At 36.5% G+C, this 72089-nt stretch overlaps 1 protein-coding gene across 3 annotated transcripts; it reads left to right on the forward strand.

The window, feature by feature from the left end:
- The first annotated feature begins 40265 nt into the window (after positions 1-40265).
- On the forward strand, positions 40266-46576 carry LOC127115401 (uncharacterized). 3 transcript variants are annotated; one of them, XM_051046973.1, is made up of 15 exons: positions 40266-40694; positions 41529-41598; positions 43133-43417; positions 43504-43809; positions 43901-44017; positions 44153-44458; positions 44552-44809; positions 44899-44970; positions 45051-45298; positions 45390-45578; positions 45669-45779; positions 45864-45945; positions 46034-46129; positions 46229-46328; positions 46422-46576. In XM_051046973.1, exons 3-14 carry the CDS (start codon positions 43133-43135, stop codon positions 46325-46327), a joined length of 2169 nt encoding a protein of 722 aa, XP_050902930.1. In that variant the 5' UTR covers positions 40266-40694; positions 41529-41598; the 3' UTR covers position 46328; positions 46422-46576. The 3 variants fall into 3 exon arrangements, with proteins under 3 accessions (XP_050902930.1, XP_050902925.1, XP_050902921.1); XM_051046968.1 differs by lacking the exon at positions 40266-40694 and having other exon boundaries at positions 41292-41598; XM_051046964.1 differs by lacking the exons at positions 40266-40694; positions 41529-41598 and adding an exon at positions 42834-43035.
- The last annotated feature ends 25513 nt before the right edge of the window (positions 46577-72089 follow it).

Genomic DNA, 72089 nt, shown 5'->3' on the forward strand with positions numbered 1-72089 from the left:
GCTTTTATTGTTTCCAAGGGAAAAGGGAAAAGTACGAACAAAACCCAAAGATAAGAAGTTTTCAAATCAAAACTAATAAAATGCCAGAGATTACAGGTAAGGGGGTTGGTTACACAAAGGGAAGGTGTTAGCACCCAAAGTGTCCTAGGTACTCCTAGGGAGCCCTTTCTTGTGTGCATATGTGTTTTTGTACAAATGATATTTGCGAATAAAAAGAGTGTGGGGATGAGAAAAGAATTCATTAATTATATTTTTGTGTTTGACAAGACCTTCGGACTTGTGCCTACGTACCAACATAAAATGAGGGATCAAAACCTCGTAGTCCGTGGTATCAATTTCAAAATGAGTGCATTACTTTTAACAAAAAGTTAAGCTTAAAAGGCACAAGGTCCTAAAATGGTTTGAATGAATGTTAGTTCTTTTTGGCTTTTTAAATTTTAAGTCAAGTATAGTTAAGTTTATTTACAAGTTTGATTTAAGAAAAAGTTTGAAAATGCAATGGCATAAGGCCAAAGTTTCTAATTTGCAATATGGTCAAAGTTTAGAAATCAACAAACACAAGCAAAGAAGATTTTAAAAGGAGGGAGATACTTTGAAATTAAAGAAGTGGGGAGGAGACGAAGAGAATAATCCTAAGCATGAATTTAAAAGTTGATAGTTGAAAAGATCTGACCATTGGGTTGCAATCCAATAGACAAGAATGTCATATAGAAACCCAAATTTCCCTTGGAATTTTGAATCAGGAAACAAATAATAAACAAATAGCAAGTTGAAGAGCAAGGCATCAAATAAAGATAGCCACATCCAAGCTTAGCAACTCCATGATCTTCTTCAAATTTGCCCATGTAGCAGATGAATTCCAAGATGGCATAAATCATAGGTTCAAAATAACAGCTTCATAATGATCATGTTGCAAATGAACTCAAATGGATCTTCAATATTGTATTAGGTGAATGTTCACTTCACAAGTACTTGTTTACATGAAAGTTGGCATTGGCCAAGTCCTTTGCATAGGGAGTGTTGTCTAAATTCTAAGTCCAATAGTCTCAAATCAAACCAACAGTCCACACAAGATGTTTTTTTAGGGTTTTTGTTCTTATTATGTACATTAAGGTCAAAAGACCAAACAAGCAAACAAAGATATACAAACATAATATATCACAAAATATGGTCCAAGTGGACAAAGCAAAAATGACATAAAAGTAAACAACTTTAATGGTATGAATAATGGAAAATGAATAAGGCTTAAAAATTAAAGTGCATTAAAAATAAATGACTTGAAATTAAATGTTAGTTGTTAGTGTATTAGAGGTTAGTATTGCTTTCGATTTTCTTTTGTTTAAGTCATTCTTTGGAGAACACTCAACCCACTTATCATAAGCATGGATCATTGAACAAAGGAAGGAAAAAATGCCAAGTTTCCATACAATACCATGAAAGAGTGGAGACTTATAATCTCACTAACTAGAATGTTATGCCTTTTGTGTCAAAATTTAGCGCTATGTTAAGCAATCGGAATTGGTCTTATGTAGAAGTCACAACTATTTGAGGCTGGGCAATAGAACTTTGGTGTTAATGCATGTTAGAGACATAGTATAATGGACTATGCTCATGAAACATACCACACTTAAAAATAATATGCAAAGTGGGAGACCTAATCTCATCCATACTTATGTTGATTTTGCAATCAACTAGCCTTAGGATATAGAGATGTCATAGATCCATGACATGAATGGATAAAGAAGGGGAATGAGATGAAGAGGGAGGGGAAATGGATCAAACACAAATTGGTCAAATGAGGACTTTTACCAAATTAAGATCATTCATTCATTTTGGGAGATGGAATGTATATTCCATCAATCCCCTAAATCCAATGATCTTAACCTAGCAAAGTCAAATAAACCTTGACCAAGGCCCAACAACACAAGTCAAACTCACAAAGTCAATTAAAATAGCTCTACACAATTAATTTGGTATTTAAATAATTAAAAATAATAAAAATATGGATTAAATTAAATTATGGTTGGTCAATTTCCTAAAACCTCATCAAAACACCAAAGAAATGGCCATGAGATTTATCATAGGTCAAACAAGGTCAAAGGACCTTGGAGAATTTTTTTTAGAATATTTTGGAAACTTAAAAAGTATTTCTAAACAATTAAAAATATTCACAAAATCAATTAAATCATGAAAAATATTAATAATGATCCAAAAAATAATTTTAATTCAGAAAATGAAAGAGAAATTTATTTAATTTATTTTGGTGAAACTCTCATATTTTTTGGATCAATATTAAATTTAATATGAATTAATGAAAATAAGACAAATAAAATGAAAATTCAATTAATCAGAAAAACGTGGACCACTTGATCTCCCTCATTAATTGAGGTGGCAGATCAAGTGGTCTGAAACACGCTTTCCACCAAACACACGAGTCAACGCGCTACATGAATGGTATTCACAGAGAACGCTCAGGATTAAAACGCAGTGGCTTGATCATGTGGCTCATAACACATCCAACACATCGCCGGAGCAAACCACCGGTCATCTTCTCCGATGACCCTGGTCAGACTGGTTCTTTCATTACCATCACAAAAATGAAAAAGAAGGACATGATCTTAAAGAGAAAATGGCATTGATCACGAATCTGACCTCAATTCAACTAACTCCAAGTATATTGAGAGATACATGGAGTTGAATTTTGAAGTGTATGAACTGAGTTGCTTTGATTTGACCTCAAAGCAACTCAATCTTCTTGCCTACATTGGTATGACTTCAGACAACCAAGGATACAAGAGAATTGATGAGAATTGAAAGAGAATCGAAGAGAAGAAAATTCAAGAAAAATACCTTCAATGTTGTGCAGAACTTGATTTCTCTTGCTTCAATTCGTGTTTGATCTTGCTCAAGAAGCTTGCAGAAGTAGCTTATGATTGGTACAAGGCTTTGGATCCTGGAGTTTTGGAATCTCCAAACAGTGAGATTCAAACTCAAATTTCAAATCAAATTTCTCAGGCTTTCCTTTCAAATGTGAGAGTTTCAAGTGTGGGAGGTAAAGCTGGCGCGCAAGGGTCCAAATTTTGATGCCAAGGGCCTCTTATTTATAGCTCAAGCAAGTGTTATTTTAACCTTTCAAAATATTTTCAAATTTGGCAAAGTGAACTGCATGCTTGCATGGGCGTGTACAAGCCCATGAAGCTACTCAATTCAGTCCATATGCAAGTGAAATTGAGTCTGAATGTGGATTGTGATGCAAGGCAAAAGTGTATTGATGTTTGAAGATTGATCCTTGCCAATTGATGCAACCATGTTCAGACCATGTGCAGAACCCTTAAACCTTGTCCAAAATGAATGAACTTGGACTTTTTGAAAAGGCTAGATCAAAAGGAGCAACTCTTATGTTGAACATTTTCCCATCCGGAGCTTGAATCATGATGAATTTTGAGGTGGATGTTTGGAAATTTCAACATGTCAAAATGTTTTCTAAGTGTTAAACCATATGTTCAATTATTCCACCTTGGCTAACTTTTTATGTGAGATCCAAATGAGAAAAGTGTCTTCATAAAAGTTATAGCTCTTTCAATAACCTTCAAAATGGTCATAAATTTGACCTCATTTGGATTTGGTATGAATGAGTTATGAATTTTTGAAGTTGAGGAAAATCACTTGTTCAATGGTATTGGTCCAAAATGACATATCATGTATCCTCATATCACATGCTCATAAAAGTTTAATTAGATCTTACTCTAAACATAAAAGTTGAAGTAGACACCTTGAATTTGAGTTTTCAACTTGAAAATCTTTCATCTCATAAAAATTGAGCAAGTTATTGCCTTGAGAAGTTGACTTTCAAATTAGGGTTTAGACAAAATGACCTATAATCTTTCAACATCAAAACTGACTTTCCATGCAAAACTAGATCTAGACCTCAACATCAAAGTTATTTGGAATGTCTTTTAGAGTAACGTTTCTCTTGGGATCATTTTCATATGATGAAAAGTGTAGGAGATAGGGTCTAGGGGAACCCAGTTTTGACCACTTAACTTCCTCTGGTCAACCACCATCAACCACCTTGTTAACTTGCAATTCTCTTGACTTTTTGGATTCTTGGGAGATCATATATGCATAATATGATGAAATTTGAGATCCCCCTTGAAATATTTGATCAATTGGTGAAGAAGCTTGTTGAAGAAGTTACACAAGATACCCATATGAACTAGGGTTTCCAAGGCAAACCAATTCCAAACTCTTGAAGAAATATTGATCAAAATAACATGTAAAGATCATGGGGACTCATATATTATGCCTAGAGCCATTGTGGATAATTCCTTGGTTGAGCTCTTAACAATGAGGGTCTTAAACCCTAGATCTGAACTTGATGGATCAAAGGTGATCATGTGCCTTACCTACAAAAGAAGTAGACAAATGGAAAGACATATTTTTGGTATTTTGGTTAGTAAAATGGTAAAAATACAAAGTATGATATAACCAATTGGTGCTTGGTGATCTCTCCCAATACAAACCCAATGAGTGAGTGGTAAGGAGGATGCCAAGGTATGATCCCAATGTCAATGCATATTATGAGATAGCATGAGGGATCTTAGGGTCAAAATTGGGGTCTTACAGGACTATGTAATGTTATATTTGCAGGGAGACTCTCCTAGGGTGATATCTAAAGGACATCCAAGGAAAGGCGAAAATAAAGTATGGCCCAAGAGGAGGTATCACCTCGCCCCTTAGGTCTTCCTATCACCTAGTCGTGGGCAACATGGGAAAACACGTTTATGGGGCAGAGAGAAGTCAAGGTCATTAACTGACCCGTGACTTTATTGTAAATAAGGATTCAATGGTCCATCATTTACTGAGTGGGCGGTGAACCTTCCAAAGAGAACCCTAGGCCCTAGAGGCCTATATGAATATAACTTCCTTAGAGGAGGAAAGGAAAAGTCATTACATCCTAAGCATAATGCTTAGCCAGATCACAACACATACTGATAATATGTATATACGCTTTCTACAAGTACCTCATCCATCAACAAAGCCTCTCATCTCACGTAGTTGGACTTTTAAAACCACTGTAAAACATCACCATACAAGGCTTATCATTGTTGTGGGTAAGCCCTAACCATCCCTAAGTTGTTATAAATTTACTAGGGCCTATGAGTCCCCCGCCCTTACAAGAAGAACACACACTTGTACTTTTTGACTCGTACAACTTGATTAATTAATATAACAATCTAATATTAAAATTTTCTAAAATAATCACTAGAAAGAATTATTCACTAGACTAGATCTAATACAATCCTAAGCTTAAACATTAAATCACTATGAACAGAAGAACCTAACCACATACAAACTAGGAAAGCAGATAAAACCTTAAACATGAAAATTCTATACATAAAGTAAATAAGAAACAGATAGAGAAATTGTACATCAACATTTATATTGGTTTAGCGTTTGACCTTGCTCGCACTTAAATAAATCTTTGATGGTAAATCATCAGAAATTTTACGCTAATGAAAATGTTACATTGTCCTTTGTACAAATGATAATTGGAGACAAACTAAAATACTTATAACTAATAGTTAAGCTAAACCAATTTAAATCTTAATTTTTTTCACTACACACATATCATTAGGCTGCAAAAACTTCCAAGATCCATGATCTTGAATCTATCGACCTTCTCACAACCAAGGCACTTCAAGACCGTGTTCACATTAATATTCACTTGATATTATTAGAGTTTTAAACTATTGATAGATGCAAGAAACTCCAAGACCCCTTGGGGAAGAATTTCTTCTTTTTCTTCGGTGGATGTCAATCTCTAGAAATCTACAATCTAATTCTTCTAAATAAAATATATTTCACAAATCATTAGGACCTCTAATGAATATACTCACAACTAGAACTCATATTCTCTCCTAGAGTTAAGCAACACTCATCAATGGTATTATGGTTTGAGTTAGAAGATGAAGTTTTTATAAAAATCTCACATAATTACTTTTTGAACTAAAGAAATCAACATTAAAAAAAATTCTTCAAAGTTTATTTGAGAGAGAATATTCGTGCAAACGATAAACATTGAAGCTTTGTCAAAGGTTTGCAAATATATTTTCTATGGATTATGAAGAATAGAGAGAGAAAGAGTTTATATATATGCTAGAGATATAGCACTAAAATAGATTTAACATGACACTTTGATTTGAGTCAAAGATAAAATGTGTGATTCAAATCTAGTGAGAGAATAATTAGAATCAAGTGATTAAGAACTCAATTTTTTTTATTATAATCATGATTCGATTATGTGATTAAAATCACACTCAATCATGGTTTGAATCATGTTTCTATAAGCCATTTCAAAAACCAAATTTTTGTGTTTGATTTGAATCAAGCCAAGTAATGATTCGAATAAAAATCCTTCATGATTCGAACCATGCAAAGGCATATCTCGGATCACATTTCCAATGCTGAATTCCAAATCTTCAAACTTGCTTATGATTCAAATTAGGGGTTGTCATGAATCAAATCATGTTTCTCAAAATCAATTTATGGAAAAAGAAAAAAATCATGATTTGAATCAAAGACTTGCATGATTTGAATCATGCTTTCTTAAATCTAAGACCTGCATACTTGAACCATGCATGGTTCTAATCATAAACTTTCTAATTTGAATCATCTTGCATTAACTTTTAGTCAAATGTCTGTTTTATGCATGCAAATGACATTTTAACTAAAAAATATCATTTTCTAGGAGATGTGCAACAAGTTGTTGTGAGAGACTCAATTGCTAAAATAAATAATTTAAATGACATGCCAAAAAATATCTAGAATAAGGGTGCCTTATGAGCAATTTCAGGGAAGTCATCCTTAAATATATCACCAAATATGAGTAATACCATCAAATACTACCACTAAATGAATTGGTCTCAAAATTTTATTCATACGGTCATGGGAAGAATATTATCTTATGTCATTTTTTAAAGTACCTCTCTGTGCATATTTTTGCGTATGTCAAATAAATCATATCTTTTATTTATATATGAATTATTATCATCTCTATTTTCTATGTGTTGTGCATTTATTTCTATATAACAAACATGTCTATCTGTTTTCTTCTTTTTTCCCGCTTTTTGATAATAAGAAAAAGGGAGACATACCTCTTAAGAGGAGTAAACAATATTCTATTTATCTATGATGAGGAGTTAATTACTCCATTATCTTTTATATGTCTTTTTCTAGTTTACCACCTTCTTGATAAATGCATTGTCATCATAAAAAAAGGGAGAATGTGGTTCTATGTGTTGTGCGGGTTAATGACCTCCAAGGTGTTGATGGTGAAAATTGAACAAGGAATAATAAATAAAATGGATTATCAGTAAAAAAGCAATCATAAGACAAAATGTACATGTTATAGTTAAAAGATCTAAATAAAGTCACATCAAGTAATAGAAAGGAACTGAATTTGTAAAGTCATGAATGCTCATCTGATCCTGTGCTTAGTGTTTAATCTTGTTTTTGATGACTTGAATGTAATTTAAGCAAGAGTAAGTCTTGAATTACTAAGGCTGTGTGATGCACACAAAACAAAACTACTTTAAACTCTTCATATTTTTTTTAAAACTTCTTAAAACCAATATGAGCATGTACTTAAACGATTAAGAAACAATTATGATCAATTAGAATAGAAAAACCATTGTCTAATAAATTATACCCTTCATCTAATTAATTGAGGCGTGAGTAACACCTCCTACACGATTAGAAAGACTTGTCATTGATTAAATGGTGAGTCTAATAAGGTTTCCTTTCCTGGCTTAACCTAATCAATTAGGTTGCTATTCCTAATCAGTTAGGAAACAACCAGACCCATGGATTAATGCCTTTTTGAGCTAAATTTATTTATATATAAAGAAGTGCTTTCCTCACCACCAAAGCACAACGATTATAAAATATTAACTCTCATATATCACTTATTCTCTCTCTCTATCTCTCATATTAGTTTTATTCATTAGAAATTGCCTTAGTGCTGAAAGAGTGAAAAGTTTCATCTGAGAGGTGTGTTGTTCGATTTTTGTGTTGAATTTGTTTACTCCATGGCTTAGTTATCTTGTGTTTTTGTAATAGACTTAAAGTTTTCAAGGTAAACCTATAAAAATCTTTGTTTGAGGTTGTTGGGATGAACCTGTGTAAAAGCTTAAGTTGTTGATATTGTGTTTTTCAAAAGAAAACTCTTAGGGACTAGAGTAGACCACGTGGTTTAAGTCCAAACAAGAATAATCTTTGGTGTGATGTCTATTATTTTATCCCTTTATTTTCCCATAATTTATATTTTTTTATGCTTAATATCATATTCTACCCCCTTCTTAAAATCAACCAAATTAAAATTAAATTTTTAATAAGTTTTTGAAATGTAAATATCCCAATTCACTCCCTCTTATATTTGGGGTTATTTGTTCAACATGTGGCATATGATCCTAACTCTTGTTTTAAACTAATCATCTCAAGAGGTAGGAATGACTTAAAATAGTTCACTAAACATATACTCACCGTTAATGGAGATGACATGGTTCAAGGGCTTGATACTCACATCCATTACTTCTCAATTCAACCTATGCAGATCCTTTACGACGCATTTCACTTCCTCGAGGAGACAATTGAAGTTTGTGGAAGACCTTGGACCCATGAGGTAGAATAAAGGTAAACCCAAAATAATATACATTGAGAATTTCAACAAGAAAGCGATTATGGGAAAAGACGGAGATGATACGAAGAAAAGAGGCTTTATATGTCAATGACTCCATAATGGTATCAGGTTCGCCGAAAACAAAGGATTAAGTAATCAAACAATTTTAATGATTTGCTCAAGAAAGCAACCAATGTTATTCAACATGAAGAAATATTGGAAGCAATTAGAGTTGTCTACAATAACTCTGAGAATCCAAAAATAAAAAATTGAAAAGATGTAAAGCCCAAGAAGGATAATATGATACCACATTCCTTGATTTACATGAAGTACACACCACTTGAATTCCCCTATAAAGCACATCTTACAAGAGTTCACCAATACAAAATTTGAGAGGTAGGGTTAAATTTACCCCAGAAGATCCAAGATTTCACAAGGGTGGATAAGTAAAGGTGCTTATGTTTCCATAGAAGGAACAAACACAATAGTGAAGAATGCATCCAAGAAGGTTTGCACCTGGAGATAAAGCAACGACTAGGGATAAAAAGTTTAAAGATACCAATATATTCAAAGAAGAAAAGGAGTTAGAAAATGAAGAAGAGTGAGAACTATTAGTGATATACACAATCATATGAGGGATGCTCACCCAACTGGAATACTTCCCAACCACCATGAACATTTTACATAAGGTTTATAATTCCTATTAAGAAATACCTATTTACACCACCAAAAGAAAAAATTCTTAAGAAAGATGAGGAATTTGGGCCTCCTTATGTAGTATATGAGAGATTCGCAAGCTCTCATTAGACATCTTGAAAATCGATTAAAATAAAGTTGAGAGAAATGATGATACCAACAGAAAGACATGAATCTAGGTCTAGAAAAAAATAGTGTCCCATGTTATCTTTTTAAATGAAAATTTGATTAATGTAACACCTAACCACCATGTTCTACTATTGGTAAGGGCTACCATATCTAATTATGTTGTACATTCGATCTTATAGATCAAGGGAGATCTTATGATATCATGGATGTAAAGTTGTTTAATGCACTCCAATTATCCTTCAAGGACACAACACCCTATAGTGGCTGCAACCTTATAGGTTTTAACAAATCAATAACAAAACTTTAGGGATATGTCAAATTGTTGGTAACTTTTCGAGAGAGTATAACCCAAAAAACTATAAAACTTAAGTCATAGTAGTTAATTCTAAGTCCGTGTTTAAATGTATCGTAGGATGCCCCACTCTTGCAACATTGGGAGAAATACCATAAACAGTCCATCTAAATTTGAAATATCATAAAAATAAATATTAAGTCACCAAAGTTGAGGCCAATATAAAGGCATGTGATTCGTGTTTCCCCGGCTCACTATAAAATTTCAAGTGCAATCATAATCAATCACTATATGTGTTTTATTGAAAATTTTATATTATTTCTGAATGCTTTTAATTTTAATCATTTATGTTTTTATAAGTTTTTAATAAGTATTTTAAAGAATTGTGAAAAAGAATGATCTACAACAAAATTATCCTAACTAGAAAATTTTTGTAGTATTTTCACTATAAAAGTTATGATGAAAAATAATAGAGAAGACTTGGACACAAGAATTAAAAGAAAATAGAAAACGAACTGGCAATTGGAAAAATCTCATAAAATTGAAAAATATGCCATAAGAAGCAGCAAAGTGTGGCACACAGGAAACACAACTTGACGCGTTGGGGAACCTCTAAATCTACAATGTCAACATAAAGGCCACAATTTGAGGCGTAAGATAAATGGGGTGTAACACTTTGTGAAATCATTACATATGTCGCGTCAAAATAACTACCACAACATGGCAACATATGAAAAGGAACATGACATGTTTTTTTTACCAAGATTCATAATTTCATTTTTCAGTCCATTTTACACCATGTTGTCTGTGTAGTATTTTAGTCATATCTAGAGCTTTGCAAGTCTATTAAGGTGAAAATAGACGAAAATAAAGTCTAACATATAGGGCTATAACACTAGTGAAGAAGTTAAAGTTTAAGTAGGATTGTAAAAGAGCGGAACCTAGCGAGTAAAATTTTGATGTTATCACAATGATGAATTGTTAAATTGTGCTATTGTGTAATATTCTCTCAACCGTAAAAGTCCATAATTGGACTGAAAACATATGTCCCTCTAATTGTGCCAACAAAAACCACAATGTGGAAAACGATATCATCACACCCACAAATTTTATGTTAACTTCCTATAAGGAAAGTATAATTGCACTTGTGAATTCAACGTAGTAAATGTGTAACGATAATAGGGGGTGCATAAAGTGTAATTGGTTGGTTTGTATCCTTAATTTTACATCTAAAAAACTAAATAACAATGAATGAATACAAGCAATTAAGTTCCCATTTGGAACCATCTACCCCTAGATGTGAAATCCCATGACTGAACCTATAATGAGTCTGTTTTAATTATGACCTTACAAAACCAAGAATTACAAGCTCGTAACCCCTAATATACTGGAAGTATCTAATCACAAGGCAACCCCTTCATCTAAAGCAACTTCTATATACTGGGAGCCTCCAATCGCAATAATGAAGTTTTTATGGCACATAAATAAGAAGGGAGTTTTTTAAAATATAAAATTACATCCTCACAACCCTCAATATACTGGGAGTATCTAATCGCAAGGAGACCCATTTTGTCATAAGAAACCTCTATATATTGAGACTCTCTAAACACAACGACACATGTTTTGTAGCATGTAAAACTAGACTAATGTTTTAGACTGTTGGTGTAAGCCCTAGAAGCCAATACTTTTGGTACTTGTATCGAATTATTTATTAATAATAAAAGATTTTTTTCTTTATTATGTTTGTTTAATAAAGTCTCTAGAATAGCTAGTCTGTTTAATGTATCAAGTGTGACTTAATCATGAGTTCCCATTAAACATAAGGACACTATTCTTAAAGTATCCTTAGTCGAGCTTTATTGTGAAGTGGGATAACATTAAAGCATTAAGGCTATTATATATATATATACTGATGATCACATCTCATGGATCATGGATAAGGAGTTATCAAGTCTTAAACATAAGTATGAATATTAGGAGTAATATTTATACTAGATTAACCCGCTATGAGAATACTATATAGAATGTTATGTAAAATATCATAAGTTATTCTCATGGTGATAATGGTGTATACCACCCTTCGACCTGAAACCACTATGGACCCTAGATGTAGAGTTGAGTGCTTTATTGCTGATCAAGTATTGTTCGTAACTGGATGACCATAAAGACAGTTGATGGGTACTCCACAAAGCATGCTGAGGGACATGAGTGACCTAGATGGAATTTGCCCATCCTGCGTAACATGATAAATGTCTAAAGGCGCAATATTGAATTGGACAAGGATGACACGGTCTATGCCTTATGTTCAATATAGACATAAGGGTAAAAGGGTAATTGTACACACAAGTATTATCAAAAAAGGGATTTTTCAGATCACATGAAATTTTTGTGCCTTGGGGAGCAGTGATGTGTTGCTAGATACCACTCACTGTTTATTATGTTAAATATGTGATTTAATATAATTGCCAATGTCGCGAAAACCTACAGGGTCACACACAAAAGGAAAGATTGATGAGAGATAGAGTAAATAAGGAACACCGTAAGGTACTGTACACTTAAGTGAATTGTGGAACATCGTAAGGTACTGTGCACTTAAGTAGAATACGAAATATGGTAAGGTACCACGCGCTTAAGTGATTTTTTGGTATACCATAAGATATGGGCCACATACACTTAAGTGAGCTTTTTAGCTTGCAACCCACACAATTGGTTCTATAAATAAAACCCTTGTGCAAAAACATTTGATTAGATGTAATTTCATTTCTCTCTCTCTCTCTCTCTCTCTCTCTCTCTCTCTCTCTCTCTCTCTCACTCAAAGCCTTCATTCATAGCAGCTAGCACTGAGACTGAAGGAATTCGTTCGTATGGACTGAGTAGAGGTGTTGTCACCATTCAACGTTCATGATCACTCCTTAGATCTGCATCAAAGGTTTCAATTTCCACAACAGATAATGATTTCTATCATTGATCATGCCCATTCGTAAGGATCACTAAAGGAGAAAATTTTAATTTCTGCTGCATTTTGAATCGCCGCTCTCCTTCATAGACTATTCTTGCCGCAACGTGAACTATCATTGCAATCTTATAATATTACCATTCGGAAGAAAAATTCATTGTTAGCCTTAATTTTCATCTAAATAAATTAAGCCAACTTAGTGGATGGCAGAAAACATTGAACTCAAATAAAAATATATAATTATAACCAAAAATTCATCACAGAGATAACACATGGAATTACATAAATCACATGTTTAAGGTAAAATTATCTAAAGGGAGCCTAATTTTAGACTACTAGCCACTCATCCATAAGGGATTCATGACTGTTACAATTAAAAATCAATTCTAAAACTTACTAATGATTAGGGTTGAATATTTTAATAGTAGCATTTGTTTCCCCTTATCCTTGGTAGCAAAATTAAAGACAATTTGGATAACTGAAACTCTTGTCTTGTTTCTCATTAAATAAGCATTGTAATGGAGTTTTAGGTCTTAGAGAATAGTCTAATTTTACCCATCAAGCAATGTAGCATCATCAAATTTTTACTTGATTTTTTTCGTTATCTTAAAGTTTGAATTAGAATTTTATTTCAATATGAAATTTGTACCCTTGTAAGTCTGATTTTTTTCTCACATGTTTCACCTTAATCGGAGATAGGAAACTACAGATACAATTAAAATACTTCCTTGACAAAGGTAAAACATAATTTTACCAACACAGTGCTATTTACCCAAACCGTGCCTCTATCTTTTGCCTTACGTGATCGAGATAATTGTGCCACACATTCCTTTGAGAGTGTTGTTATTGCTTGAAAGAATGTGCAGATCGTGTCATTGTGCTTTGTATGCGCATTGTATTTTTTTTTAATTGTGACAAAATGATTGTGTCGCGCCACTATAGTGTTGAAAGTGTGACTCTGGCCATTTATAGTTTGATCTCTCCGCTATAAGATATAGGCACACACTACTGAGTGTTTTTGTAATTATTCTATGTTCTACTTCTGTTCCTCGTGTGCTAGTCTTCTCCTTGCTTTGTCTTTGCAACTTTCACAGTAAATACTTTGGAATTTGTCTAGTTAGGATGATTTTGACTTGGATTAATATTTTCCACAATTATTTGAAATCTTTATTAAACCCTAATAAATTTAGGAACCACATTAGATTCATCAATTTAGGAACCACACCAAAATTTCCAAAAGTTTTTCTCTTAGGAACCACACTAGATTTTCCAAAAACAATTCTCTTACGAGAAATGAGGTATATGCTAACCGTCTCTTTCATATCACTAATCTCCACATTATATCAGAGCATGAAATCCGTTGAGGGAGGAATTGAGGGAACTCGAATCGATGACACTTTGGAAGTGGAACCAACTCTCCCTCACTAAAATTTTCTTAAAGTATCATTTGAAGACACGGGAACTACAAAAGAAAGACAAAAAGTCACTAAGCAGTAACATAAAAATGAAAGAAGCTTGCAAAAAATAGATAGACCAATGCTAGAGAATGCTTTGTTTGATTTTTTAGCAACCTCTAAAATTCGAGTGTCTATGTATTGGTCTCTCATCATCACTTCCTAAATTCTTTTATCAATTTAAAATTATTTATAAAGGAACTAGACAAACTCTTCAGTCATGTTCCCATAAAACTTATCATACTCAGATATATCCATTTCCTCATGAATCATCCTTATTTGGTGTGACCTAAAATGCTTTCCTAAGTAGCATTTTGGGAACCTCATCCTGGATGAGTGAGACAAAGTCCTTTAACGATCCTCAAAATACTATGAAAATATACCACCTTATGGGCTTCCCCCGTCAAGAATCTCGTGATAAAGTAATGGTATTTGAAATCCTCGAGAAATTTAGGAGAATTCTAGATCCAGTGACTGCACATCCTTCACCATCTCTTCATGATTGTTCAAAGACAAAAAATGATGACCATAAATCATATACCTAGATTGTTCTTCCAACCACCATTTCATTTTTTCAACATTAATCTTATGCTTGAATCGACATTCTAAACTCCTAATGAACCTTAACATATTTGGATAATCCATGACATTTTCAACATCAACGAGGTTAGTCATCTTAAATATCCAAAATTAAAATCTACCATGACCTAGTTCATATGAATATTAGCAAGATAAGCTCCTTAGCACTAGGATTGATCATTGTTTCTTAAATAGTAGAGACATCAACACTAAACTCTACAAAGAGGAGTAATATGTTAGGGTTTCCTGGATTCTCCATTCCTATGTTTGAGTTTCTTGGGCTCTCAATCTCAAAACACAAGTGAAAATGATGGAACGAAAAGAGAGAAAAGAAAATACCTTGGTTTAAATGCAAATTGCTAGTTGAAAATAAGTGAAGAAACAAGATTATTAAGCTAAGCAACTCAAATTAAAAAAACTCTTACAATAAAGATGAAGCAAGTGAAAACTCTTCCAAATGACACTCGTGAAGCAAACAAGAATTTGAAAAGTGAAAACAAAACGCAAAGTTCATTTTTTTAATGAAAACTAAGCGCCAGGTTCAATGTTAACGATCCAACAACAGATCAAAACTTCAATCCATTGACTCAAATGGGTCTCAATTTAATAATTACTCTTTAGTGCACTCGAGTGAGCCTAGGCGCGTCATCTTCCTCTCATACGCATGTGGAATATGTGGGGGCCTCCTTCGTAGAAATGTTTCATTTGCACGAAATGCATTTAATGTGTAGGTTCCCCGTGCCAACTACTCACACTAAACACTACGCCAAAAACTGGAATAGACAGCGCCCCTTAGAGGGCGCTTTATTACAAAAGCGCACTCTAAAGTGAAGAGAAAAAATAAGGAGCATACTACTGGAATAGACAGCGCACTTTAGAGGGCGCTTTTGTAACAAAGCGCACTCTAAAGTGAAGCGAAAAAATAATGAGGAAATGGAGGGACACCAATAGAGGACGCTTTATTGAAAGCGCCCTCTAAGGGTAACCTTAGAGGGCGCTTTTAAAAAAGCGCTCTCTAAGTCCATGTACGTTTCCAGTTTATAAGGCGCTTTTGGAAAGCCTTAGAGAGCGCTTTTAGAAGCGCCCTCTTAGGCCCCCTTTAGAGGGCGCTTTTGTAACAAAGCGCCCTCTAAAGTGAAGCCAAAAAAATAATAATGAGGAAATGGAGGGACACCAATAGAGGGAGCTTTAATGAAAGCGCCCTCTAAGGTTACCCTTAGAGGGTGCTTTTAAAAAAGCGCTCTCTAAGTCCATGTACATTTCCAGTTTATAAGGCGCTTTTGGAAAGCCTTAGAGAGCGCTTTCAGAAGCGCCCTCTTAGGCCCCCTTTAGAGGGCGCTTTTTTTACAAAAGCGCCCTCTAAGGTCCCCTTTAGTTAACATTAAAATTATAACATATACTGCATGTCTCTTTATTTTCCCTCTCTATAAGCTATTTTGTTTACGTAACTGGGTTTTCTCTCTACTGCGATTACTCTCTACTGCGATTACTCTCGTCCTCCGTTCGTTCTCCCTCCCTCACCGTCGTCGTCGTCGTCGCCTTTTTCTGCTGCTGCGTTCACGTTCACTGAGTTATCTGCGTCCACCGTCACTGTTCACTTTCTTCTCCATCGTTACCGTCACCTTGAAGGTATTTCTCTTCTCCATCGTTACCGTTCACTTTCTTCATGTGTTTGATTAGGGCATTTTCTAAACTGAGTTTTACATTTTGTGCATTATGTTGATTAATGTTGTTTAGGGCAAACTGAGTTTTTTATTTCTGATTGAAAACTGATATCATTTGAAGTGTGTTTGAGCTTGTGCTTGGAAGTTTGATGATTATGGATGCAAGTTTGTTCATGTTCCAAACACCATAAGTTTGCATTGGTCTTTTGTATGCAGTAGGTGTGTGTGAGTTTGTATTCAATAATGATAAAAAAAAAGAGTTTAGATTGTTGTAACATGAGAGAAATGGAAGGTATATGAATGTGTTTTTTGTGTAGCTTCACGAATATGGTCATTGTCTTACTTGGGTCTTATTGAATCATTTCTATATTACAGATAAAATGGTTAACCAAGACGATACCCATGACGCGAATGGATCACGTAACAATGTTGAAAAAGAAATCAAACGAGGATTGACTGTTATGAAGTCAATCATTCGTGCAAGAGACAAGGGTGTAAAATTTGAAGTACATTGGAGTGCTGAAGACCAACTAATTGAGCCTAACGGTTCAATGTTGGCAAGTTACATTGGTTTCCTTGTTCGACAACATATTCCGATTACATGTGATAATTGGAGAAGTCCGGAATTGAAGGTTGGCAAAGAAAAAATATGGTCTGAGATACAAGTACTTACCATATATTGTTATATGTTTTTTTTGTTGACTATTTGTTGACCATATATTGTTATAATATTACTTATAATAACACACTCCATGTGTATGTTTTTTAGAGATCCTTTCACATCGATGAAAGCCGGCAAAAATATTGTATTCAATTGGCCGGAAAAAGACTCCGAGGATTTCGATCCTTTTTGTCCAACAAATTTCTCAAGGATGAGGAAGGAAAATTTGTTGAAGCAGAACGGCCAATGAAGTATGCCGAGATTATTTCAGCCGATGAATGGGATAACTTTGTCGCCAAACGAAGAAACGAAAAATTCCATGTAATGTCTATTAATTATGGTATTATACAATTGTTAAGTTACTTGGTTCTAATATGCCTTAAACTTTTTTATCCAGGAAGTAAGCGACAAAAATCGGAAAAGGGCATCAAAACCCGCGTATCCGTACAAAAAAGGGCGTACGGGATATGCACGGTTACAGCAAAGAATTGTGAGTATATTCAAATGCTATGAGCTTATACATTGTCACAATATGTTATAATTGATGATCTTATAATCTAATTCAATGTGTAGCTAGCCGAGGAGAAAAGTGACGCAACATCTCTTCCGGAGCACGTATTATGGAAGGCTGCTCGGGTTGGGAAGGATGGGGCTGTCGTTGAAGCGGTCCAAAATGTTTATGACGAATGTGTAAGTATATGTAACATTATTTCTTTAATTATATCAAAATTTTGTTAGACATATAATTCATTTTTAATCTCCTCTAATAATATTTCAGGAGACTTTATCCCAAACCTTACCTTCAACCGAGGTCCAGGATTGCAGGAGCGTACTTAGTCGAGTACTAAATGTTCTTGAGTATTCCGGTCGTGTGAGGGGTAAGGGTTTTGGTGTGACTCCGTCGTCATTTTATAAAAAACCAAAAACAAAAAATCCTACCAACAAAGAGGTGATGGAGACCTTGGCGGAGTTAAGGGCACAAGTACTCCAACTGCAAAACGAGAATGCAAGGTATAGAGAGGAAAGGTGCGGTTCCGAGGCAAAAGATACTAGTGACCGAGCTAGTATCAATTGTCAACCGAAATTTCCCGAGGTAATTATATATGTTATTATGAAATTAAAATAGCACTTTTTTACTTGACACATATACACGTTAACAATAACATTTATTATTGGTTTAGGGCATTACACCTTGTCAGCTGTATCTATCGTCACCAACTTATCGCATAGTTGGCAAGGGAAAAGTGCACAATACTTCGGGTGAATTACTTCACCATAATCCCCTCCCGGTGGGATATATGAAAGTTTCGGTTGACCTTGTATTAGATACGGACGCGCTTCTACCATTACCTGACGTTGTTTCAGAGACAACGTTGATGCGAGATGCAGTCGGATCCTTTGTTGGTTGGCCGTCAGATCTAATTTTCCCAGATGCCGAGGTATATATGTTCTAAATGATTATGAATATTTAGTATTCACATTTCAATTCAGCTACAATTATGATATTTAATCAATCCTTATTACATGGTAATGTTAGACTCCTACAAGACCCACACATAAAGCTGGTAAAGGGATTTCAAGACGCATCGAGTCGGTTGCATCTCAAAAAGAGGTACAAATATATATACCCATTGAATTATATACGCAACGATTCTGTTGCATCACAAAAAGTCATGATTTATTTTATATGAATTTTTAGGTTCCCGGTCGAAAGTTGAAAAGCGCTGGTAAGGATATTCCAACGACGTCCGGGACAAAATCTCAAATTATGATGCGTCTTAAGAAAATGGTGGAAGAGTCCGATATTATGCACGGCGCCATTCGTAGTGTAGATTTTGATGAAGGTGTTTTCGGATTTGCTCATTCCGAAATAATTGCAAAGGAGGACATGCAACAACTTTTTGAACACGACGAATTGGGCATCGCTGTCATTCATACATACATATGGTACTCCGATCAATCTATAATTTACTTAGTTGAACAATTTATTTACACATTTCAATGAGTAGTCTAATGTTTATTATGTTTCTATTTAAGGTATATGTATGACACATTGATGCGGGGAACTGAATTGTGTAACCGTTTCAATTTTATTGCTGCTTCCCGTATCAACACAACGTTAATAACGAAAAATCCAACATCCGTAAAGAATGATCTAGTCGATAGATTCATGGCGGCCGGCGATAATACTACACCCAGTTTGTATTTTTTACCGTTTAATTCTGGCAACGGGTTAGATTTTCTTTCTAATAATTTCATTCTAATCTATGTATATCTTTTACGTAGAAAATTTCATTCATCTAAATTTTTGTTTTATTTTACAGTGGTCACTGGGTGTTGGTTGCTATGGATCTTTCGAGACTAATAGTGTATTATCTCGATTCGTTATCGGGTGATTGGAGTAAATATCCGAGTATGAAGAAGACGGTTGACGCGTAAGTGAAATTCCCCTAAATATTCGTGTGTATTTGTATATTTAATTATGTCTGTCAGATTGATCTCAATATACGTTTTTATTTTGTTAGGGCAATACTAAAATTTAGATCGAAAAAGAATTATCGTAATAGGAAGGACATTACCTGGGTCAGAGTTGAGGTATATATTAAGTATCTTATTTTTGCTTAATTATAATTGTGTTTATTTTTTGCTTATAATTGTGTTTGTAAGAAATTAACTATATATATATTGTTTGTTTTTCTGTGTAGTGTCCTCAGCAAAACAATTCGGTCGATTGCGGATTTTTTGTATTGAGATTTATGAGAGATATCATTGCGTTGAATCGTATAGACATCCCAAAAATGGTATGGAATAATAACTTAGGGTTTATTTTAATATTATCGGATATTTCATCTAATTTGTTACTAAATCTTGAATATGTTTTATTCTCTTAATTGTAGTACTTTGACGAATACAAATCTTACTCAAGAGCTCATTTGGATGAAATGAAGGATGAATTGTGTCAATTCATTATTGATCAAAGAATCATATAGCTAGGTTGTATATTGTTGTACATATATGTATGGAATGTTGTTGTTGTATGTTGTTGTTGTATATATGTTGTATATTGTTGTTGTACTAGTTTTACTAAATCATGAATATGTTGTTGTATATTGTTGATCAAAGAATCATATATTAATGTTGTATATATGGAGGATTAATGTTGTATATAAATGGATTCATGTTGTATATATCAATGGATTAATGGTGTATAACATTGGATTAAAGGATGAAATCAATATGAATTTTACACTTTTGCAGCATGCGAACAGGTTCTCAATTAAATACCCACTGTTTTTCAAACAAATTTTTTTAAAATAACTAACACTTTAGAGGGCGCTTTCTGTAGGAAGCGCCCTCTAAACACTTTACATTGACAACTTTAGAGGGCGCTTTGTCCAGAAAGCGCCCTCTAAGGTGGCTTTACATTGATAACTTTAGAGGGCGCTTTGTCCAGAAAGCGCCCTCTGAGGTGGCTTTACATTGACAACTTTAGAGGGCGCTTTGTCCAGAAAGCGCCCTCTAAGGTGGCTTTACATTGACAACTTTAGAGGGCGCTTTATCCAGAAAGCGCCCTCTAAGGTGGCCCTTTATGGACCACTCCAGAGGGCGCTTATTTCTGAAAGCGCACTAGAATGTGGCCCTTAAAGGGCCACTTTAGACAGCGCTTTCTCCAGGAAAACAAAGCGCTGTCTTTACCTATGTCAGCGCCACTTTAGAGGGCGCTTAAAAGCGCTGTTATAGGCCAAAATAAGCGCCCTCTTTTCCCTTATTTGGCGTAGTGAAACCCACATAGCGTCCTCTCAACGGACAATATCTTCAACGAACAATGTTACAACAGTTCCAACATTTGGGCCGATCTCATATACTTTTGTGACAACAATCTCTCTTTCATGATTGACAACAATGAGTTGGGGCAAAACTGTTTTGGACTGACCATCGACCCTTAAAGATTGTCGCAATCTACTTTATACATTAAATACATTGACATACAAGTGGATCTGTCTCATATTGCACCATAAAAAAGAATATGTCTTATTGTTGATATTCATTCAAACGATCATCCGTTTTGCTTATCGAATAACCCGTAGTCGGTTACAATCTCCCCATATATAAGTGTGAATCTGAGCCACACCCAAATAAAATTTAACTCAACTTATAAAATTCCATCTCAATCTCAATGTGACTTTAACGTCGAAGTGGTAATGTTATTTTGCAAAGTATCCTTCTCTAGTCACCAAAACTATCACCACCATCAAAAAGCTACTACTGTTACATTCACCTTCATTTTCATACCAGCTATTTTCTACTCCTCTTAAGAACGCATTTTATTATTGAAGTCGTGTATATCACTCTAGAAACCAAACTATACGATACCTAATACTTTTGTTCACCTTTGTGTGCCAATAATACTGTAAGTGGACTATAAAGGACAATGATTCCATGAATAGTCGACAATCTTATCTAATGAGATTCATCACACTGATGAGGCCTACATTTTCATCTTTTCAGTATCAAAAAAAGCATATTCATTATGATGGGAGCTAGATTGCAAGCAATTATATGCAGATAGTGTGAAAGCTTAGCGATAAGGTTTGTAGACGGCTATTGGGATATGAACTAGATTCAAAGTGGAGGATTATATTAAAGATAAGTGCACATACATCCAAATTGTATATGAAATTGTAATGCTATATTCAACAACTTCCTATATTATTAACTTTTTAAAATAAAAATTGAATTGCAAATCTGTCCTTTTAACAGTGATGATAATTTATATAATATTTGGGTCACCATAATATTTTTTTAAAATATTTAATTAAGTAGTAATATTAGCCATTAGGCCGTTAAAAAAATTGAATTGCAAATATTAACTATTCACCAATCAAAATATTCATAATATTATATATTTATTTAGTTTCAAATAAATTACTAATATAATATACTTAACGTCATTCTAGTCTTTACAAACAATAATTTAACTGAATTTTTGGTTAAAAGAACATAGAAGTAAACAAAAAAAACAAAAAAAAAACTAGATATTTATATTTGTTACGATTTTAATTGATTTAAAAAATAAATTTAGCTCAATTATTTTAAGTTAGCAAATACATTATTAAATATGTTAAAAGAGTTGTAACAAGGGATGATGAGAATAAATTGGCCCCAATTAGATTTTATAAGCTTGATCTACTAAATAAATTGAAGTATACGTCTTATTTATAGTCTCTAATAAATTTATTTTATAATTTTTTGAATATTTTGATTAGGTCGTTCGCCTACTTAAAAATTTAACTATTATTAATATTTTTTTCAACTAAAATTTAAAGAAAACACAAATTGAAAAATAAATGAGATTAAAAATTTGTCGGCATTGACTTATTTAAATTTATTTATTAATATAACTTTTATGAGACAAATTTATTAAAATGATTTATGAAAATAACTTATGATATTATTTATAAAAGATTTTTAATTTATTTTTAAAATTTCTTCAAGATCACTAATTTTTTTTTTTATATTTTAATTTAAAGAGAAAAATATAATAATACAAAATAATAGTATTAATTATAAGAAAATTATTTATATTTATTTAAATAAATAACCTAATAAATTTAAAAGATTTTTTAATGACTTATCGTCTAATATTTTTTAACTAAATAAATTTACAAAAAGATTGTGTCTTTTCTATTTAAAAAAATATAACTTATTTTAAATATGTTAAGTTAAACCATAAATGTTTATTAATTAGTCTCACATATTATTCCCTTTAATAACAAGGCATTTTACTGTTTTTCTTTAAGATCTTATTTAAATAATATTTATTAAATTGGTCAAAAGGGCAAGTTACAACTTATCATTTATTTAATATTTTATTTTTTAAATTAGACTTGGAACTTAATAATCATGTCATTTTCTTCGAGTTAAAAAGAACACGATTTAAAAAGTAATTTATCCCTAACAAAAATTATATGATTTGTTGTAGAGTTGAAAATTTTCTCTTAGCAAAGTAACAAAAATATGAATTTAAATCATGAAATACTCTTTGGATGTATAATAACAAACAAAGGATTGCGTTAAAGTTAGTATTCATCATAATTCTATCGTTAAAAAATTAGTTTGACTATAATAATTTTTTACGTGTATTTAAGATTTATATGTAAATAGAATTTATAATTTTTTTATTTAAAAATTATAATTTAGAGAATTTATAATTTTTTGGTTCAAAAATTATAATAGATAAAATTTGTAATTTTATCGTTAAAAAATTATAATCGAGATGGTTTGCAGTTTTGCTTTATAAAATTACAAGTTTAAATTTGGTTTTAAATTAAATTTTATTTGTATTCAATTTTTTATGTGAAGATTTACTCTGAGTATACAAAGGTAATAAAAATGCAATAGTAAGTTATTTAAAATAAAAACAAATATAAAGAATTAGATCAATTATGATTCTATAATTTCAAAAAAGCAATTGAGATATTCAATCTTAAATTTATTATAAAATATACAAGCATGAGATATCATATATTCAGTTTATAAAAAATTATTGAAAAGTGAAACAGATAAAATTGAATGCTAAGTGTAAAATTGATTCATCTTTCCATATTAGGTGTAGGATATAATGTCATTCACTAGTTGACACGACAATTGCCTAAAGACATGGCTTCCATGAGTTGCAACTTCTCTTGGAGCATATAATTTTGTACCCATAAAGGGGTTCCAACTTTTGTAGTTTCAATCTCAATATGGTTTGGACAAATTGAAATGGATAACGTCTCACACCATTAACATTTGCATTTTTTGATAGATAAAGTTTTCAAATGAAAAAAGGACAAATATCAATTAATTCAATGTGTCATTTGCGAAACTTTAATTTGGTGTTCAAAATTTATAGGTTTTTTTAAAAAGATAAAATAAATAAATATAGGTCTTCTTATCCATTTCTGCTCTTCCTTGAGGACAAATTGCTCCTCAAGTCTTGATAATCTTTTTGAGTAACTCTGGATCATCAACCCCTTTATGTAAAACAAAACCTCCTAGACTCTTAGAATCTGGTTTATCTACAATGGGGTATCCCCCCTTTTGTACTAAGAAGAGGTACGTTAGGGAAGTCACCATAGTTGAGGATGAGTTTGACATTGTCGTAGACTCGAGAGTACCAGAAAATATCTTCGGCGTTTAAGGACATGATCCTCTGGGACCACTTCAGATTGTCTTTGTTTTCAATGAAAGGACCTTTGCTGGGTAGATGTGAAATAAATCATCTATACAGTAAAGGGGTATAGTAGACGATGATTCCCTTCTTCTTCTGAGTCCTCACATGGATGGAGTAGTAAGTATCAGAAAGAATAGTAGGAACAAGATTCTGAGTTAAGAAGATACGAATAGCAACCAGATCCACAAATTCTTCTATGTTCGGAAACAATATGATCCCATAGATAAGTAGAGCTAAAATGGCGTTGAAAGTCGTCCAACTCTCAGCATCAAAGAAGGTAGTAGCCTTGTCCACTAGAAACTTTGAGGTAAAACCATGGGTTCCACCCTTGGGCTTCAGGTTCAACTACACTTCCTTCTTCCTTATGTGGATGGCTTCAAGAAGGACTTGATATTTAGGGAGTTCCTTAGTGAATACATAAGGCACTTGGTTCTTGATCCCAATACCCCAAATATATGAATACTCTTTCAACGTGGGTGTCAATTGATAATCTTGAAAAGTAAAGAATCTCAACGGAGGATCATAGAATTGCACCAGGGTGTGCACAACAGTGGTATTGACTTCAGTTTCTAGATTCCTAGGAGGTCGCCATAAGACTTCTTGAATTCATCTTTGTTCCCAAGAACTAAATATGCCCCTAATCCTCTCAACACAATAAACTGAGGCTCCACAAACTTGTAACTATGAATGCTCTTTCTCTCGGAAGTCATGCTTCGTCTCGGATGCTTAGTCAATAAACTGGGCTCTTAGATTCCTGGAAAAGAAATGCATATGCAAAAAGATTTGTCATGATGAATGACAATGTATGATGAAATGATATAGATCACACAAATTCAAAACTCTGATACATTTTGAATAATCTGTATATGTCGTTTGCTGTAGGTTCAAAGGTTCGACGCAATATGAGAATCAAGGTAGGTAGAGCCTATGGTTTCCTGCAAGAAAACCCCATATCCCCCCTCAGAGGTATGGACTATGCTCCAAGGTAGTCTCTAGAAGGTCTCCCAGAGTCATCGACTCGAAATGAAAATACCCTTCCGTAGTGAATGCTCACAAGACAAAAGTACTTCCAAGTGAATCTAGTCTGGGTGTGGCTCTCGTGACAACCCAATGCACGAAACGCAGACGTACACGACTATCCATGAATTTATCACGTGTGTATACTAAGATCGGGTATAGAGCTTCACTCATGTAGTATCAACCTCAACCCAACAACAACATATATAGATATCTAATGTAACAGAATGCAGAAGTGTAAAGCAATAAATGGTGAATAATATAAAGTGAGTAAGGTATAAAGATAAGCACCTAAAACTAGCGAAAACAACCTAAACTAGGCTCGACTCTTTTTAGCGACTAGGAAGCACTCCAGGCAACAAAGTCTCCCCAACAGAGTCGCCAGCTGAAGCTAGCGGAAATATACCAAAACGTATCACACGCTTGAACATACAACAGAGTCACCATCAAACTGTATTTATTCCCGAAGGAAAGGGAAAACATCGATAAAACCCGGGGGAAAGAGATATGTTGGGTAAGAAAGTCGGTTATGCAAGGGGAAGGTATTATCACGCCAAACATCCATGGTACTCCATGGGAACCATTTTGATTGTTCTCGCTCAATGGGTGTGATATCTAAAGCTTACTCGCAAAAGAATGGGGGAAAAGGAAAGAAATAGATAAAGTGCTCGGTGAGGATTAATGTCATCATGCCTACGTATTCTCATAGTGCAATGAGGAATTCAGAGCTCTGTAGTTCAAAGAATTAGTGGTAGGAGATGAAAATAAGTTGATCAAAGTATGGTCTAAACCAAAGGATAATTTTGTTTGAACTCGAAAAGGGGTGAAAATATGAACCCAAGAGTAAAACTGGCTTTTATCGATACGTGGGCTAGTATGGTTGCCACTATAGGGTAAGACCAAAAACAAGGTGAATTAAGTGTTTGGGGAAGATCTAGATAACTCTTGGTTCACAAGGTGACGCAAGATGGAGCACAAAGGGATAATGTATTTGACTCAAAGATAACTAGTATATCATATGGAGTGAATGAAGGTAGAATACGAGTGCATCACGGAGATAAACGGAACAAAGTGACCAAAGTCATAGAATTGAATATTTGGATAACAAAAAGGTATAATTTGAAACTGAAGGTGAAGGTGTATTGGTATCCATAGGAAAAATGGGATCTGTACCATAGAGGGAAGTAGGCATGAACCGATACGTGGACTAGAATGGTTGTCGCTATATGGTATTTCCAAAAAAGAAGGAATTAAATGTCTGGGTATAAGCCAAACAACTCTAGGTGCAAATGCGGACTGCCACTATATCGTCCTAAACGGGTGTATATGGAATCCCAAAGAAACTGTATTTTTGGTGTCAAAGAAATAATATGTCACTAGGGTGAATAGTTTAATGATTGAAGATGGATAATGAATCATGAAAGATATGAATGATGCCCTAAGGCGGAAGAAGGAATAATTAGGAGTATGCTCGCCAAGGATTCGCATCCTCGTGCCTACATATTCTCATTGTGCAATGAGAAAACTAGAGCAATCATATTTCGTCGAACCACGAGAACAAAGAGAGAGATGAAAGTGATGAAAAGTATAACTTTTACCAACATAATGGTATTAAAAGGTATTTGTCTAAGCAACATGGCCTTACAAGACAAACCCAATTTCAGAGGTTAACGGCCATGGAACAAAGAGAGAGATATTTTTATAAGCAACAGGGCCTTATAAGACAAACACCACTTCAAGGAATGATTGCAGTTCTGTAGTACAGGGAATAGTGTATCACTGGATGGGGAACAAACAGTTCGAGATCAAAGAAGAATAGTATCTTGGATCCATGAAGGAGATAGACTTTGAATCGAAGAGTAAACCGACGTCTTAGCCAAAAAAGAATGAATTAAATGTTTGGGGATGATCCAAACAAATCTCGATTCATGAGGTGGATTGCCGCTATATCGTCCTAAAAGGATGTACAAAGAGTCCAAGGAGAAGTATATTTTATCTAAAAAAGATGGTCTTGATTGATGAATTAAGAATGATTTATTAATAATAAGGTATAAATAAATAAGGTAGCTCACGAAGAATTTGGGTCCTCCTACCTACGTATCCTTATAGTGCAATAACGAAATCAGAGCTTTCATAGTTCAGCCTACTACGACTGAAAGCAAGATGATTGATGAGGCAAAATAAAATGATTGATCGATGAAGAATGGAATAGACTTGATAGTTATTTGGTAAGAACCACACTAAAGTCTATGAGTAAAGGTGGATACGATAAGCCATAGACCAAACGTACCGCACCCGAAGATATCCAGAATGAGGGTAGGAAAGATCTAGTCTTATTCCTTCTTTACTACTTAAGGCTCGTTGTAAGACCCCAATTTTGACCATAAGATCCCTCATGCTATCTCATCATATGCAGTAGCATTGGGATCACACCTTGGCATTCTCCTTACCCCTCATTCATTTGGGCTTGCATTGGAAGAGATCACCAAGCACATTTGGTTGTATCATACTTTGTTTTTATTTATTTTACTAACCAAAATACCAAAAATATGTCATTGTATAGTTTAACTTTTTTGTAGGTAGTATGTATGCTCACCTATGCTTTATCAATCTCATATCTAGGGTTTAAGACCCTCAATACAAGGAGCTCAATCAAGAATTGGCTTACATTGGCTCTAAGTATCATATATGGATCCCCATGATATTCACATGCTATTTTGATCAAGAAATCATCAAGAGCTTGGAGTTGGTTTGCCTTGGAAACCCTAATTCATTGGGTATCTTGTGTAACTTCTTCAACAAGTTTCCTCAATAATTGATCAAATATTTCAAGGGATACTTCACATTTCATCATATTATACAGACATTATCCTCCATTAGCCCCAAAAGTCAAGAGAATGTCAAGCTAGCAAGTTGGTTCATGGTGGTTGACCAGAGAAAGTCAACTGGTCAAAGTTGGGGTTCCCTAAACCCTATCTTCTACAATTTTTGTCATATGAAAATGATTCCAAGATCAACGTTACTATAAATTACATTCCAAACAACTTTTATATTGAGGTCAAGATCTAGTTTTGCTTGGAAAGTCATTTTTCATGGTGAAAGATTATAGGTCGTTTTGTCTAAACCTTAATTTGGAGGTCAACTTCCAAAGACCATAACTTGCTCAATTTTTATGAGATGAAATCCATTCAAATTTCATGATCAAATTCAAGATGTCTACTTAAACTTTTATGTTTGGAGGAAGTTCAAATTAAACTTGAAAATTCATGTGCCAAGAGGAAACATTATAGGTCACTTTGGGCCAATACCATTGAATAAGTAATTTTCCTCAACTTCTAAAATGGATAACTCCTTCATGCCAAATCCAAATGAGGTCAAATTTGTGACCAAATTGAATAGGTTTGAAATAGATACAACTTTGATGAAGGAACATTTCTCATTTGAAGTCCATAGAAAAAGTTATTCAAGGTAGAAGAAGTGAACATATGGCTTGATACTTAGAATTTTTTTAATATGTTTGATTTCCCAAAATTCCACCTTAAAATTAATCATGATCCAAGCCTGAAATGAAAAAGTGTTCAATATGAAATTTGTTCCTCTTGATCTCACCTTTTGAAAAAGTCCAAAATCATATCATTTGGACAAAGTATGTGGTACTTGTGCATGGGTGAAAGTTGAAGCACCATTTGGATATTTTCAAGGTCCAATTTCCATACACACTTGGATGAGCTTCTAAGACGATTTCAGTACATTGCATATTGGATTATGGATCAGATGTTATCATTTCATGGACCTCATGCACGCCCATGCAACCATGCCAAGAGGATTTTAATTTTTTTTGCCAAAATTGGAAGTGTGCAATATCATTCTCTATCGCTATAAATAGAACCTCTCATGCTCAGAATTGAGGACCTCATGCCCAAACTTTGATTCAGCAACCCCAAACTCTAACCATTGAAGGATAAACTTGAGGATTTTCTTTGAAAATCAAGTTTCAATTCTCTATCTGTTTTGAGATTGAAACTCCAAGAGTCCATCCCTTTCTCTGATCTATTTCTCTTCCATCAAGCATCTGAAGTAAGGCAAAGCATAATTGGAAGCAAGATCGTGCCAATCTGAAGCTCCACTAAAGGTGTATTTTCAGATTTTTCATCTCTTCGATTCTCCACTATTCTTGTTGATTTTTGGTTGTCTGAAGTCCTACCAATGTAGGCAAGAAGATTGAGTTGCTTTGAGGTCAAATCAAAGCAACTCAATTCATGATCCTCAAAATTCAATTCCTTGTATCTTTTTATATACTTGGAATTAGACAAAATTGAGGCCAGATTCGAGCTCCTGAGCATTTTTCCTTCAAAATAGTATACTCATTTTCCATTTTTCTTTGAGTTGAACCTGGACTAGTCCGGTAGTCCTCACCGGAGAAGATGACAGGGGCCAGGGCTCCGATGGTGTGCTGCCTTGTCCAGAACCCTTTGATCTGAGTCCCACGTTCTAATCTCAACCATCCAACGTGATTACCATGCGTGCATCTCATTTGACTAAAGAACACATAGAACACGCGCTTTGGACCATCTGATATGCCACCTCAATTAATGAGGGAGATCAGATGGTCCACGTATTTTTGAATTTTTGAATTTTCATTTTATTTGCTTTATTTTCATTAATTCGTATTAATTTCATTATTGATCCAAAAAATATGGAACTTTCACCAAAAAAATTCAAATATTTCTCTTTTTCATTTTCTGAATTAAAATTACTTTTTGGATCAATATTGATATTTTCCATGATTTAATTATTTTTGTGCATAGTTTTTAATTGTTTAAAAATACTTCTGACTTTTCAAAAATAGTGAAATTTTTTCTCCAAGGTCCTCTGACCTTGTTTGACCTATGATAAATCTCTCGGACATTTATTTGGTGTTTTAAAGAGGTTTTAGGTTTTTGATAACACATAATTTAATTTAATGCATTTTTAATTGATTTTTAATTTGTTTAATTGAAAATAAATTATGTTGAGCCATTTTTATTGATTGTGAAGTTTGAATATTGTGTTTGGGCCTTGGTCAAGGTAGATTTGACTTTTGTTGGATTAAAATCATTGGATTTAGGGGATTGATGAAATATACATTTCATCTCCCAAAATGAATGAATGATTTTAATTTAAATAAAATTCCTCCCATGATCAATTTGTGTTTGTCTCATTCCCCCTCCCTCTTCATCTTCAATCCCTTTCTATCCCACTCCTCTCATTGGCCAATGAAATCTCAATATCCTAAGGCTACTTGGTTCATGAACCAATACAAGTATGGATGAGATTAGGTCCACCCTTTGATCATTTTCTTCTTGTGTGTGGTATGTTTTAGGAGTATGGTTCATTATACCATATCTCTAACATGCGTTAACACCAAAATTTCTATTGCCCGACCTCAGATAGTTGTGACTTCTACATAAGTCCAATTACGATTGCTTAACATAGCGCTAAATTTTGACACAAAGGCATATCATTCTAGTAAGTGGGATTGTAAGTTCCCCCCCTTTCATGGTATTGTGTGGAAACTTGGCCTTTTTCGTTCCTTTGGAAGATGTCTTGGTTCAAGGATCCATGGTTGTGAATAGAGGGTTGAGTGTTCTCCAAAGAATGACTTAAACAATTGAAAAGCAAAACTCCACTAACTTCTAACCTACTAAAAATTTGGCTAACTTTTAATTTCAAGTCATTTACTTTTATTCACTTTAAATTTAAGCCATTTAATTTATCATTATACATACCATTTAAATTGTATATTTTAATGTCATTTTCACTTTGCTCACTTGAGCCATATATTGGGATTGTATATACTTGTTTGTTTATTTTGTTTATGCTTGTGGTCTTAGGACCTTAAAATACATAATAAACAACAAAAACCCTAAAAAATATTTGTGTGGATTGTTGGATTGTGATTTGAGCTTTGGACTTAGAATTAGGCAACATTCCCTATGCAAAAGAACTTGGCCAATGCCAACTTTTCTGAAACCAAGTCATTGTGATGTGAGCTTTCATCTGATGCAAGTGTTGAAGATCCATTTGAGTTCATCTGCTACATGATCTTGATATAAATGTTACTTTGAACCTGTGTCTAATGCATTATTCTGAGCCATTCAATGAGTATGTCATCTGATACACGGGGAAGACTATGAAGAAGACTGTGAAGTTAATTGCTTGGATGTGGCTATCTTTATTTGATGTCTTTCTCTTCATCTTGCTTGCTTATTGATATTGCTTGATTTTAAAGTCCAAAGGAAAAGTGAGTTTCTATATGACATTCTTGTCTACTGGCTTACATCCAATTGGTAAGATCTTTTCAACTCTCAATTTTTAATTTTTGCTTAGGATTAGTCTCTTCATCTCCTCCCACTTCTTAAATTTCAAACCTCTCCCTCTTTCCAAAATCTTCTTTGCTTATGATTTCTAAACTTAGACTGTATTGCAAATTAGAAACCTTGGCCTTATGCCATTGCATTTTTAAACTCTTTTCTTTAATCAAACTTGTAAATGAATCTAATCATATTGACTTAAAGCTTCAAAAGACAAAAATAACTAACACTCATTCAAACTCTTTTAGACCTTTTGTGCCCCTTATAAACTTGAAATTTTTGTTAAAAGCAATCCACTCATTTTGAAATTGATACCCCAAGCTACGGGGTTTTGATCCCTCATTTTTATGTTGGTACGTAGGCACAAGTCCGAAGGTATTATCAAACACAAAAATATAATTAATGAATTCTTTTCTCATCCCCACACTCTATTTATTGCAAACACCATTTTATACCAAAACACATACACACATAAAAAAGGGCTCCCTAGGAGTACCTAGGAAACTTTGGGTGCTAACACCTTTCCTCTGTGTAACCAACCCCCTTACCTGTAATCTCTGCCATTTTATTAATTTTGATTTGAAAACTTCTTATCTTTGGGTTTTGTTCGTACTTTTCCCTTTTCCTTTGGAAACAATAAAAGCGCGGTGGCGACTCTGGTTTTATTGACGTTAAGTTTACCCATAGCTTAATGGTCATGAATTTACCGCTACACTCGTGACATGTAATTCTCATCCTAACTTTCAAGTTGTTGGAGAAGAATCTTCATTATTGCTCCTTGTAATGGTGATGAAGACCTTATGAATCGTTCGACTTGAATTTCACTAAATTCTATTAATGGGGGTGAATACAATGAGCAATTGGGCCAAGCGTCCCGTACTCAAAGTTATTCATAATGGGGGTTGGAATTCTATAGTCTTATTCCTTCTCCATTGCTTAAGGTTTGTATCGTACAACTTGAATAATGATTGATAAGTTGTTGGTGAAGTCCTTTGCTTGTTGCATGATACTTTGTGAAGGGATGGACTTGCCAATCGTATGATTTGAATTGCACTAAAGTCTATGAATAAAGGCGAATACGATGAGCAACTGGGTCATTCATCCCACACCCAAAGATATTTAGAATGGGGGTTGGAATTCTCCAGTCTTATTCCTTCTCTATTACTTAAGAATCGTGCCACACAATTCTAACTTTGATTTAACAAGCTCTTGAATAGCCACCTTTGACGTGTCTTGCATTATCCACTACTTGGTATGACTGAGGATGCCTTGATTGAGAGTCTGACTTGAGGCCTCAAGCTCCACAACTTACAGAAAAAGTCTTATTAAGTGACCAAGGGTCTTTTGGTCACTAAAATTAGAATGTGGGATTATACAAGATCAAAGGAATTAGTTGACCAAAATTGCTTTTGATTGACTTGAATCGAAAGGTTTGAATTAATTTTGAGAACTAGGTTAAATCCTAATCTAATGGTTAGAATTTGTTACAAACTATCCTAAGGGGACATGTAGTAGTTAGTCATGGTTTGATTAAATTATATGTCAAGTTCTAATCCTAAAGAAACATGTGTTTCTATGGCCAAAATGACAAAATAACCCCTAAGGGTAAAAAAGTCAATTCACATGAATATTTAATTAGGAACCAAATTAAATCCTAATCAAAATTCTAACTAAAACCTAAAAGATTAATCAAGTTCTAAAAACTACTCTAATCAATTAAAACCTAATTATTTAAAAACCTAACTAAATTCTAAAAAAATCAATTAAATATAATTTTATTCTAATTAAAAACTAATTCTAATTACCTCAAGATTCTAATTAATCACTAAAATTTATTTAAACTAATCAAAACTGATTAACAAGAATTAACCAAGATTAAACCTAATTAAGCTAAATGTTAAAACTAAATGTAAATAAGATAAAGCTATTGGGGGTGCAATTCTGGATTGGAGGTGCAGGAAGAAACCAACATGGGATTCATGAGAGAAACCCAACATGATTTTAGCATGTGAAACAAAATGCATTGGGCCAAAGGGTTAAGGCCCCGAAATCTAATCCTCTATACAGGGGGAGGTGAGGACCGAAATGCAATGTGTAGCTATGAAAATATTGGGCTTGGCCATGACTCAAGCCCAATAACCAGGGTCACAGAATTTAAAAAAGTCATAACGCGGATTTCCCCTCCATTGACTCGCCAGCCCTACGCCACAGGCCACAGCGCCGAAAATAGCTTCCGGCGGCGGTGGCCACCAAAATGCAAGTTGGAGCTACCAAAATGATTACCTTCTCACACTCTACTCGAATCCCCAATCGATTCCATAAAAACAAACCTCAACACCCCTAACCGAATCCTCCAACTCCAAGAACCCTAATGTGATTTCTTCAAATTAAATCCTCTCTTCAACGATTCAAAGCCCTTGGGATGAGGGCTTTGAACCTTCTCATCGTGCTCTACATAATGGTAACAACTATTGAAGAAAAAGAATAAGTTCTTCATGGAGCCTTACCGGAGATGGTGACAACGGTGATCAAGGGTCTTCTTCTAGGTAATACTTTTAAATGCTCGCTTCTTGTATTGGTTATGAAAATTCTTCTTTTTCTACTTCTTTTGAATCCAGGAGTGGTGAACTGAGGATTTTGGATTGATGATGAAGCCTTAGAACAAGCTAATTGAATCTATAATGATGAGCTTCAATGGCGCCTAAATAGTGCGTGTAGGTGAGGTTTAGAGTGAGAAAAGGAAAATTCAGAGAGTGCAGGATTAGGGGGTTCGATCCAAAAGTTCCTCACAATGGTGAAGGAGAGTGAATTATATAGGAGCGAGGTTTGGGATCATCTTAGCTTAAGAGTTTGTTATGGTTAAGTTTGGGATTTTCTTAGGAGTTAGTTGTGATGAATTCAGTGAGTTCAATCTGTTAACTCACTGAGTGGCCAGTTAGTTGGCTGGATTAGTTAGTTAGTTATCTAAATCCTGACTAGTTATGTGAATGAGATAATTCTTTGTCGGACTATTAACTGTTAGTGTCATGAAGGTTGTATTGTTAGAGTATTCCAAAGGAGAATTAGTTGAAATTGTCATTGCCTATTAGAAATTCAGTCAGTTGGAATGTTATGTCATTGATTTGCTCCTGCAGGATTCATGTATGCCTTACTGCAGCTTATTAGCCTTATGTTCATGTCTGGAAATGTCAAGCTAGATGCAAGGTTTGTGTGGTGTGCATAATGGTTTGCATTGTTCATGTGTGATATACCTTGTTACGGTTAGCTTATTTGGGGAGTTGTTGTAGATTTTGTAGGTTAATGCAGGGTTTTGCTGCAGCAGGGCAAGGCCAATGTGTATTATTATAGGTTCAGGTTTGCAGAACATAATAGGTTATTGTTGAAAAGTTTATGTGTTGAATTGCATTGTTCTTCATGTCTTGTTGTTGACTTGCTTTGACCTTGTTGATATTTCATGTTGAAGGCTAGTGGGTTTGGACTGGTTCAAGGCTTGGCTGCAAGTATGCTTGGTCTGCTTGTAGCATCTCAACTGGGCCATGCCTTCGACTGCTGCTTCATGTCAGGTATGACACATTGTAGGTTTTGTGTTACTGAGTTTTGTTGTGGATAGGTTCGATTCTACACTGCTTCTAAATGTTGACAATCCTGATTTGCTTCTGGCCTATGCATGGGTGTGGTTTTGGTGGCCTTGAAGACTTTGACTTGGTATGCTAAAGTGTCCAATGACATCTTCTATTTCACCTGTTCTGGCCATGAATGTATGTTGCTTGATTGATGTAGGGAAGTGATGGTCTTCATGTTAGTTATTCTTCATGCATAGGATTGCGTTTCTTTGGTCTACTATACCCTGTAGACAGGTTTGCTTTGCCATCTCCTTTGGTCTTGAAAAATGAAGCTTAATGGTTGGATATTGCTGCTGACTTGTGATGCCCTGCAGGTTAGTACATGCTGCCATATGCTTATGCTTCTAATGCATTGCAATACTGCATTGGACTGTTGGAATTTTGTTATGACTTCCTGCACTAGTGCTGATATGATTAGGTGTTTGATTGGTTATTGCAAGACTTTTATGATGGCCTTGCTCATTCTGACCTTGGCTTGAACAACATGGCCATGTGTTTTGCCATATTTCATTTTGGCATTGTTTCTTAGCATTTATAGGTCATGGTTTGATGGAGGGTGAAATATATTATGTGATGCATCATTGGCTTGTAAATGGTATGGTTGATGATCATTTATGATAGGGTAGTGACAAGTTTCATGTGGCTTGCTTTTGCTTGAAATTCAAGTTAATGTACGAGCTTGTATGGTTATGAAATTGGTTGGTTTTGCAGGCTCACACATGAACATGAATGGAAGCTTGCATTTGAAGAAATCAAGGTGGAATCAAGCAAACATGAAGTTGGATGATAAACCAACGCCCATGGAGGAATTGGGATTAATTTTGAGATTAGGGTTGACTTTGGTCAAAGTTGACTGAAAAATCAACTGTTGACCAATGTCAACATTTGGTCAAAGTTGACAAAAATTATAATTTTCCATGTAATGATCAATGCAATGGATTGTAAATGGTTATTTGAATGCAAGTTAGATGGTTTTCAAATTGGTTTTGGTACATATAAATGCTTGAATTTGAATTGAAATGAATGTAAATGGAATGGTCATATTAACATGGTTTATGAACAAGGTTATGACTTGATGAATAAGGTTAAGGCTTTAATGAATCATTAATCATGAATCAATGGACTTGACCATCACTTGAATTGGAACGTAATGGGTTTTAATGACTTGAACAAACAATGCTATGAATGTACCAACAATCCTTGGACAAAATAATAAGGCCTTGAGACTAAGATGAATTGGATTTAAGACTAATGGCCAAATGAAAACAAGACAAGAGTGGATCATGTACTTGAGATGGTCATATGAAGTGGGCTCAAGCAAGACATGATCAAACCAAGGGCTAGGCATTAGGCATGAGGATGATCCATATGAAATTCCATTAATGGAGAGATAATATAAGTTATAGGACCATAAGCATGGAGCTATGGAAAAAGGTTATGGGAGACAAGGATCAAACAAAGGAATTCAACATGCCAAGGATGAAACAATGGATGAACTAGGGTTTGGGTGACTACCCAGCTGAGAAGTCAAGTCCTAGGACCAAATCCCCCTTGATTAGGGTTTCAATGGGGAATATCCTTCAACCAAATTCTTTAATGAATGAACATCTCTAATTAGGCTTTTGATATCCAAGACAAGACCTAGAGAAGCTCCAAAGGATCCCATCACCATATCATCAAGAATTAGGGTTTGAAACCCCTGAGGAGAACTTTGATGAAACCTTGTTAAATCCACATCTCCAAAATCAGGCGGGTTTCACACCCCCCAATACTTTGATGAATAGTTAAGCCATACTTTTGAAATTTGATTCACACACAAACCCTAGCTTCACAAGCTAATATCTTTGAATCTATAGTGAACCACTAATTGATGAATGATACATATGGATGAGTTATAAATGTATGAAAATGGTCCCCAAGTCAAGTGGTTGGATGGAAAGATGAAAAAGGGGAGGGAAAATTTTGGGGTACAACACATACTATTACCAATTTGTCGTCAATCAAGAATTTCAACCTTTGGTGCAGTGTAAAAGTGACTGCCCCAACAACATGAATCCACGGTCTACCCAACAAACAACTGTTGGCCGAGTTGATGTCTATGACTTGAAAGGTGATACTTAATTCGTGTTGTCTAACACAAATAGGCATATCCACTTCCCTAATGACCTGTCTTCGGGAGCCATCAAAAGCTCAAATAATCAGTGCACTAGTCCCCATCTCAGGCCCCTTAAACTATAATTAACTTAATGTAGCTTTTGGCATTATATTAAGTGAAGAACCAGTATCGACGAGGACTCGAGATAGAAGGGAGTTTATACACATGACTGAAATATGTAATGCTTTATTGTGAGCATTTCCCTCAAGAGGTAATTCTGCTTCATTAAATCCGAAGTATGTGTTGGCGGTGATATTCGCAACCACGTCGTCAAACTGATCAACCGTGATATGTTGCATCACATGAGCAGCATTCAGGACTTTCAACAATGCTTTACGGTGAGCCTCAGAACTCAGAAGTAAAGACAATATGGAGATTTTGGAAGGAGTATGACCTCATTGATCAACGATCTTGGAATCACTCTTCTTGATCAATCTGAGGAATTCTTGGCCTTCCTCAAAAGTGATACTTTTCTTGTGATCTTTAACATGTTCGTCTTCAATCATCGGCCATTTACCCTTAGAAATTTCAGTTTCTGCAGTCTTATCGACAATAACCTTTGTCTATACTGGAACAATTGTCATGGTCGGAGTGGCAAGTACAGATGCCCCCGCCCGCATAGGAGGATTAGGAAGGACCTTCTCCTTAGGCGGGATAACTGTGGGTGATGGAGACAACCTAGGAGTGTATTTTGGAGCAAATACATGGCCACTGCGAGTCATGCCTCCCGCTCCAATTATATTAACAATTTCAGTGTCAGGGATGTGAGTCTCTTTTCCGCACACGTACGCCTTCGTTTCATACCTCCATGGAACTACCTTGGTGTTCTGATACGGGAATGGACTCGGAAAACGGATATGGATCGACTGAATCTTCTTGGGAGGAGCTTCAACCTTCTTCTTCCTGTAAACAATAGTTATGGGCTCGACCACTGCAATCTATTCAACGGCCTTAAATCTGGAAAACTGTATCAACCATTGATTCATCAGCTCTTGCACACAACCCTTCAGGTCATTACAACTATCTCGATCAGACTCACACACAACGTAACCTTCGTGGATACCGACTAGAAACCCAAACTATTCAATCTTCTTCAACACTACTAACAACACTGATTGCTGGGCCACCATGATTAGGAAGAGCATTTGTTTTCACATTAGGATTTTCTTCTAAGAAAGACAAAACCTTCTTATCAATCAACTATTGTATTTTATTTTTGAGGGTCCAACAGTCTTCCGTAGAGTGTCCTATGTACCCGGCGTGGAATACCCACAAGGCATTAGGATTGTACTTAGGATGATAGGGAGGAGAGGCTGGTGGGATTTCCCTTGGTATAATAGCCCATACATGGATTGAGTATGGCACCAATTCAACATATGGTATCCATATCTGATGAGGATGTTTGCCAAAGTTATTCCCTTTATTCTGGCCTCGACCTTAGCCCCTGTTGTCACGAGTGTTCTATTGATTCTGATTGTTTTGAGCCGTTGTTGGTTGCTGATTGCGATTCTGTGGTTGATACTGACACAAAGGTTGTTGATACTGAGCAACAACTATATAAGGATACATATAGTATGGCATGAGAGCCATAGGAAATTGATATTGGGGGTGGACGCTTGTCGTTACAACACCTGTCTCCCCATCTCTCTTTTTTGGAAAGCCCTCATGCGGCTTCTTATTCGTAGTTTGTGGAGCGACGATACCTACGATCTTTCCTGATTTCAACTTATTCTTGACAAATTTACCAATGGTTACCATATCTATAAAATTAGTAGAAGAACTGTCGATCATTTTCTCAAAATACAGCTCCTGAAGCATACCCATGAAGATGTTGACGAATTCATTGTCTGATAAAGTCGGTCTGACCCTAAAAGCCATTTCACGCCAATGTTGAGCATACTCTTTAAAAGTCTCACTAGATTTCTTTGCTTGATTCTGTAGCTGCAATCTTGTCGGTTGCATATCGAGGTTGTACTTGTATTGTTTTAGGAACGCTTCAGATAAATCTCTCTAGGATCTAATCTTGGTGTGCTCCAAGCCCATATACTAGTCTAATGAAGCCCCTGACAGACTATCTTGGAAGCAGTGGATTAGCAGATTATTATTGTCAATATACAATGACATCTTCATGCAATACATCGTAATGTGTCTTCGAGGACATTTTAGCCCCTTATACTTCGATAAATCTAGTACCTTGAACTTTTGAGGAAGTACCACATTCAGAACCAAACAGAGATCTTGTGCATCAATGCCAAAGACAGAGAAACCTTCGATAACCCTTATCTATCGTCCAACAATTGGTAATCCGCCGGTCGGACTAATAGTGGGAACGATGACCTGATTGGCCGGTCGAGAGGTTTCTTGATCCATCACTTGAACATGCCACTACGCCAAAACAGGTTTTTGGCAGCGCCCCTTAGACAGCGCTTTTCTCCAAAAGCGCTGCTACACGTTAAAAAAAAATAAAAATAAGGAAACTGAATACGTAGATGGCTTAAAGCGCTGCTAAATGGATGGTCTTAGACAGCGCTTTTTAAAAGCGCTGCTAAATGGCCTACCTTAGACAGCGCTTTTGAGAAGGTCCACCTTATACAGCGCTTCTCCCAAAAGCGCTGTCTAAGGCCTTAAAATTATTTAAATTAATCACAACAAAAGCGCTGTCTAAGGCCTACCTTATACAGCGCTTTTTAGAAGGTCACCTTAGACAGCGCTTTTGGGAGAAGCGCTGTATAAGGCCTTAAAATTATTTAAATTAATCACAACAAAAGCGCTGTATAAGGCCTACCTTATACAGCGCTTTTGACAAGGTCACCTTATACAGCGCTTCTCCCAAAAGCGCTGTCTAAGGCCTTTTAAATTTTTAAAAAAAGCGCTGTATAAGGCCTACCTTATACAGCGCTTTTAGAAGCGCTGCTATTGACCCCTCCTGTGCCAGCGCTTTCCTTCAAAGCGCTGTCTAAGGCCATTTTAATTTGTGAGCTTAGCCAGCGCTTTTCATAAAAGCGCTGTCTAAGGCCTTATTTACCAAATTTTTTTTTTAGTAAATTATAATATATGAATTCATTCAGTACGTTAAGACCCATTTTGTTTCCCTCGCTCCCACAACCTTCTTCTCACTGCGTTCATACTCGTTGCGTTCATCATCACTGCTTCTCCCAAAACCTCCATTCTTGATTCCTGCGTTCATCACTCACTTCGTTCATCACCGTTTACATTTTTGTAAGTGCATTTTCTGTTCGTTTCATCTTTCTTTATTTAGGGCAGTTTATTAGTGATAAAGGTTTGCTTCTGGGTTGATTCTTTTGTGGTTCATGTGTTAGGGCAGTTGATTCTCTTGTGTTAGGGCAGTTGATTCTTTTGTGTGTTAGGGCAGTTGATTCTTTTGTGGTATGTTAACAAATGTATATATTTTTGATATTAATCACCATGTCAAAGGGAGATGGTTTGTGTTTGCTTCCATTAGGTTTCTATTATACTGATGATGAATTGTAGCAAGTGTTAAATGTGATTGTTAGCATTGGCGTGTAAGTTGGATAGGATTAGATAGAACTGTTAAAGGGAGATGGTGTTAGTGTTAATGAAATAGTTAATTAGTGTGGTTAGTGTTAGAATGAAAAACTGAAATGCAAGTTTAGAAAATGCAGGTCAGCTGTTAGACAGTTAAAGAAAGGCTAGCTTGTTAGAATGGGAATGATGTGAGTCAAAGTTAATTGAATGGAACTGCATTGACTTGGCTTGTGATTTTACCTTGTTGAATTGTTTTTTTTTCTGATGCCATGAAACTGAACTGATTAAACTTGAATTATGTTGGACTGCTGAACTATATTGCACATTTGAACTACACTTGTTATTTGCTTGAATGTGTTGGACTGGTTTGGAAAATATTTTGCTAAGTTGGATTGGTATTAAATTGGTTTTTGACAATGCTGAACTAGTTTTGGATTGACATATTACCCTACTTGAATTGCTTGTACTTTAGTTGATTACTTTACTGACTGATTGATACATTGCTTGATCTGTTTAATGTCTAATAAGCTGTTGTTTATTTTATAGGGTGTTCATTTCCTTAGGACTCAATTGAGGACTATTGCTAACAAGCTTTGTTGACATCCACAATTAAAAGGTAGTAACTTATTGCCTCTTCTTTTTTTTTCATAGAAATGACTTATAATATAAGCAATTATATGATAAACGCGGAAATAAGTTGTTTATTCATATAGGGTGTTAGTCCTCTAAATTATTTCCAATCATTTGACATTCAATCATAATAAATATCCAAATTGTCATGATTTTAATAGCATAACTACAACATAGTTATAGTTACTTCACTTCATAGTTAGTAGAAGAATAGATATATATATATATATATATATATATATATATATATATATATATATATAATATATATATATATATATATATATATATATATATATATATATATATATATATATATATATATATATATATATATATATATATATATATATATATATATATATATATATATATATATAATTTATTAGTTTGTAATAATCTTCTTTTTGTGACGCGAAAGTGTTTATCTTAGGAAATTCTTCTTTTATGTTGTTTTGAAATAGTTGCGTGAATAATTTAGGAAAACCATGGATAAAAAATGGATGTCTGCCGATCGATTGTCGAAAGAGTACGAGAATGGGGTATTGGAATTCGTTAAGTTTGCTGTTGAACATGTCAAAGACCCCAGTCGAATGAAATGTCCTTGCTTGGGTTGTTGTTATATGGGTCGGGTTGACGCAGATGGATTGAAATCGCATTTACTGATGCGTGGAATTGATCGAAGTTATACGTGTTGGATATTTCATGGTGAGAAAATTAACGAGAATGTTGAACAGAGGGAGAAAAGTAATACGACCTATGCTTCATACGACAAAGACACGGAAACATACGATTGTGATCGAGTTGAAGAGATTGTAGAAGCACTGGATGAAGATCTTCATGATTGTCCTGAAATGTTTGAGAGGATGGTAAGCGATGCAGAGAAACCGTTGTACAAAGGTTGCACTAAATTCTCAAGACTTTCTGCGGTATTAAAGTTGTATAACTTAAAGGCGGGCAATGGATGGTCGGATAAAAGTTTCACAGAGTTGTTGGCCCTTATGAGAGAAATGCTACCGGATGATAATGTTCTTCCTAATCGAACCTATGAGGCAAAAAAAATGTTGTGCTCTATTGGCATGGTTTCTTTATTCTTTTGTTTTCAATTGCTTTGATTATAAGTTATATCTGATAATGCATGATTTCATTATATTTTTGTTTTCAATTGCTTTGATTATAAGTTATATCTGATAATGCATGATTTCTTTATATTTTTGAATCGTGATGAGTTTTAATGCATGTGATTAATGAAAATAGACTTTCTCCACGATTCCGGAGCCAATGGTATACTTTGTTTTTCGATTCGGACAACTTTTTCCCTGATTTTACTGTTGCTGTACTGTTACAAAAAACATGCTTCCACTCGGAATTTGGACGAATCGAGTTCATTTTTGAGTCCTTTGGCCCGTTTGTAGGCTACCATGTAATTTTCGTCCAATTCAATACACTTTGACTTTGACACTTACTTGATTTGTATTCATATTTGCTTAATATTGTGTTTATGTTTTTCTTTATTACAGATGGCTAGTAACGAGGATCACCCACATGGTGATGAGACCGTTGGTGGTGCGGAAAGGGAAATTAAACGTGGAATAACGGTTATGAAGAAAGTTATTCGAGATAGAGATCGAGGCGTTTTAATAAAAGTGCATTGGAACGAAGGTGGACAACTAATTGAGCCTAACGGTTCAACATTGACAAGTTTTATTGGTGCATTGGTAAGGAATGAAGTTCCAATTACTTGTGATAATTGGAGAAATAAACAATTGAACGAAGCTAAAGACAAAATATGGAGTGAGATAAAGGTACCATATGTGATGTTATTTGTTTTTAATGACGATTATGTCTTTAAATTAATTGTACTAACGCAATGTGTGTATGTTTTTCGTAGAGGTGTTTCGACATCGAAGAAAACAGAAGAGATCATTGTCTCAAATTGGCCGGAAAGTTACTAAGAGGGTTTAGAACCTTTTTATCAACCACCTTTCTTAGGGATACGGAAGGTACTTTTGTTGATGCAGAGCTTCCATCTAAATATGCAAGTTTGATTTCACCTAAAGAATGGGAAACGTTTAAATCCAAACGAAAAACCCAAGAATTTAAGAGTGTAAGTGAAACAAACCGGCAAAGAGCATCAAGTCCGGCGTATCCCTATAGAAAAGGGCGTGTTGGATATGGACGCTTAGAGCAGTCTATAGTAAGTATCTATAAATTGCATTGATATACTTGTTATATTTGATCATATTTTGTCATGAGTTATATTTGATCATATTATGCTTAATGTGTAGTTAACAAAGGAGAATAGTTCTGAAACATCTCTTCCGGCACATGTTTTGTGGAAGGAAGCCCGTGTCGGTAAGGATGGAAAGATTAAAGAAGACGTTCAACAAATATTTGAGAAATGTGTAAGTATAGCATTATTTAAGACAATAACACTTTGACTTTGACACTTTTGAATCGTCCAATTTCGAACACTTTGACTTTGACACTTACTTAAGACAATAACATTACTATTGTGTGTATGTTCATATGATTTTCAGGAGACTCTATCTCAATCTATAGTTCCATATGAAGACACTGATTGCAGGAGCATACTGAGTCGAGCATTAGATGTTCCCGAGTATTCTGGTCGGGTGAGGGGCAAGGGATTTGGGATCACTCAAAAATCCTTGAATATTAAAAAACAAAAGACTCCTAGCAATAAAGAACTGCAGCAAACTTTGGAAGCATTAAAAGCTGAAGTTCTTGAATTAAGAAAGGAAAGAGAAAGAGATCGAGCAGCGGGTTTTAAAGATACTAGTGACAAAGATAGTATCAATTGTAATTTTCAACCGACTATTCCAGAGGTAATTATATATCTTATTATGAAATTAAATTAGCTTAATTTATTTAATTGTCATATATACACATAAAAATGTCATATTTATTATTGGTTTTAGGGCATTTCACCTTGTCACCTCTACTTAGCGAGACCGACTTATCGGATGGTTGGCAAGGGGAAAGTTCATAACAATTTGGGTGAATTACTTCACACTAAACCGCTCCCTACTGGATCTTTGAAAGTCTCGGTTGATATTGCTTTGGAGAAGGATGCGTTATTACCACATCCTGACGATGTTTCGGATGCAACTTTATTGGGAGATGCCATAGGTTCATTTGTTGCATGGCCGACAGACCTCATTATCGTAGGATATGAGGTATGCTTAAAACCATTATGAACCTTTAGGTATTCAAATTTTTTACGCGCATTTTACGTACACATTTTTTACATGTTAATGTTAATTAGACTCCCACAAAATCCAAAGCAAAAGATAAGGGGATTGCGCGGGAAATCGAGTCAGTTGCATCGCAAAAAGAGGTACATCACAATTATATGCTATTTAGATTCCTGTTAATTCGTCATCTTACACTTCACCTTACTAATTATATGATATTTAGATTCCTGTTGCTAAGAAGACTGAAATTTCCAAGAGGACCGGGGCTAAAAAGAAAAATCCTTCCAAGTATAGAGCGTGCCTCCATACATATTTAGAAACGACAGATATTTCGGATGGATGTGTTCGTTTAATACCTATGGATGGAGCTATTTTTGGTTTTGAGTATGCCGAGCCATTGGGTAAAGAGGATTTTGATCAAATTTTGTATCATACGCAATTAAGCGTTGGTGTTATCAACACATACATGAGGTATATCCGATCTACTTTGTTTAAATTCTTGAACAAGTTATTTACTCGTTTCATATGAATAGTCTAAATGTTAATGATGTTTTTATATAAGGTATTTATATGACAAATTGATGGGTCCGCGTGGGTTGGAGCAAAGATTCTCATTCTTAAATCCCATGAAAACGAACTTAACCGAAATGATAAGAAAACCAGATGAAGTCAGGACGTATGTAGTCGAGCGCTTTATGGCCGACACAGATAGAGAAAAGTTGTTCTTTTTACCGTTTAATACCGGCGACGGGTTAGTTCTTCAATCTAAATTCATCTGTTATAATTTTTCATATTTTGACGTCGTGTAGAAAGTTTCCATCTAACATTTGTTTTATTACAGTGGACATTGGTTGTTGGTCGCGATAAATCCTTTTAAAGAAATTGTGTATTATTTGGATTCTTTACACAATGATTGGACAACATACCCTGCTATGAAGACGATAGTTGACACGTAAGTGCAAATAACCCAATATTCGTGTGTATACTTATTTATTTATGTGAATTGTTCTAAATATTCGTTTATATTTCATTATAGCATTATACAAACTGTTCGAGCACAAAGAAAAATTCAAGTACCAAAGAGAAAAGCCAATAACATTACATGGAATAGAGTGGAGGTATATTAATTATCACAATTTTGATTATATTAGTGATGACCTATGATAAAACTTAGGATATTTATCCATATTGTTTTTCCATGTGTAGTGTCCTCGACAGCGTAATAATATAGATTGTGGATATTACACGTTGAGGTTTATGAAAGAAACTCTTCTTATGGATCGAACAGATATTCCATCTGATGTATGGATTTCTAACTTATGAGTTATTTTCATATTTAACACATATTTCTCATAATTAAATAGATTTAACTAAATCATACTATGTTATATTATTATGTAGTACTTTGATGAATATAGATGTGCTTATTACTCAAAAGATCAGTTGGATGAAATTAAAGAGGAATTGTGTCAATTCATTATCGAGCTACAGGTTTTGTGAGGTATTGAACTCTTACTTTAATTTTGAATGTGATCTGAATAACTTTGAGTGAATTCCATTTGCTTACTACAATCTTTATTTGGTGTTGTTTCAGGTTATATAGCATATTTAGAAGATAGAACTAGAATGTGTTGAAATACATTTTGATTAGCATTTTTGGAGGTTATTAGAAATGTGTAGATTTTTTGTAAAGGCAAACATTTTCAAGTATATATATAAATACTCAAAAAACTGCTGAAATTAGAAGTATATTGTGTTGAACTATAATGTGTTTATAATGCATATAGATTTTCAAGTATATGTGCATATTCAGAAGATAGAACTACAATGTGTTGAACTATAAGGTGCATATAGATTGGATTCAAGCTCCAATTTATGAAAATCTGCTGAAATTTGCAATTTACAGGTGCTAAATAATGTGGTGAAAACGTATAAAAAGATCCTCCAAAATTTGGAGTCTTAGACAGCGCTTTTAGGCAAAAAGCGCTGGTAAAGGCATTTTAATTTTGACCTTAGACAGCGCTTTTATCAAAAAAGCGCTGGCATAGGTGGTTAATTCAACAAAATATAGTGTAAAAAAGCGCTGGCATAGGGTGGGCTATACCAGCGCTTTTACAGAAAAAGCGCTGGTATAGCCCACCCTATGCCAGCGCTTTTTTACACTATATTTTGTTGAATTAACCACCTATGCCAGCGCTTTTTTAATAAAAGCGCTGGCATAGGGGGGGTTTAGACAGCGCTTTTTCAGTAAAAGCGCTGTCTAAACCCCCCCTATGCCAGCGCTTTTTTAGTTAATTTCAACATGAAATTAACTAAAAAAGCGCTGGCATAGGGGGGTTTTAGACAACGCTTTTACTGAAAAAGCGCTGTCTAAACCCCCCCTATGCCAGCGCTTTTTTAGTAAATTAAGCGCTGTCTAAGACCTATACCAGCGCCAGTATAGCCAGCGCTTTTAAGCGCTGTCTAATGTCAAAAAAAGCGCTGTCTAATCCCTTGTTTGGCATAGTGTGCTCACTTTGAGGAGCACACGACATCTGCGGCGGGTAAGAGAAACCGGGAGGCACTCTTTAGGAAGCAGCATGCATCATGTGAGGGAACTGCCCTCCAATTTGAGTAGTAGGAGCCTGAGGTGCCCCATCCTGCACATACTAGAGTGCAGGGTTGGTAGGTGCATATGTCAATATTGGAACAGAAGTTTCCCCAGTGTACGTAAACTGAGCAGCTTGAAATTTGTTCAGATTCCCAGGTTGAGCAGACTAGGGAGGAATCTGGAAGTGGAGGCGCGGGCCTTAGTACTCATTTTCATTGTCAGGAGTTTCAGCAAGAACTTGACCTTGGGTATCCTCGGGGTTGGCAACATCAACCGTGAGAGGAGTCTGGATCGTGGGTGCACCTTATGGGAAAACAACATTCACGACAGCATTAGGGGGCGCAAGAGCTTGTTGAGGGATAAAGGCACCCCCATTGGCAAACTGAGCAGTGAAATTTAGGGGCATCCCCCAGGGATAGGCAACATCAAGCCTATTCACAGTAGTCGGTGCCACGGTCTCCACAGGAGTTTCTACGATAACAATGACATCAACGGTAGCATCGATCACCCCAACAACATTGGTGACGTTTGCAGCAATAGGGTTAGCAGAGGTAGGATCCCTCTGAGCTTAGAGCATTTCCAGGATGGTCTCCATGTTTCCCTGGAAGAGGTTCATTCTTCCCTGGGCTTGGGCGAAAGTCTCCTTGACAACAGCATTGTCAGATTCATAGTCATCCATGATTCTGGATTTGTTGGCACGAGTATAATAGCAATGATAAGTCGTCGTTTTTGCTGTAGAAAGATGGAGGGGATAAGCATTTTGTTTTCCGGAGGCTTATAAAAATAAATGCATGGACGCATGAACGTATGCAAAAAGTTATGAGATATGCATATTTGTTTATTTTTAACATTTGTTTTTTGTAAAGAAAAATTTCCAAGGAACCCTTGATTTTTTTTACCAACATAAGCAATCATAAAGCATAAAGAGAGAGATAGTATATGAAGTCAATACTCAAGAGACTCTTTTGTTTAATATCATAAAGTGGAGTACAAATACATACCAAGAGTCTGCTAGACGGGCTACAATAGTCTAAGCCTTAAGCCTATCGAATACCACCCTACAAACAAAAATGAAATGAAATACAGCCCAAGGGATGTTATGCGGAAACACTTCAATAAAAGCTTCTTTCAATAAATTTGGTAAGTCTTCCATGGCGTGTTCATTAAATTGGGTCAGGCGTGCATGTATTTCCCTCCAATATTGCGCGTCCTTAAGAAGGTTGTGCAACAAAGTGTGACCAGGTCCATCTAGAAGATATCTCACAAATGTCTCCTTCTGGTCTAGGAGCCCTTGAAGGTGTCCATTGTGCCTTTCCAAATGATCACTCTCTTGTTTGAGTAGGTTGGTGTGCTCCAGATTTTTGTGTGCTTGATTCTTTAGCCCACGGATCTCCTCAAACCTCTGGTCTAGCTCACCCTGGTGCTGACGAAGAGTAACCTTTAGCTGTTTGACACGAATTTGTTCATCTTTCATCCCTTTCTTGCAAGCTTCTAAATGGTCTTAAAGTTTCTTAATTTTCTCTTTGTAATTAAGCTCCACTTTACAAGCCTGACATTGAGCTTCTGCTAGTTGTTTCTTCTTTGTCAATAGACTAACACAAGTTCCTTTTAGTGCTTCACCAACTTTTCTCCTTTTATGCAACTCAACATTCACTTTGTTGTCCACCTGATGTGCTTTATGTCTCTTCTGATTCAAGTCGAATTTCAAGGTTTCTTTCTCCAATGACATTTTACCAAGTCTAGATTTGAGATCTACATTCTCTTTCTCTAGTTCCTTGATAGTTCCTTTCAACTCATCGACTTCAGAAGTATGATTAATCGTAGGTTCAGGAGGTTTGATGCTCATGGATGGTTCAGATGGAAATGGAAGAAATATCTCTTTAACTTTATCTTTCACCTATCTGGTATAAGATTCCTTGGCTATGCAGTTCTTCTTACCAATTTCTGCTCTTCCTTGAGGACAAATTTATCCATAGGCCTTGATAATATTCTTGAGTAGCTCTGGATCATCAACCCCTTTATGTAAAACAAAACCTTCTACACTCTTGGAGTCAGGTTTATCTTCCATGGGGTATCCCAACTGTCATAATGCCAACCTTGTGTTGTAGTTGATTCCCCCTTTTGTACCAAGAAGAGGTACATTAGGGAAGTCACCACAGTTTAGGATGAGTTTGATGTTATCGTAGACTCGAGAGTACTAGGAAATATCTTCGGCGTTCAAGGACATCATCCTCTGGGACCACTTCAGATTGTCTTTGTTCTCAAAGAAAGGACCCTTGCTGGGTAGATGCGAAATAAACCATCTATACAACAAAGGGGTACAGTAGACGATACTCCTTCTTCTTCTGATTACTCACATGGATTTAGTAGTAAGTATCAGAAAGAATAGTAGGAACGGGATTCTGAGTTAAGAAGATACGAATAATAGCCAGATCCACAAATTCTTCTATGTTCGGAAACAGTATGATCCCATAGATAACTAGAGCTAAAATGGCATTGAAAGTCGTCCAACTCTCATCATTGGAAGTCATGTTCGACTCGTGTGGAGTAGTCCTTGACGAGTTGGCTTGAGACCCATCTACTCAATGGAGACCCCCTTGGAATTACTGATGTCACACGAGTAAGTCGTGGATAGACATTACTTTTTCTGACCCGGGAGTCCGAGAAGCTGAGGACCATACAACATATAACCCAACTTGACCTATTTAGGACGTAGTACATAGAATGTTCAAGTGTAGACTTGATAACAATTGTTACGCGATACTACACTCAGACGAGTTTCTCTTTAGAATACTATGGGTTAATGAGTCTGTCATCTAAACATATAGGATCCGATAAATGGGACCACGACTCTGGGAACTTTTTAGAACATGCTCTATAGGTTTTTATCCATAGTACATGAAATTTTGGTATCAGATATGAGATGTCGAAGGTAATGTCACGACACTAATATCTGAGTAATGCAAACAGAATAAAGATAGAGAATAGTAATGCAAACTACACAAGCAATTGTTAACCCAGTTCGGTCCAACTCACCTACATCTGGGGGCTACCAAGCCAGGAAGGAAATTCACTAAAATAGAATTAGTTCAAAGACTCTCCGTACACTTCAACAAGTTACAGTCTTTCTCACCTAATCTCTACCCGTGCAATTTCTACCTAAGCCCTCTTAGGTATGAGAACCCACTCACTTCCCTACAATCACACATGTGATTTTAAACAACAATTCCTTGAGAAAAGAAAACACTTTTCAATAACACACTCTTGATTTTACTTAACAGTTTCAATCAAGAAGACACACTCTTGTTCTTGCTTAACAACTTTGATCAAGAAGACACACACTTGATCTTGCTTCACAACTTTGATCAAGTAGACACACACTCTTGCTTAACAGCTTTGAGTGACAAATTACAACCACAAATCAGACCAATTCAATCATCAATGGATGACTTGAATGGCTTACAAGTCTCACGACTAAACAGACATAAACCCTAGCTCTCTCTCTATATTTTTCTCAATATTGGTTGTGTGTACAAACAAGTTTTCTAAGTCCCTTTTTATAGAAGCTTTCTGCTGGGCTTGGACATCTTGAAAACCCTAAATCTATTTTCCAATTAAATCTTTTCATGACAGCTAGTTAGATCTCTTTGGGAAATAAGTAAATCAGGTTGTAATCCATGATTGAATGCGCCTGCCAATCAGATCTTCAATCATACACAGATTGCCATTAATTGTGCAATCACAAAACACCAGACATTCCTACTGAATGTTATGTGTACAGGATGTCATGACATCGGGTCTGACATCCTGGAACAATTCCTGCATAACTTCATAATTCCTTTTATAAATTCTAGCAGGTACAACCATATCAGATGCTATGTCATTATATATGATATTCTGAAACAATCCTGCATGATCATGTCTTTCACGCAAACTCCAGCAGATACACATCATCAGATGCCATGTCATTATGACATTCTGATACAATCCTGCATGATCATGTTCTTGAATTCCAGCAGGTACATAGGATATCTCATGTTAAGACATCACACATAACATCTTGTGAACACTCTTTGTTTTACCAAAATTGCTGCCAACATTTAGAATTAACAAACTCTCCCTTTGGCAAATTTTGGCTAAAACATATATCTGTCCTTTTTGTTCACAAGAAAACTATCAGCAGTTAAACAACATAACAGTAGTTTAATATGCAGCATAAGCAAATACAATTACTAGTTATAGCTACTAGTAATACACACATGCACAAGGGTACTTCTCCTCCCCCTAAATTTGTGCAACACAAACAGAATTACTAGTTATGGATGCAATTAGTAAGACACACAAATGCACAAGGGTACTCCAGAAGCAAATACAATTACTAGTTATAGCTACTAGTAATACACACATGCACAAGGGTACTTCTACTCCCCCTAAATCTGTGCAACACAAACAAAATTACTAGTTATGGATGCAACTAGTAAGACACACAAATGCACAAGGGTACTCCTTCTCCCCCTAAATCTGTGCATTCAGCAAACCAACCTCCATGTACATAACAGCTACTGCAATCACAACACCTGTACCAGCCAGAATGTCATCCTGACATCTGCTTAAACATCAACACTTGCGCACCACATCAGATATCCCCTTTGACATCTGTAAATAGAACATCATTCTGTTTTAACACCTGTGCACTTTCTTCCATAATAACTGTCCTTTTGTCCAGCCACATACATGTCCTCACAGCTCCAGCTCCACATAGACACTCCACTTACACACTTCTCCCCCTTTTTAGTCAAAATTGACCAAAGGTGACCAATCAGACAAAATAAATGTCAATTAGCCTAGCAGAGAATGTCAACACAGATGTTATAACATTAAAAATGTTAAAACATAATTGTTCAGGAGATACAAACCATCATCATACACAGCTATGATAGCTGAGATAATGAACAAATCCAAGGAACTCATTAAGAGCCCAAAATATTACAAACAAGCATCAATGAGGACTGCCACAATCAATCAGAGGAAGAAGTATCACCTTCACCTTCAGAGCCTTCAGAGCTGTCAGAGCTGCCATTGGATTGAGCTATTGCATCTGAATCTTCACCTGCCTTTTCCACTTCTTCCTTTTTTAGACTCCTAATGAGAACTTCCAAAGCTTCTTTTCTTGCCTTGGCCACCCTTATACCATTCTCCAGTTCATTGCAGGTATCTTTTAATTGATCAATTACACTCCCTTGAGGTGCAGGCTCCTTTCTGAAAGATGTCATGACAACATCATTGACATGACTTCCCTCAAACATCTTATAATGAATGGATAGTGAGGGCTTTCTTCTGCTTGGAATGTCATTTGTATTGAGTATGCCTGGTTGTTGACTCAAGATGATACCACAAATAATGGATGGGAAGGCAATGGGTAGCTTTACAACATTTGTGGAAGCATGTCTGATAATTTGGTCAAACATAAATTTTCCAAAATCATAGTTAATCCTTGTTCCAATTGCATGAATGATTCTTCCAAGACTAATGGAGATGGTAGAGACATGATTAGTAGGCACCCAATTTTCTGAACCAATCTTGTGCAAGATGGCATATTTGACAGTTAGCTTGCTAGCTGATAGGTGATTCCTACTAGGCCATTCCTTAACTTGGCCAGCTGTTATAGTTCTACAGACCTCATTGTCTGTAGTCTCTGAATCTACTCCTCCATCAGTTCCTCTCCCTAGGAACTTGTTGATAATGGTTGGAGAGAATCTTACACACTTACCCCTTACAAACACCTTGCAAAATTCCCTGTTGCTCCTTTCAGAAATATCCTCAGGGATATTCACAACAAATTCTTTTACCAACCCCTCATAACATTGGGGTAAACCAACAACTGTCTTCATAAGTCCAGCAACCTTAATCAATTCCATAACTTCCTTGACCTCAACAACCTCTTTTCCTAGTTCTCTTTCAACAGCTATTCTCCTCTGGATGACAAATTTCCATTTTGCAGCACCATCTTCTAAGTGGAAAGAGATATTATCTAAGTGAACAGATGCAGCTTTGCCTGGAGACTTCTTAACAGCCTGCCTTTTTGCAGAGGAAATGTCTGGGACGTCGTCTTTGACATCCTCTTCAGAGTCAGAACTCTCTCTTTCTTTCCTTTTTCTCACCTCAACTTTACTCCAAGACTTGGATGGTCCTACACCAGCAACCTTTTTCTCTCTTCTTGCTGTCCTCATTTCAGCCATAGTCTTCCGTTTTCTGGTTCTCAGTTTCTTAGCTACACTTGGTTTTACAAGATGGACCAAGGTGTCATCCTCTTCTTCAGAACTTTCTTCCTCCAAATCAATAATATCTTCAGCAGTTTCATGAGACATACTTGATGGTTTTTTGCTAGGTGCGTTTTTACTAAGAGAACACAATCCCTCAGCAGCTATTTCCTTTTCTGACTTGGACGAGTCATCGTCTTTTTCAACTTGGGTTTCCACCTCAGGGGAGGGGTCCCTTCTGGACACAGGGGTAGAAGCACCCTTGTCTGCTTGCTCTTCATTTAGAATCCTAGTAACTAGGTTTCTAATAGTACGACCAGTAAAATGTATGTCATCTTTCTGAGGGTATTTTTTGGAATGTTACCTTGCGTATTTCCAGCAATGTAAGAGGAACCTGGGGCGTCACCTGGTATCACGCTGAGAGGAATAACATCTAACACGTCATCATCTAGAAACTCCATGGAGGGAGTCCTTGCATGCTGAGATGATGAAGGATGTTGAGACATGTTGTTGGACTTTTGAGAGAGATTTCTTTGCCCTAACAGTGATTCTCTGAGGAGTTTGATGAAGATGAAAAGAGTTGTGTTCAGGTAGCGTGTACAAATAACATAGATACTATTTCAAATGCTAGGAAATGATTCATCATTAATGTGGCTCTTTCTTTTAATTGGACAGACAATATTTTTGTTATCTTTTCTACTCCATATTAATTGCCATAATTTCTTAAGAAGCCAAATTCGTAATTTCCCTCTTACATATTTAAGTTGATTATCATTCAAATCCCTTGCAAACTTGTCACCTGATTGCATTTCATGCTTTAGAGCTATGAATTTGTTTTCCACAGATTTTCTAATGGAGTGATGACAGCAAATAGTGTGCTTGGTCCAACTATGTTGAATAGAATTTTTGGACATATTTGTAGCATTCTGGTTGTCATAATACAATGTCATGACATCGTGTGTGACATTGTATGCAATCATCAGTAGTTTCAACCATCCTTGTTGAGAACAGCTGCTATTATCTGCTATATCTTCAGTATAAACTCCATTTTCATCTCTCAAATGTGCAGGAGCAGGTGTCCTTTCACTCTCCATCTTAATTTTCTCAACTTTGCACTTGGCACCTTTTCTTTGGGATAGAGCTATCTGCTTGACTTGTAGCCCAGAGCTCTCTCCCACTTCAGACTCCATATGACTAGTCACGTGTCCACCTATTTGATCTAACTTCTCAGCTATTTGGGCCTTCATGGCCTTTTCTCCTTTGAGAGTGAGTTTAAGTCTGAGCTTCTGGTGTGACATCCTTGTCTGACATTTCCCACAGACTTGTCTTTCATCACTCTTGAGAGTTCCTCTAGCAGCTCTACTCATCTTCATCCCTTCCTTTTTGACATAGGTACACTTTGAGGAATAATCAATTTGAGAGCTCCACATGTAACAATTGTCTTTGGTTCTGATTCCTTTCATAATTACTTCACTGTCTTTGTTAGAAATTAGACATTCAGTTTTGGTGAAGTTAGCATTCAGACCTTGGTCACATAGTTGACTGATGCTTATTAGATTTGCAGTCAAGCCCTTAACTAGTAGGATATTGCCAAGTTTAGGAACTCCAGGACAATCAAGCTTGCCTATCCCTTTTATTTTACCCTTTGCTCCATCACCAAAGGTTACATGGCTTATGGCATGAGGATGAAGATCAGTTATCAAGTCTATGTTTCCAGTCATGTGTCTGGAACATCCACTATCAAAATACCACTCTTCTTTGGCTAAGATTATGAGGGGAATGTGAGCTATTAGACTTGTAACATTGGTCTTAGGAACCCATAGCTTCTTGTTGATAGGTCTGTGCTACTTGAGTCTGGGTTGATAGTGAGTCTGATGATGAGCAGGGCTAGGATAACCACACAACTTATAGCAGAAGGGCTTAAGGTGACCAAATTTCCCACAGTACTGGCATCTCCATCGTTGATGTTTCCCTTTTTGCTGTCTTCTCCTCTGATGTTGTGACATATAATGTGACATCACAAGTTTGCTTTTACTATGGGTCCTCTTAGGTTTGACTTGAGATTTGCAACCAGTGTAACTGCTCTCAGGCTTAGATTTTTATATCCAATGCCAGATTTGTCTCTTGTTATTAGTCCAGTTTGGAGAATTTTATCTAAGGAGTCAGATCCATTGTTTAACATCCTTACATACTTGGTCATCTCTTCTAGTTTTGAATTTAAGAACATAGCTTCAGTTTTTAGCTTGGAGATGGTTTCCAAATGGTTTTCCTTTTCATTCTCCAGTTGTACTATCTTCTGACTTTCACCTTCTAGCTTGGCATTCAGATCCACTGCTTCTGTCCTTAATTTGGAGATGGTTTCCAAGTGTTTTACCTTCTCATTCTCAAGTTGAATTGTTTCCTTCTTCTGGCTTTCAACCTGTTCACATAGCTCTACACTTTTGTTACACAACTTTCTGTAGGTAGAGGCCAACTCTTCAAAGGTTACTTCATCATCACTTGAGTCTTCATCAGAACCCCATCTTCTTGTCAAGGCAGTTACCAGATTTGCAGCTTCATCTGTTTCACTCTCATAATACCAAGTGGCAGCAAGACTCATTTTTTGCTTCTTGAGGTAGGTTCCACATTCAGTTCTAATGTGTCCATACCCATCACATTCATAGCACTGTACTTCTTTTCCTTCTTTGGGCGTATCATCTGACCTTGCTCTTCTTTCAGCATTGTTGGATCTACTGATGTCAGGTGAGATGTTCTTGACATTAGCCTTGGATCTTACATCCATCTTTTTCAACAGTCTATTGAACTGTCTTCCCAGCATTGCTACTTCTTTTGACAAGTCTTCATCAACATCCTGACTGTTTTCATCTTCTGTGTTTGACATGAAGGCCATACTTTTGGTTTTCTTTTCAAAACCATCATTTAATCCCATCTCAAATGTTTGGAGGGAACCAATTAGCTCATCAACTCTCATGTTGGAGATGTATTGGGATTCTTCTATGGCTGTTACTTTCATAGCAAATCTCTTAGGGAGTGACCTGAGTATTTTCCTTACCAGCTTCTCATCTGACACCTTCTCTCCCAGGGCTCCTAAGGCATTAGAAATTTCAAGAATGCTCATATGAAATTCATGTATATTTTCATCTTCTTTCATCCTTAGATTTTCAAACTTGGAGGTGAGCTACTGTAGTCTAGACATTTTAACCCTAAATGTGCCTTCATGAGTGGTTTTGAGAATAACCCAAGCATCTTTAGCCACTTCACAATTGTTTATCAACCTGAAGATGTTCTTGTCTACTCCATTGAATATGGAATTCAATGCTTTAGAATTTCCAAGGGTTATATCCTCCTCCTCCTTGGACCATTGTTCTTCAGGCTTCTTGTCAATTGTGGCTGCTCCTTCCTTAGTAATTACTGGATGAACCCATCCTGTTAACACAACCTTCCAAGCCTTATTATCCAAAGATTTTAAGAAGGTTACCATTCGAGGTTTCCAATAGTCATAGTTAGATCCATCCAAAATTGGTGGCCTGTGAACAGATCCTCTATCTCTTTCCATTGTACCAGAAAATGTTGTCCCTAGATCTCACCCAGAACCAGAGCAGGATGCCTGCTCTGATACCAATTAAAATTCTGGTATCAGATATGAGATGTCGAAGGTAATGTCACAACACTAATATCTAAGTAATGCAAACAGAATAAAGATAGGGAATAGTAATGCAAACTACACAAGCAATTGTTAATCCAGTTCGGTCTAACTCACCTACATCTGGGGGCTACCAAGCCAGGAAGGAAATTCACTAAAATAGAATTAGTTCAAAGACTCTCCGTACACTTCAACAAGTTACAGTCTTTCTCACCTAATCTCTACCCGTGCAATTTCTACCTAAGCACTCTTAGATATGAGAACCCACTCACTTCCCTACAATCACACCTGTGATTTTAAACAACAATTCCTTGAGAAAAGAAAACACTTTTCAATAACACACTCTTGATTTTACTTCACAGTTTCAATCAAGAAGACACACTCTTGATCTTGCTTAACAGCTTTGATCAAGAAGACACACACTTGATCTTGCTTCACAGCTTTGATCAAGTAGACACACACTCTTGCTTAACAGCTTTGAGTGACAAATTACAACCACAAATCAGACCAATTCAATCATCAATGGATGACTTGAATGGCTTACAAGTCTCACGACTAAACAGACACAAACCCTAGCTCTCTCTCTATATTTCGCTCAATATTGGTTGTGTGTACAAACAGGTTTTCTAAGTCCCTTTTTATAGAAGCTTTCTGTTGGGCTTGGACATCTTGAAAACCCTAAATCTATTTTCCAATTAAATCTTTTCATGACAGCTGGTTAGATCTCTTTGGGAAATAAGTAAATCATGTTGTAATCCGTGATTGAATGCTCCTGCCAATCATATCTTCAATCATACACAGATTGCCATTAGTTGTGCAATCACAAAACACCAGACATTCCTACTGAATGTTCTGTGTACAGGATGTCATGACATCGGGTCTGACATCCTGGAACAATTCCTGCATAACTTCATAATTCCTTTTATAAATTCCAGCAGGTACAACCATATCAGATGCTATGTCATTATATATGACATTCTGAAACAATCCTGCATGATCATGTCTTTCACTCAAACTCCAGCAGGTACACATCATCAGATGCCATGTCATTATGACATTCTGATACAATCCTGCATGATCATGTTCTTGAATTCCAGCAGGTACATAGGATATCTCATGTTAAGACATCACACATAACATCTTGTGAACACTCTTTGTTTTACCAAAATTGCTGCCAACATTTAGAATCAACAGTACACTCCTTTGGGATGGTTCTTAATCCAACTCCATGCTCGTGACTCACAATAAACCCTTTGATTCTCGGTTGATCTAATCGGTCTCATCAAAATCAATGGATCTTGGGTGTTGATAAGGTGAAAACCACAATCCATCAAAATGGATGATTGATCTTGATGATGACTTGATCCATCTCATGACCTTTGTTTATTTTCCTTGTATGTGATCCCTTGTGTGTGATTGTTGCATTCATGCATTCATGCGCATCATAACATTCATCACAACAATAAAATTTCAAGGATCTAAGGTCGTATTTGCAAATAATTTTCAAACCATGGATTATGGACGAAGGAATACTAAAAAGTAAAGTTTCAGATGTCCTGATTTGAAGGAATTAAGGAAGCTATCAGCCTTTGTATTAGATCCCTTGGATTTCAAGCAACATCATAGGAAGTTTCTTGTCGTGTTGTCTATCGAGGTTGTGGAATGACTCTTGAGTGTATTCCTCTTTATTGGTTCTTCACTTTTCCAGATTATTAGCTCATGCCATGTTGGAAGAGTGTTCCCATCTCTTAGATATACCCGTGTCTAACAAGGTGCCCGTATATGGATTAGAGAAGATTTTGAGATCTCAAGTCATAGTTGAAGCTCTTCATTTAAAGAAATTTGAGATTGATGTTAATTTGATGAATAAAGAAGGAATTCAAGGGTTGACTTCTGAGTTTCTCGTTGGTAGAGCTACTGCTTTTGCTCAAGCCGGTAGCGCAGACGCTTTTGAAGCCATCTTTGTCTTGCTCATCTATGGCTTAGCTTTGTTCACGATTTTGTTGATATTAACGCCATTAGAATATTCTTAATTAGGAATATTCTTTCAACTCTTTTGGGTGACACATATTTCTCCTTGCATTTAAGGAATTATAAAGGTGGTGGAACTATTGTGTGTTGTGTTCCTCTTTTGTACAAGTGGTTTGTTTTGCACTTGCCTCAGACACCAACTTTCTTGGACAACCGACAATGTCTACAGTGGTCTCAGAGACTTATGTCTCTCACTAATGATGATATTGTTTGGTATGATTCTTCTTTTGATGGTGTGGAGATTATAGAGAATTGTGGTGATTCTCTAATGTGCCTCTTATTGGTACACAAGGAGAAATCAACTATAACTCTGCATTCCGTCATCAGCTTGGGTTCCCCTTGAGAGATAAACCTAACAAAGTTCATTTAAAGGGTTTATTCTATCAAGAGGGTAAAGATCCCCAACATTTGAAGAACATAATGGTGGATGCTTGGCACAATGTGCATAAGAAAGGAAGATCCGAGCTTGGTTCGCGCAACTGTATAACTTTTGAAGCTTACAATATTTGGGTGAAGAAGAGAGCTTTGGAGCTTAAGATATTGTACGCCTGTGAAAGACCTATGTCTATGGTTATGGCTGAGCCATCAACTCTCCCTAACAAAGATATATAAGAGTTGCAATATGCACTCTCCAAGATGAAGTAAGAGAGAGACCTGTGGGAAGAGTGGTTCCATGCATTGAACCGAGAGCATGTAGAGTTGCAGCTTGAGTCGAGAGACACAGATGCACTTATTAAGGTTCTTGAAGATCGTGCAGTAAAGAGATAGAGAGAGCCCGATGATTTATTTTCCTCCATCATGCCTCAACCTTCCAGTGCTTGGAAGAAGATTGTTGATCGACTCGTCCTCGAGAAAGCTCGTATGCAGACAACCTTTGAGTCTAAGATCAGACGTATCCAAAGGAATTACACTCCCTTGGCTAGTTCAGTTGACTCAATTACTAGGGATTCTTAGGGTGATATTTTCCTTTTCTCTTGTATTTGTATTTTTGGTTTCTGAAATTGTACTAAGTGTAGTCCTTCCAAAATTTTATGAATAAAAAGAGATTTTATGGTCGAAATTATTATTGTTATTATTTGAAATATTTGCAAATAAGACTTTGTATGTTCCTTGAGATTAAAACCGAAAACATTGCATTGCATAAGCAGGTTTCTTCCGTCAGATGTCTTATCAGTTCTTCTTCTGTGTATTAGTCAAGTTGACTCATCACTACTACACTCGCGCTAATCGCCTGAAAAGAATGGAGCATCTTGAACAAGAGAACAAAGATCTCAAGGACGAGATTTCCAGACTCACTACTTTGATGGAGTCTGTGATTACTGCTCAAAATCAACCATCTCCACCTCCTACAACTCCTCATTCTCAGAGGACTGTTATTTCAGAAATTGCTTCAGCGTCTGTGCCTGTGGTTGCTAGCCAGTATGTGCCTGCCATGCCTGCTAGGTTCCCATGGGGAATGCCACCCAACTTAGTGCCAGAAGGGTATTCTCCAATATTTGCTTCTATGCCGACATCTAGCTCGGTCCTGTCTGTACCTCCTCATGTTGTGCATACTTTTCTCCGTATAGAGGAAACCATCTATCATGTTGAGCCTTCTAAAGGCCCCGATGTTTATGAAAATATGGACGAAATGAAAGACCAATTTCTTGAGCTGTGAAGGGAATTGAAGACCTTAAGGAGGAAAGACCTGTTTGGTAAAAGTGTCGTTGAGTTGTGTTTAGTGCCTAATGTGAAGATCCCAGTCAAATTCAAAGTACCCGACTTTGAGAAGTATAAAGGTAATACTTTCTCTCTGAGTCATCTTGTCATGTATTCTTGTAAGATGTCTACTCAGACCGATAATGATCATCTACTCATCCATTACTTTCAAGACAGTTTAACCGGCGCTGCACTCAGATGGTATATGGGTTTGGACAATACTAATGTCCATAATTTTAATGACTTGGGCGATGATTTCGTCAAGCAATATAAGTATAATGTTGGTATGGCTCCCGATCGGGATCAGTTGAGATTAATGTCTCAGAAACAGAAAGAGACATTCATGGAGTACGCCCAAAGATAGAGAGAGCTTACTGCTCAAATCAGCCCACCTCTAGAGGAGAAAGAAAATACCAAGATCTTTTTGAAGACCCTGAGTTCATTTTACTATGAACGTATGATTGCTAGTCCTCCTAATGATTTCACCGAAATGGTGAACATGGGGATGGGGTTGGAAGAAGGTGTCCGAGAGGGCCGATTATCCAAAGATGAAGCATTGGCGAGCAAGAAATACAGTAGTAGTTTCTCCAAGAGGAAGGAAGGGGAAACCAATGCAGTGTCTATGGGGAGGCAGATGAGGCCTATTCTGAGGAAGAATTCCCAATCCCGTCAGCATCATCATCAGGTATCATTAGTTATTTCGGTATTTACCAATAATTCAGCAAATCAATCAGTCCCTGTTCAATAACAACATCAACAACAGCCATAACAACGTACAAACTACAACAATAATAATCATCATCACAACTTTGAGATCCTTCTTTGGTTGTCAAGAATCGAATCTTATTCAACCAAGAAATCCTCCACATACTCCTGAACCTTTTCCATGGTGGTTCAAGCCTAACTTGCACTGTGCTTTTCATCAGGGAGCTCCTTTCCATGATATTGAAAATTTATATCCTTTGAAGTATGAGGTTCAGAAGCAGATCAAGAGCGATATGGTGTCCTTCGAGGACCGAGCACCCAATGTCAAAGCAAATCCATTTCCTGCTTGGTTAGTGAGTGTGAACATGACCATGATGGTTATGTCATCTGCAACGTTAACCCTCAGAGATGTGTGATAGTCAAGAGGGATATTCAAAGATTGATGGATGAAGGTCTTATTCAAGTCAACCAGTCTCGAGATTGAGGCAATGATGTGAACCTTCTAGTTCCAGTATTCAAGACCCCCGAGCGCGTAGTTATTCAGTTTGATAGCTGCAGCAAGAATGTTAATAGATCGGTATCATTATTGGTATACTGTTAGCGGGCCCAGTCCCTTACTCATTCGATAAAGTTGTGTCATATAAGTACAATGCTACCATGATTGAGAATGGGCAAGAGGTTCCTCTTCCCGCTGCAAATTCAGTGGTAAGCATTGCAGATGTAGTGAAGGTGACCCATAATGGTCGTCTTTTTGGCCCTGTACCTCCGAGAGTTGTGGAAGATGTTACCGTGGGTAAGAAAGCGGATGTTCTTGCAGTCGATCCAGTTAATGCTCAACATGTCAGTCTGGTGAGTCCGGTGGGTTGAAGATTAATGATGATGATGAGGTTCTACGTCTGATCAATAAAAGTGAGTTCAACATTATGGAGCAGCTGCTCCAAACACCATCAAAGATTTTCGTGTTGTAATTATTTATGAACTCTGAGGCGCATAGAGAGGCTTTGCAGAAGGTATTGGAACAAGCCTATGTAGAACACGATGTTACTGTGGATCAGTTTGACCATATTATTGCCAATATTACTTCATGTAATAATCTGAGCTTTTGTGATGATGAACTTCCGGGGGAAGGTAGAAATCACAACTTGGTGCTTCACATTTGAATGAACTGCAAATAAGATGCTTTGTCCAATGTATTGGTTGATACTGATTCATCATTGGTTGTGTTTCCCAAGTCAACTTTGGCAAGATTGTGGTATAAAGGAGCGTCTGTGAGGTACAATGGTGTTGTCGTTAAAGCATTTGATGGTTCCCAAAAAATTGTCATTGGAGAGGTGGACCTTCCAGTCAAGATAGGTCCAAGTGATTTTCAAATTACTTTTCAAGTAATGGAAATTCACCCGGCCTACAATTGTTTGTTGGAAAGGCCATGGATCCATGAAGCTGGTGCCGTCACGTCGACGCTGCATCAGAAGCTGAAATTTGTTAAGAACGACAAGCTTGTCGTTGTTGGTGGAGAGAAAGCGCTTCTAGTGAGCCATTTGTCATTCTTCCCCTATGTAGAAGCTGAGGAAGAAGTTGGAACATTGTTCCAAGATTTGAATATTATTGATGAATTGCAGAAGACTGGGGCATCCATGTCTTCTCTGAAGGATGCACAAGAGGTTATTCAGGCTGGCAGCACCTGTAACACCCTTCTGAAATACCCCAAATTTTAATTAAAACATCAAAACATAAATCAGAGTAAATATGCAACTAAGGGTGTCACACGTGACACTTCGCACCGTGTTCCAAAATATCTGGTCATACTCATTTATTTATCAAAATAAACATTTGCATAATTCGCAGCGGATAGAAATTAACAACAACATGCAAACCATGTAACACACTACAGGTAAGATCATTCAACAACCAACAATGAAAATAAGGTAAAACATCTCGTCCCGATGTTACATCTACCAGAGCATGACCCACTAAGGAACTACACTAGACTCCAAGGACTAGCTTCTACTCAATCACTGCTCGTTACCTGAAAAATAGTTGTAAGGGTGAGTTCCTCAATCGATATAATAAGCATTATAAATTATCATGTAATGTTAAGTAAGTTAACACATTCAATCACCCTAATCAGATCACACAATCAGTAACGGCAATATCAACTCCAAAATCATACTCAACACAATCACCAAAACAACACGTATAATATTGGAATACATCCGTTCATATTATACGCCATACATACATACATTATGCAATGAGACTCCATGCATGTGGTACCGACTATTCGTGAACATATAGTTCAACCTCACCGATCAAATCCAGATACGGCTACCAAGCTCACTAGTCCCACTCATTTGAGACCTAGTGACTCACTCACTAATTCCTCACCATGGGAATTAGCTACCACCCCAAGGGCTATGATATGCACGCTAATCACCTAGCATGCAAACATCAACAACAATCCACAATACTAACTCACTAATTCCTCAGCATGGGAATTAGCTACCACCATAAAGGCCACAATATGCAAACTAAATCACTTAGTCATGCAAACAACAACAATCATCCACAATGGACATATGCTCACACTCTAAGCCATAAACAGTCCATTCATAATTTCATACATGATAGATACATTCACAACATTATGCATATCATCATACATCATCAACATATTCACCACATAATCATATCATGTCATACCACATAATCAATCACAGCATTAGCACACTCTACTAATACCTATACTACTCAAAACAACGGGAAATGATCCCTACTCTATCATACATCAGCTAAATTACATTACTCAGCTGAACAACCAAAAACTGCACAACAACAGCATAGAAAATCACAATCCTGCCCATACGCGTATTGCCTAGTCCCATACGCGTATGGCCCAATTCTCAGCCAATCCCATACGCGTACCACCTATCTCATACGCGTATGCTACGCGTACCACTTCCCCATACGCGTACCAACAGAGACCAAACCACGTTCAAAACATCATCTTCCTCATCCATACGCGTATTGCCTAGTGCCATACGCGTACCAGACCATCTCATACGCGTATGACCAGAAACCAGAATTCCAGATCTGCTATGGGTTTTCTCTGCTACGAGATTCCTCAGATCCAACCTTCTATAGTCCAATTCTACACAGTATTCGTTCATATCATCTAACATAGTTCATACCCTATTCAATTTCACAAATTCTAACATTATTACCTATATTTCCTACGAATTTCCTTCAATTATAATCCAAATTTCGTTCATCCAATATTTCACAAATTTCAGCATACATCCTTCTAATCAGAGTCAAATCAATGGTTTATCACTACCCATTACATGTTATCCCATAATACCCATTAAACGACGATAAACCCCCCTTACCTGAGTTAATCCGACAATCCTTTAGCTTCGAGCTCTTCCTCTCTTCAACCCTTGTTCTCTGGCTCTTTGCCCTTTTTCCACTTTTCTGTCTCTTTTCCTTTTCACGTGAAAATAACCCTTTTTACCAAATGGGACCTTTTCTAATTCCAACTTTTATTCCAATAAAATAATAATCCAATAATAATATTCCAATTATTTAATTAAATTAATAAATATATTATTAACTTAAATTAAATAATTATCTTATTTTATCGGGGTGTTACAACTCTCCCCCACTAAAAGAGTTTTCGTCCTCGAAAACATACCTCAAGCGAATAACTCCGGATAAGACTCCTTCATCTGACTCTCAAGTTCCCAAGTCACATTGCCACCTGCTGGTCCTCCCCAAACTACTTTTACCAAAGCAATCTCTTTACCCCGCAACTGCTTCAACTCTCGATCCTCAATCCTCATAGGTGATGTTTCAACAGTCAGGTTATCTCTCACCTGGACATCATCTACTTGGACCACATGCGACGGATCATGAATGTACCTCCTCAACTGAGACACATGAAAAACCTCATGCAAATTCGCAAGTGACGGCGGTAAAGCGATACGATAGGCTACCTCCCCTATCCTCTCCAAAATCTGATAAGGACCAATAAATCGAGGTGTCAACTTCTTCGACTTCAAAGCTCGACCAACCCCAGTTATCGGAGTAACACGAAGAAACACATGATCTCCTTCTTGAAACTCAAGTGACCTCCTTCTCTTGTCGTGATAACTCTTCTGACGACTCTGAGCAATCCTCATCTTCTCCTGAATCATCTTAATCTTTTCCGTAGTTTATTGAACAATCCCCGGTCCAACCACAACACTCTCACCGGACTCATACCAACATAAAGGTGTCCGACATCTCCTACCATACAAAGCTTCAAACGGTGCCATACCAATGCTCGAATGAAAACTATTGTTGTAGGTAAACTCAATCAAAGGTAAATAACAATCCCAAGCACCTCCCTTTTCCAAAACACAAGCCCTCAAAAGATCCTCTAATGACTGAATCGTCCTCTCAGTCTGACCATCAGTCTGCGGATGATATGCAGAACTCAATCTCAGCTTAGTTCCCAAAGCCTTCTACAAACCTTCCCAGAACTTCGATGTAAATCTCGGATCTCTGTCCGAAACAATACTCGACGGAATACCATGCAAACTTACAATTTTCTCGATATACAACTCAGCTAATCTCTCTAACGGATAATCCATTCTGATCGGAATGAAATGAGCCGATTTTGTCAATCTGTCAACAATCACCCAAATAGCTTCAAAATTCTTAATTGTCCTCGGTAAACCAGAAACAAAATCCATACTGATACTATCCCACTTCCACTCTGGAATAACCAACGGTTGCATTAGCCCAGACGGCTTCTGATGCTCAATCTTTGACTTCTGACAAGTCAAACAAGAATAAACAAAACTCGCAATTTCTCTTTTCATTCCCGGCCACCAAAATAACTTTTTCAAATCATGATACATCTTCGTAGCTCCAGGATGAATACTCAGGCCACTACGATGTCCTTCCTCAAGAATGCTCTTCTTAAGTTCGGTAACATCCGGAATACACACCCGATTACCAAATTTCAAAACACCATTCTCATCAACTCTGAATTCACCACCTTGACCTTGATTCACTAGAGTCAACTTATCAACCAAAAGCACATCGGATTTCTGACCCTCTCTAATCTTATCCAGAATACCACTCGTTAACTTCAACATTCCCAATTTAACACTATTGTGAGTACTCTCACACACCAAACTCAAGTCTCTAAACTGCTCAATTAAATCCAATTCCTTAACCATTAACATAGACATATGCAATGATTTCCGACTCAATGCATCAGCCACTACGTTTGCTTTACCCGGATGGTAATTCAAACCAAAGTCATAATCCTTCAGAAACTCTAACCATCTCCTCTGTCTCATATTCAGCTCTTTCTGATCGAACAAATACTTTAAACTTTTATGGTCACTGAAAACCTCAAATCTTGAACCGTACAAGTAATGCCTCCATAACTTCAGAACAAACACCACAGCTGCCAACTCTAAATCGTGTGTCGGATAGTTCCTCTCATGAACCTTCAATTGTCTCGAAGCATAAGCTACAACCTGCTTATTCTGCATCAAAACACCACCCAAACCCAACAATGAAGCATCACAGTAAACCTCAAATGGTTCCGACGGGCTTGGTAATATCAGAATAGGAGCAGTAGTTAACCTTCTCTTTAACTCTTGGAAACCTTCTTCACATTTTGAGTCCCAAACAAACGCTTGCCCCTTTCTAGTCAACATCGTCAACGGTAACGCCAACTTAGAAAACCCCTCAATGAATTTCCTATAATAACCCGCAAGTCCAAGAAAACTCCTTATCTCAGAAACTGACTTCGGAGCTTCCCACTTGGATACCGCTTCTATCTTAGAAGGATCAACAGCAACACCACCTCTTGAAACCACATGACCAAGAAAACTAACCTCTTCTAACCAAAATTCACACTTGGACAGTTTAGCAAATAACTTCTTTTCTCGTAGAACTCCTAAAACCACTCTCAACTGCTCAGCATGCTCTTCTTCAGATTTCGAATACACCAAAATATCGTCAATAAACACCACAACAAACTTGTCTAAGTACGGATGGAAAATCCTATTCATATACTCCATAAATACCCCAGGCGCATTAGTCACACCAAAAGGCATTACAGAATACTCATAATGTCCATACCTTGTTCTGAAAGCAGTCTTCTGAACATCCTCAGTTTTCACACGTATCTGATGATATCCCGATCTCAAATCTATTTTGCTGAACACACTCGCAGCAACCAACTGATCCATCAAATCATCAATCCTCGGCAAAGGATACCGATTCTTGATCGTCACTTTATTCAGTTGCCTGTAGTCCACACACAACCTCATAGTACCTTCTTTCTTCTTAACCAATAACACTGGTGCGCCCCACGGTGACACACTCGGACGAATAAATTTCTTATCCAACAGATCTTCCAGCTGGCTCTTCAATTCAGTTAACTCCACAGCAGACATACGGTAAGGAGCCATCGATATCGGCCTAGTACCCGGTACCAAATCAATCGAGAACTCAACTTCACGCTCTGGCGGCAATTCATTCACTTCTTCAGGAAACACATCAGGAAAATCACACACCACGGCTAGATCGCAAATCACCAGTTTATCTTTAGCCTCCAAAGTCGCTAACAGCATAAACAACTCTGCCCCATCTGCTACTGCCTCATTCACCTGCCTGGCTGATAGAAACAAACTCTTTCCTTCCTCACTCTCAAGAAAGATCACAGTCTTGTCAAAACAGTTGATATAAACTCGGTTAAACACCAACCAGTTCATACCCAGGATAACATCAATCTGCACTAGTGGAAGACACACGAGGTCCATCCCAAAGTCTCTACCAAAAATACTCAAAGGACAATTTAAACAAACTGAAGTAGTAGTCACTGAACCCTTCGCAGGAGTATCAATCACCATACTACCATGCATCTCAGATATCTCTAATTTAAGTTTCACAGCACAATCCAAGGATATAAAGGAATGAGTCGCACCCGTGTCAATAATAGCTACAAGAGGAAAGCCATTTATATAACACGTACCTCGGATCAAACGATCATCTGCAGAAGTCTCAGAACCCGATAAAGCAAAAACCTTGCCTCCCGACTGGTTCTCTTTCTTCGGCTTAGGACACTGTGGACTGATATGACCCAACTCTCCACAGTTGAAACAAGTCACAATCTTCAACCGGCACTCTGCAGCCAAGTGACCACCTTTTCCACACTTGAAACACTTCTTCTCAGTACTGGTACACTCATGGATACGATGTCCAGCCTGACCACATCTGTAACACTTAGCAGGTGCACTGGAGTCTCCCCCACTAGGTCTCCTCATCCCAATCTGTCTCTGGAAACCCTTGCCAGCTGCATACGGTTTTCCACGATCATTCTGATTCTTGCCTTTCCTATCAACCCTCTGCTGATAGCTCTCCGCTCTGGCCTTGGTATCCTGTTCAAAAATCCTGCAACAGTCAACCAAGTCAGAAAACACTCTAATCCGCTGATACCCAATAGCCTGCTTGATCTCGGGACGTAACCCGTTCTCAAACTTCACACATTTTGAAAATTCCCCAGTAGCCTCATTATAGGGAGTGTAATACTTCGACAGCTCTGTGAACTTAGCAGCATACTCAGTAACAGACCGGTTGCCCTGCTTCAATTCTAAGAACTCTATCTCTTTCTTTCCTCTGACATCCTCTGGAAAGTACTTCCTCAGGAATCTCTCCCTGAAAACCACCCAAGTGATCTCAGTACTCCCAGCAGCTTCCAACTCAGTGCGGGTAGCAACCCACCAATCATCCGCTTCCTCTGACAGCATATGCGTACCGAACCTGACCTTCTGGTTATCGGCACACTCAGTCACTCGGAAGATCCTCTCAATCTCCTTCAACCACTTCTGAGCACCATCTGGATCGTATGCTCCCTTGAACATTGGAGGATTATTCTTCTGGAATTCACTCAGTTGACGAGCAGCTCCCAATCCCACAACATTCGGATTCCCTCCAAGTACTCCAGCTAGCATACCCAGAGCCTCAGCAATCGCAGCATCGTCTCTACCTCTTCCAGCCATTCTATTCTGAAAGTCCAACAAGCTAAAACAATAAGTACTGATAGGGTTACACAACACCTATCCCGTACAGGGGAACAGAATAGTTACAACTCGACTCGACCGACTATGCTCTGATACCACTAATGTAACACCCTTCTGAAATACCCCAAATTTTAATTAAAACATCAAAACATAAATCAGAGTAAATATGCAACTAAGGGTGTCACACGTGACACTTCGCACCGTGTTCCAAAATATCTGGTCATACTCATTTATTTATCAAAATAAACATTTGCATAATTCGCAGCGGATAGAAATTAACAACAACATGCAAACCATGTAACACATTACAGGTAAGATCATTCAACAACCAACAATGAAAATAAGGTAAAACATCCCGTCCCGATGTTACATCTACCAGAGCATGACCCACTAAGGAACTACACTAGACTCCAAGGACTAGCTTCTACTCAATCACTGCTCGTTACCTGAAAAATAGTTGTAAGGGTGAGTTCCTCAATCGATATAATAAGCATTATAAATTATCATGTAATGTTAAGTAAGTTAACACATTCAATCACCCTAATCAGATCACACAATCAGTAACGGCAATATCAACTCCAAAATCATACTTAACACAATCACCAAAACAACACGTATAATATTGGAATACATCCGTTCATATTATACGCCATACATACATACATTATGCAATGAGACTCCATGCATGCGGTACGGACTATTCGTGAACATATAGTTCAACCTCACCGATCAAATCCAGATACGGCTACCAAGCTCACTAGTCCCACTCATTTGAGACCTAGTGACTCACTCACTAATTCCTCACCATGGGAATTAGCTACCACCCCAAGGGCTATGATATGCACGCTAATCACCTAGCATGCAAACATCAACAACAATCCACAATACTAACTCACTAATTCCTCACCATGGGAATTAGCTACCACCATAAAGGCCACAATATGCAAACTAAATCACTTAGTCATGCAAACAGCAACAATCATCCACAATGGACATATGCTCACACTCTAAGCCATAAACAGTCCATTCATAATTTCATACATGATAGATACATTCACAACATTATGCATATCATCATACATCATCAACATATTCACCACATAATCATATCATGTCATACCACATAATCAATCACAGCATTAGCACACTCTACTAATACCTATACTACTCAAAACAACGGGAAATGATCCCTACTCTATCATACATCAGCTAAATTACATTACTCAGCTGAACAACCAAAAACTGCACAACAACAGCATAGAAAATCACAATCCTGCCCATACGCGTATTGCCTAGTCCCATACGCGTATGGCCCAATTCTCAGCCAATCCCATACGCGTACCACCTATCTCATACGCGTATGCTACGCGTACCACTTCCCCATACGCGTACCAACAGAGACCAAACCACGTTCAAAACATCATCTTCCTCATCCATACGCGTATTGCCTAGTGCCATACGCGTACCAGACCATCTCATACGCGTATTGCCTAGTGCCATACGCGTATGACCAGAAACCAGAATTCCAGATCTGCTATGGGTTTTCTCTGCTACGAGATTCCTCAGATCCAACCTTCTATAGTCCAATTTTACACAGTATTCGTTCATATCATCTAACACAATTCATACCCTATTCAATTTCACAAATTCTAACATTATTACATCTAATTTCTACGAATTTCCTTCAATTATAATCCAAATTTCGTTCATCCAATATTTCACAAATTTCAGCATACATCCTTCTAATCAGAGTCAAATCAATGGTTTATCACTACCCATTACATGTTATCCCATAATACCCATTAAACGACGATAAACCCCCCTTACCTGAGTTAATCCGGCAATCCTTTAGCTTCGAGCTCTTCCTCTCTTCAACCCTTGTTCTCTGGCTCTTTGCCCTTTTTCCACTTTTCTGTCTCTTTTCCTTTTCACGTGAAAATAACCCTTTTTACCAAATGGGACCTTTTCTAATTCCAACTTTTATTCCAATAAAATAATAATCCAATAATAATATTCCAATTATTTAATTAAATTAATAAATATATTATTAACTTAAATTAAATAATTATCTTATTTTATCGGGGTGTTACAGCACCGACAAGTGGGGCCGTGCTATGGAAATTGTTGAGAGTAAGGACAGAGCGGGGCTAGAATTTCAGCAAGGGCCACTCAACAACAACGTCAAGGCTATGCAAGAAGCTTTTTTCAATGGAGGGTTCATTCACAAGGATGATCAACACTCAGCTGCAAT

The sequence above is a fragment of the Lathyrus oleraceus genome, chromosome 1 (assembly GCF_024323335.1).
Source record: "Lathyrus oleraceus cultivar Zhongwan6 chromosome 1, CAAS_Psat_ZW6_1.0, whole genome shotgun sequence".
Taxonomy (NCBI): Eukaryota; Viridiplantae; Streptophyta; class Magnoliopsida; order Fabales; family Fabaceae; genus Lathyrus; species Lathyrus oleraceus.

Excerpts from the sequence above, each read along its gene's own strand:
- LOC127115401 (XM_051046964.1), top strand. The coding sequence starts at position 42,847 with ATGCATGTGATTAATGAAAATAGACTTTCTCCACGATTCCGGAGCCAA. Across the intron at positions 43,036-43,132 it reads GCCCGTTTGTAGGCTACCAT|ATGGCTAGTAACGAGGATCA; the intron begins GTAATTTTCGTC and ends TCTTTATTACAG. Across the intron at positions 45,579-45,668 it reads CCGTTTAATACCGGCGACGG|TGGACATTGGTTGTTGGTCG; the intron begins GTTAGTTCTTCA and ends GTTTTATTACAG.